This window comes from Myotis davidii, unplaced genomic scaffold (genome assembly GCF_000327345.1).
Source record: "Myotis davidii unplaced genomic scaffold, ASM32734v1 scaffold130, whole genome shotgun sequence".
Classification (NCBI taxonomy): domain Eukaryota; kingdom Metazoa; phylum Chordata; class Mammalia; order Chiroptera; family Vespertilionidae; genus Myotis; species Myotis davidii.
The window spans coordinates 931,317-994,970 of NW_006285040.1; the positions used below are offsets into that span (position 1 = coordinate 931,317).

At 40.7% G+C, this 63,654-nt stretch overlaps 2 protein-coding genes across 3 annotated transcripts; one reads left to right on the forward strand and one right to left on the reverse strand.

Moving 5' to 3' along the window:
* The first annotated feature begins 381 nt into the window (after positions 1–381).
* Positions 382–630, forward strand: LOC102766586 (cytochrome c oxidase subunit 6C-like). Its single transcript, XM_015558467.1, has one exon. The coding sequence runs from the start codon at positions 403–405 to the stop codon at positions 628–630; it is 228 nt and encodes a 75-aa protein (XP_015413953.1). The 5' UTR covers positions 382–402.
* A 24,314-nt stretch (positions 631–24,944) lies between these two features.
* Positions 24,945–29,146, reverse strand: FAM170A (family with sequence similarity 170 member A). 2 transcript variants are annotated; one of them, XM_015558468.1, is made up of 3 exons: positions 29,077–29,146; positions 26,402–26,542; positions 24,945–25,645 (listed from the first exon to the last, which is right to left on the reverse strand). In XM_015558468.1, the coding sequence occupies exons 1-3, from the start codon at positions 29,144–29,146 to the stop codon at positions 24,945–24,947; spliced, it is 912 nt and encodes a 303-aa protein (XP_015413954.1). The 2 variants fall into 2 exon arrangements, with proteins under 2 accessions (XP_015413954.1, XP_015413955.1); XM_015558469.1 differs by lacking the exon at positions 26,402–26,542.
* Positions 29,147–63,654: the final 34,508 nt, after the last annotated feature.

Genomic DNA, 63,654 nt, shown 5'->3' on the forward strand with positions numbered 1-63,654 from the left:
GGGATCAAGGTATGAGTGGGGGTTGGGGGGGGGTGGGCAATGGGAGGATAAGAACACATATGTAATACCTTAATCAATAAAGAAAAAATTTTTTAAAAAAATGCTGGTGGGAATGTGAAATAGTGAAGCTATTATAGAAAACATAGCAATTCCTCAAAAAATTAAAAATAGAATCACCATATGATCCAACAATTTCACTTCTGGATATAGACCCAAAAGAATTAAAAGTAAGCATCTGAAAATATATTTGTCCACCATCTTCATAGCAGCATTATTCACAAAAGCCAAAAGATGAAGCAACCCAAATAAGCGTTCATCAAATGTGAACGGATAAACAAACGTAGTAAGGTCATCCGCTTCTCCCTCAGGAAGGACGTTGGTGGTGGGGAGAATATAACTACCATGTCTTCCAGTGCTTTGCCAAAACCTCAGATGCGTGACCTTCTGGCCAACTGTCTGAGATTTCATATTGTTGGAGCCATCATTGTATCCCTGGAGGTTGCAGCTTCCTATGAGTTTGGTGTAGCTGAACCAAGAAAGAAGGCATATGCAGATTCTACAAAAACCATGATTCCACATAAAGATTTTGAGGAGAGGAGGAAACCTGGTGTCTTTCAGAGTACAAAGTGATCTTAGAATTTAAAGAATATCTTTGGGTTGAATTCCATGGAAGTTTGTCACTGATTTGTGTTCCTGAACTATGAAACATGAATATTTGAGCTAAGGAATAGTTTCTCTTGATAAATAAACAATGAAATGCTATGGACAACAAAAAAATGTAGTACAAACAAACAATGGAGTATTATGCAGCCTTAAAAGGGAAGGGAAGCCTGACACATGCTACAACATGGATGACTCTTGAAGACATTGTGGTAAAATAAGCCAGTCACAAAAGAACAAACATTGTATGATTCCACTTATATAAAATACCTAGAACATTCGGATTCATAGAGACAGAAAGTAGAATAGCAGTGCCAGGCATTGGGGGAGAGAGGAAAGAGGAGTTATTATTTAAGGAGTAAAGAGTTTTCATTTTTCAAGATGAAAAATTTCCTGGAGATTAATAGTAGTGATGGTTACACAATGTGAATGCCACTGAACTGTAACCATTATGAAATTGTTAAAATGGTAAATTACATTTTATGTATATTTTACCACAATTTAAAATATTTTAAAGACAAAGATTATGAGAATCATGAAAGCATGTTGGCCCACATGCCGAGTGAGTCTCATGAGACACCACCCCTAAGGACTTAACAAATTTCCTCTTCACAATATATTCCACTTTGTTTGGTAGAATGAGGATCTGTGATCGGCTCAGGGTGAACTCTGAGTGCACCTTCTATGGCAGGACTGATTATAAGGACTTTGACATAGAGGGGAAATCAATGGAAACAAGAAAGCAAGCTTAGAAGGACTGGTTGAGCAAAATGAGATGAATAAGGTAAGTGAAGTATTTCAGGCCAAAAGGATTTTAGTGAACCTGATGATTCTCATACATTATTAGCAATGCAACTTATAACAGACACCAAACTACTTATCATAACAAGGCAGATCAAAGTCAACTGGTACAGTTTGTGAGAATGAAGTCTTTAGATTATTAACAGCACAAATGTGTAGGTACTAGGGATTTTTATCAGACACTGAATGTAATATAGAGAAAAATTAAGGATCTCCTTCTGAAACATACAAAATTGCCTCATGGGTGCTAAAACAATACTATGGTTTATGATAGCAATGATTTTACACATTTTGGAATACCGGTAGTTATGGCCCCACTTCCTCTGAAAAAAGTGAAAATTCATATTTTTTTCCATCATCCCTGCTTTAGAGGGCTATGGGAACCTCACACTTGCTTGCCATGGCCAGTACCACTATTTAAAATGCTTAAAGGAATTGAAATACACTGGATAGTGAATATTGTAAAACTAACAATGAATAAAAAACATACCAAGTTTGATGCTCCCACGAATTGAGAATTAATAGCAAAATCACAACCAATAAGAGAGAATTCCAACAAAATAAGCCGGAAAAGGCTGAAAATAAATTTTAGTTATAAATGTAAAGAAGAGTTTTCAAGAAAATATTATGGCATTTTAACCTTCTGTCAAGGTTTAAGCATAGAAATTTTCAACTATTGAAACAACCAATTTCAAGAATAGATGCAAAGCTCCCAAGTTCATGGTGGTGCTAGAGGTACAGCCTGGCCCCGCCTGAGATGAGCAATGAGGGAAGATGATGAAGGCATGGGGTAAGAATAGCAGAAAGACACACGGGAGCTGCCAACGAACTCCTTCAGCAAGCAGCCCCCCAGTCCACTGGCAGCACAGTGGTAACCGAACACCTGCCCACAGAGCCTGAAGCACACAGCAGAAGGATATACTGTGTCCAAAGATATGCCAAGCCTCAGAAGCAAAGGTCTGTCCAAGTGGGCAAAATAGAATCCACTTATGTGCTTTCTCTCTTTTTATTGAAGTTCCTCTTGGCCGCGAGTTGCTGAATGTTCACATCATAACAACCATGCTCCATTTCCTAGAGATGGCCATTTCAGTGATTGGGGTTTAGACAAATCCTGACCTGCATAATCTACTTCACAATAGCCATCCATGAGACCCAAAGGACCATTGTTCCTCAGCATCTGGCCTTCCTAACCCCGCCTAGACAACTGCTATATTTTCTCCAAAACACGCCTATCAGTCCACTGGAGCAGTGCTTCTTGGGTGAGCAAGTGCTCACACTGTTTGTGTCTTGCCAATCCTGTTTCTCTTGAATAGAGCTCACTACGGCTTACTGCACTTCCTGTGTAGAATAGAAAGAGGAATAAAACCACATTTTTGTATTCGAAGCTATGTTTGTCCTTATGACATAGCAATAAAAGAGAATAAACCATTCACTGGCCACCAAGTCTCAAAAGATGGCGTTAAATTGTCCAGCTTTATGTTTTAGTGGTCTTTTTTTATAGAGACATAATCAACTTAAATTTGATGAAACAGAGACAAGATTATGGGAACAGCAACTATTCCAACCCTTAAGAATGCCTGGACTTTTTATTATTTCATTAGTCTGAAAGTATATTAAGATGCAGGTCTATGAAATTCCATTTTTACCCAAATCACGGACTTGCTCTCTTTTTCTCCAAACTTTTTAAAAGAAAACACAGATAGTGTTGATACAGATTAGTCATGTGGAGTGGGCGTGCTTTTTAATGAGATCCAGAACTGAGTCTCAGTTGTACCACCAGCTATGTAACCTGACATGAATTTATCTCCCTGAGCCTCATTTTCCTGTCTGTAAAATGGTGCTGATAATGCTTACCTCTGATGCTTATTGAGGGCATTATGTGGGGTAATGATGGCTGAATCCTTCATACAGAGACAGGCTCATGGTGTTTTCAAAATTAAAGGTAAAAGGGAGCTAGGCAATTTCTGCCTTATTCAACATGTTCTCAAGAAAAAGAGAAGGGTGGGGAGAGAAACTAAGAGAAGAAATATCACAGCACAAGGCACTGACATATCACAGATCTTGTAAGATACATAGCTATCTCCCTTCTAATAGAAACACAGAATAGATTAAAAGACCCATCTCATATAGAGAACAACCTGGTGGTTGCCAGAAGGGAGGAGGTTTGGGGGACCAAGTGAAAAAGATGAAGGGATTGAGAAGTACAGACTAGCAGTTACAAAACACTCACAGGGATGTAACGCACAGCACAGGAAATACAGTCAATCATATTGTAATAACTATGCATGGTACCAGGTGGGCACTGGAAATATTGAGGAGAACACTTTGTAAAGTATATAAATGTCTAACCATTGTGCTATACACCTGAAAATACAAAATAATATTTAATGTAACTGTAATTGAAAAAGTTAAAACAATAAAAATCTTTTAAAAAAAGTAAAATACCCATCTCACAAAGTAGGCGTAGGGCTCCCACCCTAACATCAGGAATCCAAAGGGTTTCATTGTATTTAACTTGGACTTGTATTTAGACATATTCAGACTAGAAAATGAAATCATTGAACAAATTAAGAGGAATTTAAAGATGTCCCCTACCCCCAGACTCTAATATGTGTACTAAAGGATTTCCATATTTGTCTCCCCTTCCCACTCACTTTAGACTGGCATGTCTCACTAGGGAGTATTTATCCTATCTGCCTCCCTTCTATGTATGTTTGGGTGAGAAAGAAAAGCATCTATTCATGCGTTGATCCAGTCTTTAAGTCCATTTCTCATTAGTTTTCCTCCCATCACATAAGAGAATGAAAGCTTCAGGCAAGCCTTGAGGAGTAAACTACAGCCAACTAGCAAATCCAAAGCCAGTCCAAGGTCAGCAATATGCCAATGAACCCAGTGTTTATTTCTTGGATATTAGGAATGTTTGACGTGAAAAGGAAGAGGATTAATCAGTCAATTAATCTGGCAGAGCAGCATCTGGCAGGTGAGGGAGGACAAGGCACTGAGTTCAGAAACCAAGGAGACATCATGGACAAACCAGGTCATTGCCTACAAGTTCCTTCTTCTCTCCACAAGTTTGAACTTCCTTTCTATCATTTAAGAGTACAACCCTTTCCAGCTCTGCAAGGCTTGAACACCTCTAGTGAAATGTCAGCATAAGTGAAAATTTAGTAGCTTTCCACCAGCAGCACCTGTGCTGACAAATTGTACCAAGCTGCAGACAACTTGAAGGCCTCAATGTGTTATAGATGGAACAGCTGGGCAGTCAGTGTTCATTAGCTGAATGGCTTCTGAAATCCCTGCTTGAGCTGGAAAAAAATCTCTGGAAAGGTAGTTAACTCTGAGCTTCCATGCAAGATCCATCTGTCATCTGAACAACTTTGTGGGAGGAGCCTGTTCTCTAGGCTGTGGCAACTGATAAGAAGATTGCCATCAGAAAGAGTGACGATGCTCCTCAATATATCCTTTCTGAGTGACAAAGCAAGTCTCTGTTGCCACTAGCTCAGGTTGTTAAACATCATCATACTCAGAACCAGAGTCATTTACCCAACATCCTCCTTAAAAAAAGGAACACTAGGTTATTAACAATGAGGTTCAGTCCTGTTCTGAGAGGTACCCATTTGTATTATCTATTGAGAATAGATATTCTAGGTCATTGTATCTACTATAGAAAGTCTGGGTTATAATAAATTACTCTCAGAATTATTCCAGTGGGTATAAGCATATATTATGGAGGTAGCATATTTTTCAAAATAAATGTTTTCATTGTATGTATTGCCTGAAACATGCCCTAACTTCTCATGCAATTTTTAGTTATTAAAGTTCTTTAATTGAACTATTTCTTCTTTTTTTATTCATACCCACTAAAAATCCCTAACCCTAATCCCACCCTATTCCAGGGATTCATAGTAAAAGGAAATAAGATTGCACATAGACAGAGCATATGTTCACACGTGCTCTCCAAAACTAACAAACCACATACTTGAAAATCAATAAAGATAAAAAGGGACCCCTCCATGCTACATGACTACCTGATCTCACATTGATGTACTTCTACTCTCGGCCTTATCTTCCATTTCTAGATCCTTCCTCATCCTTTGGGAAAACCTGAACTTATCTTCTCAATGAGTAAATGAAAGGGTTTAACTCATCTCTATGTCTTCCTCCACAGCACAAATCTTGCATTTCCAAGTCCGGCTACTTGTCTGGACTCCCCCTAACTCTCTATGCTAAAGGAAAGGAAAAGTTGTGTTTTAAATCCCATGAGAATGAAATTGGATGTAAAAAAGCTACCCAAACTGGCAGACTAGAGTAGACTGTTCTGAATTTGCTCTTGGAGCAAAAGGATTTCTTCAAATGATGGTCATTTAAAATGATAATCTAATAGGAATGTAATTTAGCATCAGTTTAGGGAAAAACAAAGAACACTTTGTTTCCTACAGACACTTTACAACCTACAAACTGAGCCAGGTAAGGTTTGATATCAGCACAACATGATGACTCCAAGACTATTAGGAAGATTATTATGGATGACTTCATAACCTAAAACAGTGGCCTACAGTTCCTACCTGTTACTGGTTCTAATGATCATTCCTGCATTTTAATGTTTTATCATTACTAAGCCATCCGACACTGGAGATAGTAATATGAAATTACATCCCACTATTATTTTTGAGCAACTAATAGTTCCCACTTGAATAAAATGAATTTATTTTATACCAAATGCAATAAGACAGACCTAGTCTGAAACTTCAGTGCTACACTGTACTTGCTGGAAGTTGAGTTCATTAGATTCCCGGATGTCAGCACAACCCCAAGCTCCACCTCTCAGGCCTGCAATGGGCTATTATGTAATCACGCCTACGTGAGTCAAAATCTCCTTACCTTGTTTTTTCTTTTTTTAGTTTGTTTGCTTTTTCTCCATTTGTAAAATGGCAATAATACAAGTTTTCCAAGTCAGGGACCTCATTTCAGGATTTATTTTTGAGTTATGCTCCTAGAAGCTCTAAAATCCTGCATAGTTGTTTCAGGTGTCCAGCTGGTCCAAATTTTTTATTTCTAATGTATATTTTAACTCTGTGGGAATAGACTCGAAAGCACTAACTCACATGTGTTATATATATCAGATCTTTAACACATTTGGGTGAACCCTCTTCCAAAATATTGTATGGTTAACTCATTCTTGCCTGCAAACCTCAGTATAAAACTTCTACCAAATCTGTGCATATAAATAACCTTCCTTTAAAAATCTTACTAACTAAAAGCCAGTTTCTGGCTTCCTCTCATTTATAAAGATGTATAATCAAGTCCCCACATATGTGAAAGATTCTCCAAGGCCTACATTTTAAGCCAGTCCCTATTGGTCATGTGCAATACCTAGTCTCATTGTGGAACCTGTGGACAAGGTGCTGGTGGGACAGGAGAAACTGTTAAGGCCAGGTTACAAGGGCTGGTTAGTTGATGGCAGATTTTGCAATCATATTGGGGAATCATGCTGAATTTTCAGGGTGACAAATTTGGATTATAAAGGTTTAAATGAGACCCCACTCTGAATTTCATGCAACTAGATAGGATATCAGACAGGTAGAACTGAGGAGAATGAAGAATCCATGTTCTTTGAACATTTCCCAGACTAATGTCCCTTGGTATAATTTGCTAAGTACATATCCTTCATCAAGTTCAAGTTCATCACAGTAAACTGTACCTTTGACAAGATTTAAATAAGAGATCTCATTTTTCCCTTACCAATAATTCAGTTCTACAATAGCGTGCCCCTCCCATTTATATGCTATGTGAGATGTAGACTTATTTACCTGGAGTACAGTCTTATCACCTAACAGTCAAATGTTCAATAACAAGTAAATTTCTAACAGGTAATGTCTTAATATTATCTATATATGTAAAAAGACAGCAACTGGAACACCGTAATGACCAGAACGACAGGTCACTATGACACCCACTGCAGTCAGTGGCCCCTACCCCCAGCTGGCCCGACCCCTGATCACCCCCACCTCCACCCCAATAGGGGGTGGGGCCAGCCAGCCAACAACCCATAGTCCCTCCCCAGGCTGCTGGCCCCTGATCGGCCCTCTACCCCATTTGGGGGCAGGGCTGGCTGGCCCACCACCCGCAGCCCCTCCCCATGGCTGGCCCTGCCACTAATCAGCCCCCCTACCCCAATTGGGGGTGGGGGCCCACCGGCCAATCACCCATGGCTCCTCCCCCGGGCCGTCCCAGCCCTGATCGGGCCCCAATCAGGGCAGCCCAGCCGGACAACCTCCCACCATCACCTCCTCCTGACAGACCCGACCCCAATTCACCCAGATTGGAGCCAGGCCATAGTGGCCGGATCCCACCCATGCACAAATTTGAGCACTGGGCCGCTAGGTGAATTATAAGTCTTTTAGTACTTAGAAGTGTTGTGTGCTTCTTGTCTGACTTTGATGTTTGGGATAAAAATATAATCACCAGATATTGTTGGTTATTCCCTTTTGAAATGGAATTTCCTACTGTACCTCTTTGGGTTTCTGGATAAATAACTGCAGAGTGTCCTTACAGCATACTACAGCCTGTTACCATTTTTCAAATATGTCTGTTGAATTAGTATGTTCATAATATATTTTTTACTTTGGAGTTCTACTAAATATTCTATTTGGAAAAAATGAATCAATTGCTGGGGAAACATTTAAAACTACTATCTTGAAGATACAACCACTGATACTATTTGCAAACCATCCTGGTAGGTAGGGCCAAAACATTGAATGTGTAGCCCAAGCTATATTTTGTCCAAGCTGTAAGTAGGCATCACTAGCAAGAGAGGGAAACGTCTTACCTTGTGCCAATCCAAAACACAGATGGAATAGCTCTCCCAAATCAAATCTGTGATAAATGCATGAAAATAGATAAAAAGGCTGGGAGATAAAATAAAATAAAATAAAATAAAACTGAGAATTTGAGCTATCCTATCTGCACCAGAAATAATGTGAACAGGTTTTATGATGATCATATCATATTATCAATACTTTTTACAAATTTTAGGTGCTTCTGGCCTGGCTTTTATATTAACAACAAAGAATTAAAGCAGTTTTAAATGATTAGCTGTTATTACACATGGGTTCCAGCTATGCTCTTAACCCTCCTGTCCCATGCAATCCCTTCTTTTGCCTCCATCCATTTGCCCCCTAGAAATGGGCTCCAAATTTAAAATCAAGTCACTCCTATCCATTGTGCAGTTATGATTTCCCAGTTAAAGTTGTCTTTAAGAATATCTATAAAGTACTTTTCCTTAAGAAAGAGCTTACACTTTGTTTGCATTTTTTCTTCTTATATATTTCAAGTAAGAGAACAAAGTGAGAAGAGTGGAGAGAAGCACTTTTTAGTACTCATTTTTAGTAACTAAGAAATAAAGGAGAATGAATGACCACCAGTCCCCCATCAAGTTCATTTAAACTTGATTACTAGCTATCAACTTAATCTAGTTTTCCTATGACACCAATCACTATTGTGTGCAGAAAACTGAATTCAGTAGGACTTGATTATTGCAAATGATGTTATAATTATTCTTAAATCATTAGCTGTTTCTCTTAGGTTATCTTTTCATTAGCATTTCATATAACTGATGCCTACTCTTAGATGCTTAAAGTGAACACATTTAATTATAAAACAGTAGTGCCCTTATGCTTTTTGGTATCACTTTTACATTGCATAATTATTTAAACAGTACTGTAGCCAAATAATGTCTGTGAGAAATATGTTAACTATAAAGGAAATCTAAGTTTTCTATCCTTTAATATCTTTAGATAAAAGACAACTTGACAACTTTTTTCCTCAGGAAGATGATTTCATATAGGTTCTCCCAGAATCAAACCCAGTAATAAACATTCCAGTCCAAATAGTTAATTTGAGAAATGGAAGAAACCCCAGTAGAAAAGTAAGAAAGTTAGATAGGAAAGAGAAGGCTATTAGCTGGGGAATAGTGTGGGCAACTGTAGCTAATCCACAAAGAAACTAGGAAATGCAATTATCCCCGCTGAAGAGCAAGAGGGATGGGGCGTTATGTACTCACTCTCATCATTCATTGGCTGAGGAGACATTCATTCCCCTCCTTCTCCCTGCTGTCTGCACAGGCGGGGAAGATGTCTCCAGCTTCAGAAGATCTTGGGCTGGAACCTGCAGCTGGAAGCCTGCTAAGTGCACAAAAAAGTAAGGTCTTAGACATATGTGAGGGGCACTGAACCAGTTGTTGATAGAAGACAAGTGACTTAAACAAATTCAAAGTGCTCCACAAGTGATCTCAGCCAAAGTATAAAGAGTAAGAAATTTCTAAGCCTGAGATGCACTATTCTCTATCATTTGAAAAATTATTAATTACTGTTTGCCTTTACCTAACAGTTCCTGTTTGCCAGGTTTTGCACTGAGTGCCCAACATCCACGAGCTTATTTAACTTTCACAACAATCCTATTCTTATCATCACCAATTTACAGATGAGAAAGTTGAGCTCAGGGGGAGTAAGACACCAAACCAGGTCTCTCAGGTGCCAAAGTATATGGGTTTTCTGCCTCCCATTGCCTTCAAAGGAGCTTAGATTAACAGATATATTTTCCTTAGCATGAGTTTATAATCAGCTCTGGAAATTCTATCTAAAGAACAGTCTACCACTTTCAGAGAAAGACCTTTTCGTCATACTTTTGAAATTCCAGCCTGTGAATAGTACAAATACGGAAACAGTTCCCAACCTGGATGCCCTGCCATTCCTGCACCAGGGACTTTAGGAGATGCTCTTACTAGTATTTAGCACTTAGTACCTGCCCCATGTGGTCAGCACTTTCAAAGAGCTGCATGCTCCATGAGTTACAAAACTCCCTCTATCTCGTCTCCTTTCCTGTCTGACTCCCATCCCCACTGCCTGGTCCTGGATGGGGAAGTTCCTTTTTCGCAGCCTCCTTCCAGTCTGACTATTATTTCCCCTCCACCCATTCTATATTCCACCAAGTGGCAATTTTATTCTAAGATCTCCAGGTAGAATGTTAACATAGATTTTCAATGCACATCTGAGTATTACAACTTCAGAAAGCTAAAGTATAACCATTTTCTATAATGAACCAAAAGTTAAATTTATTTTAATGTATTTTGGGGCAAAATAATATTTCACACTGACTTGCAGTAGTTCCTTTTTAATTCTGATTCTCCAAATCATTCTTAAAACCTTCAAACTTTAAGTCCCTTAATGCTATCACCGCCCGTTTTCAATTATTTGCATCAGAGGAAGGGCCTCTCATGGGGGAAAGCCTTCTATGTTATTTTTCCAGCTTAATTTCTAGCCAAAAGCTTCAAAGTGATCGACAGGCAGAAGGAATGTGACTCCAAATAAGCCACAATCTAGGAAGACAGTCCAAGAATTAGCAACGAAGGTCAAACCCCAGTAAGAATACTGATGTGTTGTTGTAGTGACATTTCCCAGTAATTGGTAGTTTGTTAAAAATGACATTTCCAGAATCAAAAGGGATAACGGTGAAACACACCCAGAAATGGAAAGCAACAGGGAGCCTCAAAAGTAGCTGTTGGGAACTTATAAGTGGTACCAAGTGACTAACAAAGATAAGCAGCATTATCACTGACGGGGGAGTTCTGTTGTTGTCAAACCACAAGGAGTTGGGGAGGGGAGAGTGTATGCCATGATTCGGCTTCCTCCTTGCACTTTGTGGCACATGACAGTTCATCGGAAGGTTGACACAGGCACACACACACATATTGAGGAAAAAGAAACCTTCCACAACATCTATGTTTGAAAGAACCAAAGGTCTTCCGTCAATCTTATTACAGGCTTCCTTCACATCCTGGAACCAGATCCACAGAGAGGTTTACCTTCCTCAAGTAATATTGTGACAACTACATATGATGCCAGGTGGGTACTTGTAACATCGGGAGAGCACTTTTTAAAGTATATGATTTTCTAACCATTATGCGGTACACCTGAAACTAATACAGAATAATATTGAATGTAAACTGTAATGGAAACATTTAAAAAGTAGAGCTAAAGAGGCTTCAAGAGTAGCTCCCTTCCCTGAACCAGGTCTAAATTGTCTTCTTTTAAAATAAACAAGAAAATAGCTATTTTAGGATACTAAGCAACTTAGTCCAATCTATACATCAATATGTTTTGAACTTAATTCATATAGACACACTGAATTCATCTTCCTGATTTTCAGATTACTTCTCAAATGTCTGAGCATATACAGATCCCACACACACATACCCATACTCTTCAGGGGAAGAGAGGGTCTTGGAGAAATAAGGTCTTCAGCCGTAAGTTTTAAGGAGAGTGAGATGTTCTCCTTTTTTAAATAACTGCTTCAGAGGCACAAAGGTTTCCTGTGTCACCAATCATAACTGTTGCCTGTTTGGAGCAAGCATGGATGGCTTGGCCCTCCCTGTCCTCAGGAACAGCACTGTCTGCTGAGCCGGCACAGGTTTGGACCAGAGGGATTTCTATGAAGAAATTTACAAGCAGTGCATGTTCCCCACCTCTCACAATCTGAGGAATATAGCTGCTCAAGTGGTGCAACTCATTTAATCATCGTGGCTGTTCATTTCATCTTCTCCTGAGAAAGAAAGAAGCTATTACTTGTATGGGAAGTTCCCATAAAAAGGAATTTGACCACTGTTCTCTAGAATACCGTTTCATCCTCACAAGTTTGGGGCTCAAGCAGAGGAGGTGGTGAGCAGGACCAGGAGTTATGCAGCTGTGCTTCTGAAAGGCCTTTAGCTGGTTCATGCTTCTAACGCCCTGCCCAGAATTCATCAAACTCCTTTTTTTTCTCTCTCTATCACTGCTATTTCCATTCAGGTGTTACATGTGCCAGACCTCCTTTCTATTGTGATGGCCCTTTTAGGTTCTGAGGCAATTTAAAATGATGCAAAGAAAAACCTGCTTTGCAGAAACTTTGGAGAGTTCACTGGTTTCATGTTGCTCTTATTGGAACTATGGCATAGCATCCTCTGGTCTACCCTCAATTTAAAACAAACAAACAAACAAACAAAAACCACTCACTGCCCCACTTGATTCAGTGACCTATATAGTCCAGTGTAACAGTGGTACACACACAGATGTTGAGCTTACTGTATATATTGATGCCCAATTAAATTCACCCCATACACGTATGTACCTACATGACTTTTCTAAACACACATCTGATGAAGTCCTTCAATAAATACCTCTAATGAATCCCTACTGAAAAGGACAAAGTTTAAACCTGTTATCGTGGCCTAAAGAGCCCTGCCTGCCTTTCCTGCCACAGCTCCTGTCACTCCCTCCCTCGGGTCCCATGCCCCAGCCATACCAAAGCACAGGCACGGTTCTCTTCACCTTACCGAGAGAACTCTGTACAGACTGGTCCCTCTGCCTGAAACTTTCTTTCTCCTTCCCTCCATCTTTGCCTGGGAAGGTCCTGGAAATGTTTTATTCTCTTACAGATTTCTAGTATTACTGCTTTTAAGAAGGTCCCATGGATCACGTACCTCCAGCTGGGTTTAATTAATTGACCCTCCTGTTTGCACCCACAGAGACCCTCCTTGCTCTATCAAATGACTTGTTTTCTATCTCATAATTGCCTACTTATTTTTCAGGCTCTCTGACTGAACTATAAACTCTAACGTCTGAGAATTTGCCTGGCTGGTGTGGCTCAGTGTTTGAGCTTCTATCTCTTTAACCCTCTCCCTTCCTCACTAAAATAAATAAATAAATAAATAAATAAATAAATAACATTTTTAAAAATTAAAAAAAAAAGGCTGAGAATTTTTTTTCTTCACTATTGTATCTCAGAGGCTAACATGGTGCCTGACAAATGACAGTAACTCAATAAATATCGATGGATGGATGGATGGATGGATGGATGGATGGATGGATGGGAAGCTGGCCAGTTGTATGAGGTCAATTCCTATTCCATCCTTCATTCTCTTATCTGCAACCCAAATTACAACCCAGGTTCTTCTGATGGTACTCCCTGGTCCTATAGCATCTGTGAAATTCAGCAACATCCTTCCCATCCCAGACACCACCACTTCAGACCATTTGTTCTTTTTGATTCTACTAGTACCAGTGTTAGCTAAGTATGACAGTCTTCTCCTACCACATATAAAACCTCTGAGACAGGTACAGAAGCTTCCTTTCACACTGCTCTCACAGGCCACAGAATGGATGAAATTCCCTTTGCCCATGTCTGGGAGCAGTATCAAGTCTTTGGGGCCTGGAAAACCCATTGTCAGAAGTTCACAGCATTTCTATAGCCTCAGCCCTGTTCTCTCTTTTGGAGTGAAGGTCCAAAGAGCACATCAGAGAATTTTCTGGACCTCCACAGGTATAAACAAGCTCCACCCTTAAAACACAATCTGGATAAAACCAAATATAAAAGCCTGCATATTAAATGAAGCCAACTTTAAGCTCAGGCCCTTACCTGGTCTCCAGAAACATCTAAGCTTGGGTCTATCTTTTTAAGACCAGATCATAATTCTGGGACCACTAGAGCGTGATAATGCATCCAGAAGGATAACAACACTGTTTCTATGTAAATGGGGATCTGGATGTTTCACATTGCTCCTGTTAAATCTCCAGGACAACAAAACTTCACCCGTAAAGGGTAAAAGCTACATTATCCCCAAGTTTCACAAACCTCCTCATCTTTTGTCAGTCATCTGCAGTTCATTCCAGGAAGACTTCATTTGGCATTGGAAACATGGTTGTCAGGATGACACTGACTTTGGGACTCCCCTTGAATATGGGCTTCCAGACCTACTAAAAGGACCTCAGCAAAGTCCAAGGACATAATCGCAGTTGAGAATTGGTCATGGCTTCTGACCTACATCTATAAAGGATTTCACACTCTACCCAGAGCCAGGATGTACCACCCCTTAACTGCCTCCATCATGGCTCAACAGCAGGGTTGTCAGATTTAGTCAATAAAATAAAAACAGGATACCCAGTTAAATTTGCAGTTCATGTAAATATAAATAAATACTTACTTTTAGTATAAGTGAATCCTAAGCAATATTTGGGGTATACTTATATTAAATATGTATTTGTGATTTTTCAGATATTCAAATTTAAACCTTCAATATTTTATTGGCCAACCCAACTTATCAGAATGATGGAGACTCATAAGGATCCCAGAGGTGCCTGAGAATCCTTGACTTCTATTTTCACACCTGAATAACGAGCATGAACTTTCCTCTCCAATTAATTAGCTGTAATAAAATGTATCCTCAAGTTTAGGTCTTTTCCTACTTGTCATTGTCACTATCTTCTTTATTTTAAATAGGTATTTATTTGCTCCAATCTTGATCAGTCATCAAAAAGAATTTGAAAGTTTATTAGATAAAGGGAGAACAACATGTATCTGAAAAATAAAGAGAACTGCCTGGTGTTTAGTGAAAACCTATTAGGAAGCTTGAAAAAGCCAAACTTAATAAGCAAACCTCTCCAAGGATATTTTCATAGCTTGATATGCTCCCACACGCTGAAAATGTTATTGCATCAAAAATGTAGAACTGCAAACCAAATTGAAGGCTTCTTTATGACTCTGTTAAGTTGGGAATGCTCCGGTGCTCATAAGCGAGCTGAGTACCTGCTCTGGGGACCTTGACAGTTTGGTTGGAGCTCTTCCAAATGCCTAGGGTAGAAAGAGCAAATTTTCTATGGGTACCCACCTTGGCCCCAATAAGATTTGCTACACTCCCCATAATAGACAACTTTAAGTACTTTGTACATATTTTCTTTTTCCTTTTACTATTTGGACTATATCCTACACTTGATGTTACATAAATTGAATTCAAGAAGCTATTTTTAAAAGTTGGTAGGAAGTCTTGAATCTTGTAGTCCCTGGCTTACCTTCATCCAGCTGCATAAGGGTTTTAAAAATAGCAGTGTAGTTAGCCCATACAGCCATCCCATGGTGGTTTTGGAGATGTAAAAATGTATCATGATATTTAAAGGTTTTAGTGGCAAAATCATCAAGTCTCCCAGATGGAGGTAACAGAGCAAAGAGATTAAATGTATAGATTTTGACTTGCTCTAAGGTCTCAGGCAAGTCACTTGGCCTCTGGATATTTATGTGTATTTTATCTGCACTCACCTGTCACCTGAGGTTTATAGTTGTACCTGACCCATTAGTATGTTGTAAGAATTATAAATGATAATTGTATATACAGTCATTACAAGAGTACCTGACACAGAGTAAGCACTCAGCAGACATTCACTACCAGCTACTGGAAATACTTCTCCATGAGGAGGATGGCACATACACACCTTTTGTTCCCATATAGGTCACCTCCAATATCCCGTTATTCTATGGTTCACCCTCCTCATTGAGTCACTCACTCAATGTGTGTGTGTGTGTGGGGGGGGTGTATGTGAATAGAAAAATGTCTGAAAGCTTATATGCCAGATGGCTAATCACATTAACAGAGGATTGGAATAAATTGGGGAAAGAATAAAGAAAACTTGTTTTATTCCACTTCTAAATTATTTGATTTTGACGCTGAGACATCTCATATAATGTTTATGTAATTTTTAAAATATGGCAGGATAAATGTTTTGAAGTTTTCCTGCTATGTCTGTGTTGTTATTTTGGAATTGTTGGTATTTCTTGCTATCTTTGGATCTACACCCATTGAATCAGCAGACCATTCTGGAAGGAGGAGACTAGAGCAGAGATGAAGCGAGAGAAAATTGGAACAACTCACAATGACCCTATATTGGGGAAGGATATGATGAGGCAAGCATCCTACCCTTGTGATGACAAGGATTCTTTTGGCAGAGGATGGAGGGAGATTGGAGGTGGCTGGACAAGAGAACTACTAGCAGGGAACACACACCCAAATACAGAGCAAATTCCCTGAGATCATTCTGTTTGCCTCCATGCAAACATGTGTCTCCAGTGACCAGCATTTCACCCATGACTTCCAGCAAGAGAGTACCAGGAGGCCCATCTGACTTATTCTATCTCCACTACGGCAGGACATTTATAAACCTCTGAGTTGTGAGATGGTTCAGATACTTAGAAGGTGATGGTGGGGGATCACAGAGAGCCCCTGAACCTGCTCTTAGTGGGAACAAACAGAACCAGTTCAGAACTCCCCTGGGCCAGAGGTTTTCTGCACACACTGGTAGAACAATCTGAAGATTTATATGGGCCAGATACACCTCATTGAACTTGGGCTCTCTTAGTACTTGATATGAGTACACTGTACAGTAACTTCAGGCATGAATAAATTCCTCACCTACTCCCATATACTGCAGGCTAGTGTGATCTGGTCCCAGCTGACCCCAAGGTTGCAGAACAACTAAGTTCCCACAAGGTCCCAAGAGTTGTGCCCACATTGACTTAGAATAGAGACAGCTCATCCTGTGATATGCTATTGGCATCTGCCTCATAAAGTCATTCTGTGGACTAACTAAATAGTCCATACAAATGCTTGGAAGAATGCTTGGCTCATGATGCTTTCTCAGTAACTAATAGCTAATTTAATTATCATAGTTCTCCTCCTTATTTAGAGAGAATTAAAGATTAAATTCTCATGACCCCTTAAAACAGATTAAATAGTTTTTCTATTGATAATGATTCTGACTCCAGGTGTAAGAAGTCATCAAAATCTACAGTGAAAAAAAAACAGGGGGCTTTAAAATCTTGAGGATAAAGTAGAGTGCCTCAAAGATGGAAGAACTTGGCCAAGAGATTCAAAAGAATATTCCCAGTAATGACAAGAAGAGAAAGTACTGGGGGTCCAGAACAGCAGAGTGTTTGGGTCAGATTTTGGCAGCACCGTGATGAGGCCAGGAAATTGCGTAGTGGAATGACAACTGAGAAACCTATAAAGGGAACCCAAGCTTCTACACTTACAGGTTGCTCCAAAAAGAAAGGCAGAAACAGCTAAAATCTGTCAGGCCTAATGCAATTATTCAGATAGCAACGGGCAACTCTGCTGAACTTGTCTGGATTTGTAACTAGAGCTCATAGTGCCCTTTCAACTTTATCTCTACCTCCAATGTACCACAACCTTAAACACACACAACACACACCCCTTGGTGCAGATTAAAAACTGATAAATGGAACCATTGCCTAAAGTGTTTTATGTGGAGTTTTCTTCCAATTTTTGGTGTGTTTTTTCATTTTGTTTTATTTGTTTATTTGTTTGTTTGTTTGGTTGGTTGGTTGGTTATTTATTTATTTATTTATTTTGTTAGTCCTCACTCAAGGACATTTCTTTCATTGATTTTTTAGAGAGAGTGGAAGGAAGGGAGTGAGATTGGTTGGTTGGTTGGTTGGTTTTCTATTCATATGGATTTTAAGACACCTTTACCCCATGACTTTTACCTAAATCATCTTTCTTGGATGGGAATCCAAAGCTCAGTTTAGGCAGTTGTCCAGGGACTAGAATTTGCTGGGAGGTATTCTTGGTATGAGCTTTATTCTCAGAAGGCTTTGAAACTCAACTGCAGGTCTCTGTGGGCCTATTTCTGTGGGTTGCCAGACAGGGAAGCTTCCAGAATTACAAGAATACCTGTGAGGTTATTCTTTTTCAATAAATATTTTCTAAATTGTGAGGACTAAACTCTAAAGTACATCATTGGAGTACTGAAGGCAGTGGCCAAACAATGGGAAACAAAAGTGTATGAACAAGAAGAGATAATGAAAAAGCAGCAGCATCTGTGACAGTGTGGCCCAACTCAGCTGTGTGTTCCTGGCATCACCTTAATTATGAACATCTTTTAGGAAGAAGTTCTCAGAAGGCAGAGCTTGGCTATCTAAATTCTCTGCGCCTTCACAGTCCCACTCATTGACCTCAATAGCAGCTTCAGTCCCCAACGTCTTTCTGTGTCTACTCATGGGTTTTGGATTCTCCTTTCCTCCACATTTCTCTTGAGGTGGCCACAGCGGAAGCAGGGCAGTTCAGGCCAGCCCAAACTCCCCTGGGATCCCAACAGGATACCCAGCATTAACCTCCTGCCTTCTGGGAAGCTCCATAGATGTTCCCATTTGGGGGACTTTTCATTTCATCTGTGCTTCCAATTGCTGGCTGGAGGTGGCCTGTTGGCAGGTGGCTAAAGGTAAGTAGCAATCCTTTCAGACAGCCTGGCCCTTCTTGACTATCAGGAGAAGTCTTCAGGGGTGTTCTAGGGAATGCTTTTTATTCTAGAAAAAATATGGAAACAATCCAACTGTCCAATAAAACTTGAATGAAAAATGAATGGTGCCATATGCATATGATGGTATAATAGCAAAGAGTTAAAAATGAAAGACCTAGATCTACATGAATTGGCATGGATAAATCTTGAAAACACAATACTGATTGAAAGAAAATAAGATGCGACATTTCTCATAGTGATATTTTTTGTGATATATTGCTTCAGGCAAGGGGAAAAAATAAACAAATGGAACTACAAACTAAAAACTTTTTGCACAGCAAAGGAACTATAAAAAAAGAAAATAAGATGCAAGATGTTAGATTATGACAACAGTTATGTAAATATTTAAAACAATTCTACATATTGCTTATGGGTGCATATATATAAATATATATGCAAGAAAATAATTGAAATATGGTCTGAATACTTGCAAATCTTTGATGTTGGTTATCTCTGGGGAGGGAAGAAATCTTAACAAAAAAAAGATGCAGAAAAGGTTATTATGTGTTTTAAATGTATCTATAAAATGCATTATAATGAACTAAATTTATCCACAGAATATATTATTTACATTTAATATCATCACTTATCTAGGAAACTCTAAGAAATCCACACATAAACAAGTAGGAACTAATAACATAGTTATCAAGGCCAACAGACACAAGATCAACAAATGTTTTAAATCAATCAAGCTCCTCTACATTAATAATAAAATAAAAAATGTAAGAGAAAATAAGAAAAAAATATATTACTTAAAATAGTAACAAGAGCTATATAAACTTTTAGAGGTAAGCATATGTAAAAGCGAATATAACTAACAGTATGATTAATTAAATTGTGCCCAACTCAATATTCAAAAAATACACTACTCAACGTGTTAACTTTATGCACCTCTTACTTTATGAGAAAAGACCCTCTTCTCAAATAGCAGATCAATAAAGGAGAGTGACTCTTAAGAAACAGTCTTTTAGTCCTAACCGGTTTTGCTCAGTGGATAGAGCGTCGGCCTGCGGACTCAAGGGTCCCAGGTTCGATTCCAGTCAAGGGCATGTACCTTGGTTGCGGGCACATCCCCAGTAGGGGGCGTGCAAGAGGCAGCTGATCGATGTTTCTCTCTCATTGATGTTTCTAGCTCTCTATCCCTCTCCCCTCCTCTCTGTAAAAAATCAAATATATATATATATAACAGTCTTTTAAAGCTCAGCTAGTCCAAGCCTCTGGGTTACATACTTGAAGACTAGCAGTTTGCAGTAATTCATAAGCCACAATCAAATTCAGTGCCTTGAAATAAAAGTAAAAAAAAAAAAAATCCCTACAGAGAACAATTATGGAGAGTTACTCAACCTTAAGTGGAGAAATAGTCATGACAAAACTCCAGATATTGAGGGAAAATTGAAGTGCAGAGTTTAAGGTGTCCATAACCCAGATGGAAACTGGAAACGATTTAAAATATTTTATCGAACATTAATGATACCCACTGAGTATATAGAAGAAAAGCAACCTGGTTAACAGGGAAAGTCACAAGACAGTTGCAGGAGAAAGGGGGAATCTTTCTCAAAGTGTTCATCAATAAAAGAATAGATAAATTGTACTTATCTAAAAAGGTGGGATGGATCTATATTAAAGATTTGTATTGAATATCTATAATGAAAACATTAAAAGAACTCCAATAAAAATGTTAATTATAGGATATGATATGGTATAATTTATGAACCAAAAATCTCTATAAAAGTTGACATATATCATAAACGAAACACTATATATGGAAATGCATGGACCAAAGGTCTTGAAATCAAACAGCTAATAATAAATCTCTCTGCAGAAGGAAACAGGTTTGGGAGTGGGGTTGGAGTATTTTGAGAAGAGATTTTTATTTTACTTCAATATCGAGTTTTTAATGAAGAGAACATTTCTGTATTACTCCTAAATTTAAAAAATGTGTAACTGGATAATACTATGAAAAATGAACTGGCATATTTTTTATTATTTCTCTTTGCTCCTAGATTTTTCCCCCCATCTTGCTAGCTTGGTACTCTGAGTTCATTGCATTAGGAAGGTAAAGGCTCCGCTCAAATAAGGGAGAAAAAAGAAAAATTCTTGGCTTTGAAATGTTAAAAGCAGAAGCCCACAGCAGAACAAGAGAGATTTATGTGAACAAATAATAAATCTCACGTTGATTGTAAAAAGTATTCCTTGAACTGGGAGGTAAGAAAGAGGTGGATCGGGGAGACATGTATTGAGGGAGAGAGATCGGTGTGGCCAGGGATAAGTTTTATCAGTGTGGTCAGTGTGCTTTAGGGACATTATGCCAAGGATCAGAGTTAGTATAGAGACTATCCAGCCTTCATTTGACCACTGACTCCAGTTTCCACTCCCAAACTCAGACACTTACAGACTCCAAGAGTGAGTGAGTGTACGTCAGGAGGGTCACACCCGGCTGCAAGGGTTGTGGCCAGTCCCCATTTGTGAGAAATCCCCATCTATCTTCATTTTCTGTTCTAGTTCATTTAGGCTGATTTCAGGGTGGGGAGTAGAGTTACACCTACTTTATTAGAATCCTAACCAACAGTTTAAAGATGAGCATAAGTATGGCTTCAAACTGCTCTGAAATGCCTTATTCTGAGCAGAGATTCAAAGTCTTATTGAAAATTTGTCTTGTCAGTGGCCCCAGTGAGCTGACCTGGAGTGATAGACGTGTGCAGTCATCTTAGAAAAGCTTTGGAGCCAAAGGCCTTCATTCCCACTTCATGGTCAATGCAGTTCTTCCCGCAACACTATGAATCCTACCTACAGGCCCTCAGGTAGTACCCTCCATGCTTTACAGGGAAGTCTCTTTCCCAGCAGGATGCACAGTGAGAATCCTCATTGTATAACCATTATCCTACCAATTTATGGGGAATAAACCCTAGGTGTTTAAAGCAGTCAGTAGAAGAGAAAAGTCAAATAACATACCAAGGAAAGGAGAGGAAATGATGAAGACTTGGGAAAAGAGATATTCTTGGTAGACTCAACAGCGGGTGAAAAGGAACGAAGGTGAAGATTGCAGAGTACACAGAGGTGGTCAAAGAGTGAGTATGAAAGGGTAGCTAGCACAGGCCTCAAATTCTGAACTCCTTGGAATGAGAGTTAAAGGTGGAACTAGGCATCCTGAGGCAAGAGATTTGTGTATATAGGTGATATCCCCAAGGGAGAGGCTAGGAAGCATGAAACCTGTTAGGAAGCTGGTTTATTATTATTACCAAAATAATAATGACAACACCAGATCACTGGAACCATCGTTCATTCAATAAAGCCCCGAAAACAGAATGGAGTTTTCTCAAAAAATTAAAAATGGAACTCCCATTTGACCCAATAATCCCACTTCTATGTCAATCAGAAAAGACATAATGCACCCCTGTGTTCATAGCAGCACAATTCACCATAGCTAAGATTTGGAAACAGCCTAAGTTCCCATCAGCAGATGAGTGGATTAGAAAACTGTGGTACATCTACACAATGAAATACTACGCTTCTGTAAAAAAGGAAGAATTCTTACCATTTGCAAAAGCATGGATGGACCTAGAGAGCATTACAGTAGGTCCTCATGTTACGTAGGAGATCGGTTCCTATGGTGCGATGTAACGCGAATTTCACCATAAGTTGGAACCCACCTACATAAGCACCTACATCACTCACATGGAGCACATTCACAGCAGTAATGAAGTGAAACAGTAAAAAAAAAATTTGAAAGAAAGATAACAATTCCTGACCTTTACTTGTGGTAAATAATAGAAAACATAAAGCACATATGTAAATATGTAGAAATGATAGAATTTTTTTTTTATAAATAAGTGCGAGATGGCAATGTAACCACAAAACGACCTACGTCGAGTCTGACGTAACACGAGGACTGCCTGTATGCTAAGTGAAATAAGCCAGTCGGAGAAAGATAAGTATCATATGATCTCACTCATTTATGGAGTATAATAAACAACATAAACTGATGAACAAAAATAGATCCAGAGATGTAGAAGCATTGAACAGATCATTAAACCTCAGAGGGAAGGCAGGGGATGGTGAGTGGGCCATGTTGGAATTAGACTTTATTCTGCTTAAACTGGCCAAAATCTCTGAACTTCCAATTATTTCCTTCTAATTCCATCAATCCTTCCAAGGCCTGGCTTTGGCTCCCTATTCAGATTAGGAATACACATTATTCCCTCCTCACCTTTTGGACTGTGGACAGCCTCATGCATCGAAATGTCCTCAGTGCCTCCGAGATGCCTTGAGCTCCAGCGGGTGGTAGAAGTGGTGTGAAGATGAAGTTCAGAGGTGACAGGATCAAAAGCTTGAGAGGCTAGAATGAGAATTTATTTAGAAGTTATAATATTAATGTCAGAAATGGAAATATTAGAGCTCATTGGCACAAACTGCTAACGCGCCAATCTCCTCCCCAGATTCCTGACTGTGGTCAGATGGCTTCTTTTTGAACTTTGTAACGAAGTGTCACCATCTCAGGAGGACCCTGTTCCATGGACACCTTCAAGACTGAGAAATTTCTCCTTTGTCTTGGGGTTTCCTTGTGAAGCCACAAATAACAGTCCGTCCTTTGTCCAGGCCAGGCCTAGGGAGGCATGCAAACCGCCTTCCAGTCCTCTGAAGTTCCCCTTCCCAGTGTTTTTAAATCAGGACCCATGAGACCTGGTTTCCACAGCTCCTGCTACTTTCCAAACGCTTCATCTGAACTCAGTGTAACTGTTGTGGTCCCTGTGAAATGTGGTTTCCAGCCTTGGAAAACAGTCACACAGAAGCCCAATCAATCCCAGGAGACTGGATACTGTTGCTTCTGGAAAAGGATGGTGGATATCTTTGGTGTTTATGGAAAACCTCATTCACAAACCACTAGAGAGACAGAGGTAGATGACAGATGATAGATAGATGATGGGTAGATAAAATGGCTAGATTAATTTAAGTAAAGAATATATCTACTAGGTATAGTGCCAGGTGAATAGTAGATATATCGGGGGGAACACTTTGTAAAGTATATGATTGTCTAATCACTATGCTGTAGACCTAAAACTAATACAGAATAATATTGAATTTAAACTGTAATAAAAAAAAATTTTAAATATTAAAACAAAAATTTTTTAATTTAAAAAATATATCCAGGAAAGTTTTTCAAAACAGCCTTTATTACATATGATGTTTATGTGTTAGATTGAGTACTGGTCCCTTCATCTTCCTTCATACCACTGGCATTCTGTCTGCTACTATCTCCAGGGTCCTATCTTCTCCCTGGAAGTGAGAAAACAAAAGAGGCAGAAGAAGAAAAGACAGGAAGCCATACGGACTCTATTAGTCAATTACCCTCCATTTTGTCTTAAAGCTCAGAGGCCACGCATACCACAATGAGTTTGTTTCCAGAGCAACTACAGCAAAATAAAGGTTCTAGAACATTTCCAGATCACTTATTACCGACCTCATTTTCATGTGCTTCTGTCAACACTTTCCACTCTCTCCCAAGGGACTCTGTCCATAGGCCATAGTGAGATCCCAGCTCAAGCCAAAGACTCTCAGCCCTGAAACCTCTGGTCCTGTTGAGCCCCTGTCATTTCTGCAGACCACTCCTGGCCCTGGAGGGGCTGCTGGCGGTATTTCCTCTTAAGTGAGTCAATCATGGAGACTCTGGGAGAAACCCTGTCAAAATTCTCCACTTTCTCAATAAGTAAATGGAGATCAATTCCCTGGAAGCGTTGAGACAAGTTGGTGCAACTCCAGCGGCACCAGGTAACCCAGTGCAGCCGTGCAGGCCCTTCCCTCAGGTTCCTCTGGGCCTTCATGACGTAGGCTCAGAAAGCTGTGCCAGCCTCAGGCCTTACCTCTCCCAAGAGGAGGCCGCACTGTCTTCCAGGATCTTCTGGCCCAGGAGTCTCAGTTGCTGTGAGGAAACCAGCACAGAGGGAGACACTTCTTAGTTAAAGAAGAAAGGTACTCTGTTAGCCCTTGGAAACCCTCAGAACTTCCTGCAGCAGCTGAAACACTTGCGATAAATTCTCACTTACAGTCAGGACTTAATTAAATGCCTGGGCAAGAAGCAATGGGCCCAGTTTCCCATCACCACCACCCCGACCCCACCCCTCAGCTGTTCCCTGTACTGATATAGCCCCTAACTCTCTCTAATTGAGGCAGAGGCCTGGGTTGGAGAGAGGACTGGCTTGGAGAAGGCACAGCTCCCTCAGAAGACCCAGCCCCTGCTCACTTCCTTTCCTTTGGAGAATGAAACATACAACCTGAACATGGGCTCCAGGACCTCCTCAAGCCAAGGTCTTAGCCTGTGGGCTGCTCCTCCACATTCTGTTTTTCTTCTTGCTTCTCTTTCTTTTCATTCTTCTTCACCTCCTCCTCCTTCTTCTCCTGGATGCTCTCTGATTCCACATTGCTTCTTAGCTGAGCCATGGTGAGATGAAAGACGTGACAGCTGAAGCCCTCCCTGATCCCAAACTGCACATGCTTCTTGAGGATCTCCAAGGTGGGGAAGACCCGGCAGCAGGCCATGCACCTGAAGCCAGTCTCCATTGTAACCAGCCAGTCAGGTGTCTTGGCCCTGGGTCTCTCCTCAAATGTGGGCAGCCCTGGTGGACTGTCTAGCTCTGCTCGTTCTTCATGCTCTTTCACCTCCCTGCTGGGCTCAGATAGGAGTCTTCTGGTGGACACGTCAGAGGGGGCTGTACCTACCACCACGTCCTCAGGAAGTTTCATTTCTTTCATCCTTGGCTTCTTTTTTAGTGACTCTGAGGTTTCCTCTGTCTCCCAGGAGATAGCCACACCCTTTTTCACTTGTACTTGCATGTAGTATATTTTCATGCCTCTTTCCTCTTTGTTTATATACTGAGAGATCGCACAGGTCTTATAGGATGAAGGGGACGATAAGGAGATGTGTGGTAAGCGGGGAGCAGTCTCCTCTTTCTCCTTAATCTGGGCTAGGGCTGATCTAAACTGGGCACTCTCTTGATGTAATCTCTGGATTCCTGGGAAAGGAAATTAGAAACATAAGAATATGTGCGGGGCATGCGGAAACTGAGGAACCAAGTATGAATATGCAGGATATAGGAGAAAGGGACTATGATGTGATGTAGTTGTGTGATGAGCTTGGTGTTTGTTGTTTATATTGTGGGGTAGTATATCTGGTGTCATCTGTGGGCTTCTGATTTGTGTGTGTAGGGATATTGGAGGGGCGCCTGTATGTAGCGGTGTGGAATATGGTGGTGAGGGCTGTGATATGTGGGATGTTTTGGGGGTGTGTGCTATGAGAGGGGTGTGAGTTTGTGTTATCATTGCTGTGATATTTGTGGAATGTGGGCTGTGATGTAGGAGAATGGCATTGTGGGTCATGTGATTGGGTTTTGTGTGTGTGCTAAGAATGGATATCATGGAGTGTCGTTGTATGTGTGAGGTGTGAGGGCCTGGGCTGAGGAACTCTGTCCTTCTCTGGAAGCAAAGACAAAGCTTACATGTTCCTCTGAGGGTGCTTAATCCGGTCCCTCTGCCTATACCTCAAGCCCAGACCTCTCTGGCCCTACTCCGTTACTTCCCCACTGTGGTTGCACCAGGGCTCACCCTCTCCTATCGTGAGCTCATATCCAAGATCTCCTAACCGTTCTGCCATTCTCCCCAAGCTCCTTCACAGAGCCCTGATCATCTCCGATTGCCCTGGGTCTCCTCTGAGGTTCATGCTTGGCTCTATGAGCCTCCTGCCATGCACCCAAGGAGGCCCACACTCTTACCACTATGGATGAACTTGAGTGGGGAAGAAACACAGGAGAAGTATTCAGAGGCAGAGGAGATCTCTCCTACCCCTGGGTCACAGTCTTTGGCCACCTCGGTTGATCCAAGCTGAAGGGCATCCTTTTGTGACTTCGAGATTCCTGAGGAAGGTACAAAAGCCTCAGAGATATGTTTGTGAATCATTAATCTGTCCAACAAATGTTTACTGAGTGGCTGGCTTTTGTCAGGTGCAGTGAATACACATGGCGTAGACTCTGATTCTCAGTGGTTATTCCAGTATTTAGTTATAATCAACAATTACTTTGTTAGTATCTTGTTAGGATGTAGGCCTGAGTGGTGACTGTGAATATGTCAGAAGTGTGAGAGTGATATGTATCACCTAAGCCTTTTTGTTGTTGTTAATCCTCACCCAAGGATATTTTTTCCTTTTCTTTTTTTTTTTACAGAGAGTGGAAAGGAAGGAGGGAGGGAGGGAGAGAGAGAAACATTGATGTGTGAGAGAGATACACTGATTGGTTGCCTCCCACACCTGCCCCAATTGGACTGGGGATGAACCTGCAAACCAGGTATATGCCCTTGCCTGAAATCAAACCCAAGGGCCAATATTCTAACTATTGTGCACACTGACCAGGGCTCAGCTAAGCCTTTGGTAAGTGTGGGATTAGTGAGGTGACCAGGGCAGAAATGTCTGTATCTATGTTTATGGAGAGTTTGTGTGTATGGTTTGTGTTCACAACTCAGGAGTGTATGACATGTAACCTGATTAATATGGTATGGTTTGTATTTATGGTATATATTCACTCATTCATTCATTCATTTGCAATGTTCAATGAGCAATTACTATGTATCAGGCACTATTCCACTATTCTAGGTTTTAATAATGCTGACCATTAGAGCAAGGAAACACACAGACTACTAAACAGAAATGCAAGAAGCATATAATGTGTCAGCTGGTAGTAAGCATATAAGGGTTTAGTAAACAAAAATACAGGACACCAGTTAAATTTGAATTTCAGATAAACCATGAATAATTCTTTAGTGTAAATATTCCCATGCAATATTTGGGCTCTAATATTTGGGACATACTCATACTAAAAAATTATTTGTGGGTTATCTGAAATTCAAATTAACTGGACAGCCTGTATTTTATCTGGCAAACCTGATAAGGGTTGGTGAATCTGTTTCTTGGTGGTTTGTGCAAAATGAGCCTGGTATTACTGTACAATGTGTTGTGTGGGTGGTGTATATGACATGTGACTGGTTCTTACAGAGGTATTTAGAGATAGTTGAAGCTACCTGTGTTTGCATGATAGCTGGATCTAATCTATATACACAACCTCCAGAGTTTGGGGTGGGAAGAGAGGATGATATACACAGGGGTTGTATGTGAACATAATATAGGAGTGATGTGTGTATACACCTATATACTCTGTATGTTCTTTAATAAAAAGTTGTGTGTGTAGGTGTGTAATTTTTTTCTCCATCTGAGCGTACATGTATGTGTGTGAGTGACTGTCCATGGAACACCCTTCACAAGAATTCTGATTCTGAATACACTTTCACGTGTATTGAGTGGCACCAGGTCCAGGCATGATTATAGAAACCTTACCACACAGACTACACATCCGATAAGCTCTCTATCCCATTTTATCCATGGGTTCCACCACACATGCACAAAGACAAAAATATCCTGAAGTGTACAGGACAGGGATAATCATTGCCTTCCCCCTCCTGTCCCAGCTGCTATCTGAACATCTGCCTATTGGCCAGGCCTCCATTCCCAGGGCTCATCCAATGGTCTTCAGGACCCCGGGCCTCATGGAGACTGCTGGGCTCCAATTTGGGACAGAAACCTAGAGCTGGATCTCTGGAGTGGGCTCCATTCTGCCCCACCTTCTACCTGTGACACCCCCCACCACACACACACACACCTTTCCCAGGACAAGCTTCTAGTTTACATTTAATGCACACAGTCACCACGCGGCCTGGGAAGTACATTCATGGCTCTCAGTGCTCCCTGCAGGGCCCTGACATTTCTCACCCTCATCCATTTGATCTTAGTCTCTGGAAGGCCTTTCGCTCCCCTTGATCTCTGGGAAGTTCACCCCTGTGGACTCACTCCCATGGATCAACTGGTAAATTCTCTTTCAACAACAATCTCCTTTCAAACAGGCATTTTACTTCTCCAGATATTTTCAACAAGGCCTTTAACTCATTGAGCTTCACTTTGCTCTTTGGTAAAATGCACAGGACAACTCATGGATCTCTATCAGCAGCCTTTACACACCACACGCCCCGGCCCAGTGACCCCAGGGTCAGATCAAGCAAAGAGAACAGAAAGAGTGGGGGCACCGAGAAAAGCTGCACCTCTGAGCCTGTACAAGCAGAACCCCAGTGGGCTCCAAGTCCAACAGAGCTCCAGGCTACAACAGCCCCAAGAGAGTGCTCAGGCCCTCAGACCGGCAGGGTGGACTTTCCATCTGCCAGGGCATCTGGCCTCTCCGTGCTAACTCACCCCAGGGGGACCCTAAAGATGGACATGGCAGCACCGGGTGATACCAGGTCTCTCCCTCCCTACTTCATAGGTGCACGTTGTCCTCAGGCCCTGTCTTCTTAGAGAAGGCTCAGGCTGGCCGCACCCCCTTGTGCCTCCGACAACTTGCCCAGCACATACCTCCTCCCTTCTCGTCAGTTTCCTGGGACTCATCATTTTCCAAATGTTTCCTCTTTTGTCGTCGTTTCATACTACCAGCAAGAAGAGCCCCCTAGAAGATGCCTAACATCCAGCTCCTCCTTCTCCCTACAGGTTGGCCCTCCTTGGCTCTCAGGAAGTCCATTGAAATGATTTAGTACAGATGAAGAGGTAGGTGACTCTCTGAAATGGCTGAAGAACTCAGACCCCTCAGAGAACCCGCTGCAATGCCCAGTGCTCTCTACAGCGCAGGGCTATTAAGGTTCAAAGGTTGCCAGGCCCACAGCAGAATTCTCCGACCTCTATCATGACATCGGAGCATTCCATGGACCGAGGCCCAACAGTCCCTGTCACTGCACGGACCCCATTGTCAAGACCAATTCTTTTCCCCAGTGGAACCTCTCCCATGAATTCAACTCTTGCATTTCCAATTGTGGCAGGATATACTGAGATGTTAATCTGTTCCTGTTTCATTTTTTTTTTCTTCCTTATTTCACCCTTCGCCTTCTGCATTCAAATGGGTAGCAGAGGCGGAGCATGGCAAGGCTGGAAGCAGGAACAGCAATCTTTGCTTTCTCCCTAAAGTCCCAGACTCTATGGAAAGATGGGCTGCTTGAGCAGAAACAGAACAGAAGCAGGACTTTTGAAACTAGCTGTTCCCTTCTTACCCTGCTAGTGTTGAAACGTGCTAATTAAGTCAGGGAGAAATGTGTAGGGATCATGGAGGAGAGACTTCTCAAGTGTGGCTGGGGAGGGTAGATGTGCCAAAAACTCCAAGAGGAGATGGCTGTATTGTGCACACAAGCAGAATCTTGGCAACCTGTCCCACCCATGGCATGGGGGTCACCTAACCCAAAGGAGGCACAGCCACCAAGTTGATGGGATCGAAACTACAACTGTGGACTCTAATATAAACGGTGACCATGCTCTCGCCCCCAACCCTCAAGACCAGGGCCTTAAATGATTTCCAGACAAGAATGGGTGGAAATCCAAACAGGACACCTGCAAAGGCTTAAAATACAAACTAAGTAGAGGTATAAAAAAAAATTTCACATTGTTTCTTGCATACCTCAGCTTGTGGGCTGAAGTTCATACCAGTTATAAGTGGCGACCCATCTGGAGCCTCCTGGTTCCAGTCTAAAATTAGAGACACCTCATTGCAAGGCAGTGGCCAGGATCCAAAGGGAGGACTGGTGTACAGGAATGAGGCGAACTCCCAGAAGTCACTGCTAACATTACAAATGCCCAGTGGACTAAGGTGGGTCCAAATCGGAAAGGGCACCACAGAATGTCTTAACGTCTCCGCAGAGGGAGGTGAAGGCGGGGCAAATGCAGCCTCGGGAGGATTTTTGGGTGAGGTTAGCCTTCCGGTTTCTTGCAGAATCCCTAGGAAAGAAGGGGCAACGAAGATCTTTAAAAACCTTTTGTGACAGACATTTTCACACACAAAGTAAAGAGAATTCTATAGTGGGAACATGGCTTCATAAACCCGTTGCCCATTTTCAACAATTGTCAATATTCTGTCATTCTTGTTCTGTACACACACAAACACATGCACACACACATAGGCACACTTTTAGCTTTTTGTCCACTGCTTTCATTTTAGGTGTGTGTGTTGTTGTTGTTGTTGTTTGGAGGGGGGAGAGGGTTTGAAGCAAGTCTCAGACGTCACATCATTTCTCCTTAAATATAGCAGTATTTATTTTCAACAGACTAAAAGGTTGTTTTTTTAATATACAGAAATATTATTGTTATCCTACCCAACAAATTTAGCCATAATTCCTTCATAGCACGTAATAACCAAACCATACTCAATTTCCTCAAACTGTGTTAACATGTCTTTTTTTTTTTTTTTTTACCTGGTTCATTGATTTCAAGATCCAAGCAAGGTCCACATGTTGCAATTGGTTGATGTATCTTTTAGTCTAGGACAGTCCCCCCCCACACACACTTCTTTTTTGCCATTTATTTGTTGGAGAAATAAAGTTGTTTATCCTGTAGAATATTCCAGTTTGGACTTGATTGACTATATTTCTGTGATGTCATTTAAGATATTCCCCTATTACCTGTACTTTCTTATAAACATGTAATTAGATCTAGAGAATGTATTATATTTACATTCAATTTCTTATTATTTCAATATTACTTTATAAGGGGCGCTATTACCTTCCTATTACATCATAACAAGAAGCACATAAAGTCCCATTTTTAATGATACTAAGATTAATCCGTGGTTTCAGGTGCTGTCAGCTTGACCCCTTCACCATAATGTTCCCCATGGCCAGGAGTTCTGCTTCTCATTGTGCTCATTTTGGGTCCAGGTTGACAAAGCTGCCACTACCTGAAAATTTGTCAGTCATCACTGTAGAGAGAAAGAATTCTGGGGAGTCTCACACTGGCATCAAATGTCCTGGCTCAAAGTAACAGACGTCACTTCCACCCAAAATTGTTGACCACAGTCCCATATGTGTCTCCCCATTTTCTAGCTCCATAAGCAAAGTAACATGGACAGTACTAAGGAATAGCACAGAGACCATATAGAAAAATCCTAATGCTTCGTTTGAATATAAGATGTGACAAAACCATCAAGCTATGCATTCATGAAACTAGGGTTAAACGCAGATCTCTCAGATCATAATTCAGAACCTTTCCACCATGCTGTGCTGGGATTTTTACACCAGGACAATGTAGTTATAAGACACTTACTTTATTTTATTTCTTTTTTCATAAATAGGGTCGGGAGAAAAGGTTTGGAAGCCCATAAAACACTTGCCTTAAACCGAAAAGCAACTGCAAAATAACTTCGCTGCCTTTCGAAATGTTTGACCTACTAAAGATTATATGTCTGGGAGGGTTTTATATTCTGAATATAGGAAATGCAAAGGAAACATCTTCCTACGACTTCCAGAAACAGGCAGAAAAACTTTTGACTCCCATTTTGTTGCTTCGATTATCTTGTTGACACTCCCGGTCTTTGAGTAATAGTAGTGGCAACAGCCAGCATCGAGCCAAGATAAAAGCATATATAATAGTGTGGCAGCCCCTGCAGAACCACATGCTACACTACAGAAAATGCTTTAGCTCAATCCTATTTGCTCATGGGTCTGTGCAAAGTAATAAATGGTTCTGAAACATTTATTTCAAATCGCTTTTGCTTGTGTTACTTTAAAGATAACTTAGCTGTGAAATATCTGCTCCATGATGAAAAAGAATTCATATATGGGAAGAGGATTTATGCATTAAGATATGCTTGCTTATTTTGCTTCTGCAGATACAATGCATATCTAATGAATGAGAGACAATCTTCCACTTTTCTCCTAATTGTTGATAAATGAGTATGTCTTTCCCCACCTTTAATACTTCCTGGTCAGTTATTTTCTTAAAGAATATTATTTCCCCACTTAAATCTTAAATGGCTTCCCAATATGAACAGAGTAAAATGTAAAATATTCAACCAAACATGCGAACCCCTGCAGGGTTGAAAGCCCCTGTTGAGTTTTCCAGGCTATAGCACAACACTCTCCTTCTAATCTCTGCTCAAGCAGGACAAACCGCCCTCCCTCAAACAAAGCACAGGCCCTTCCTTGAGTCATTTCTTTCAAAAGCACAAACTTTTAAACTACAATTTGTTTTTATGTTTAACTAAAATCCCACTTTCACCCTGGCTGAGTCACTCATTTGATTGGGTCGTTGTCCCATGCATCAAAAGGCTCCGGGTCCAATTCCTGGTCAGGGCACATACCTCGGTTGAGGGTTTGGTCCTTGGTCAGGGCACATGTAGGAGCCAGCCGATTGATGTTTCTCACATTGATGTTCCTCTCTCTCTCTCTCTTCCTCTAAAAAAAAATAAACATCCCACTATGAGAAGTCTTTCTAGATATCCCAGTGAGAATGGACTCCACATTTTCATAGCATGCTAGTTGTGCCTCTATAACTCTTTTTATATTCTGTGTTCAGCCAGTCTATTAACAAATGTGTCTGATTTCCCCACAACACAGGGTATAAACCTTGAAAGTAGAGGCCATGATTCCTTATCTCTGATTTTTCCACAACTCCTTGCACTTAGCATGAGCTACCCAGTTTGCTCCTCTAACCCTCCCCCCAAAAAGCTTAAATAAATAAATTTCCAGAGTAGTGGATCTTCTTTCTCCCTAGGCTAGTGGTTCTCAACCTGCTGGCCCTTTAAATACAGTTCCTCATGTTGTGACCCCCAACCATAAAATTATTTTCTTTGCTACTTCATAACTGTAATGTTGCTACTGGTATGAATCGTAATGTAAATATCTGATATGCAGGATGGTCTTAGGCGACCCCTGTGAAAGGGTTGTTCGACCCCCCAAAGGGGTCGCGACCCACAGGTTGAGAACCACTGCCCTAGGCCAAACAATGTCCTGACCAGGTGCCTCATTCATTCTCTCCATGCCAGTACAGAAATGCCAGCTCTACATTAACCCAGACCGGACACCACACCCATGACCTGAACCACAGTGAGAGCCCTGCTCATCCTGAGTCCTGTGTAATCACCCAACCCCCTTCATCTCCATCTGAAATATTTTCCCCACTGCTTAAATTTAACCTTCGAGATTCAGTACCTCAAATGTTTAACCTTCAAGGATTTTTATTAAAATACAACAACCTCATGAGAACTGATACCTTAACTTAAACCATTATCAGCCCCTGTTAGCAAGGACTAATGGAGCGGTTCTCAACCTGTTGGTCGCGACCTCTTTAGTGGTCGAACGACCCTTTCACAGGGGTCGCCTAAAACCATCCTGCATATCAGATATTTACATTACGATTCATAACAGTAGCAACATTACAGTTATGAAGTAGCAACGAAAATAATTTTATGGTTAGGTCACAACATGAGGAACTGTATTTAAAAGTCCAGAAGGTTGAGAACCACTGGACTAATGGAAAACAAGCTGAGAATTGCACCATTTTTAATAGGGTAGGAGATGTAAAGATAGGGCAAAGAAGAAATGATTTATTTGGTAGAGAGGAAGATGTTGGGGTGGTGGTGAGAAAGTACCAAAAATAAATATTCAACATCCTTACATATTTGGAACAGACTAGATCTTCCTGAGATGGTGTCCCCATGTGAAGCAATGCATTGAGATCATAAGACATGCATATCCATTGCAAAGCAATAATGTTGACAAGCTGAGTTGAGACTCATGGAGTTCAAATAACTGCATAGTAATCAAACTTTCATTATAAAAGAGCCCAGGGATTGGAGTAAAACCCCAAATGTCAGGACACCTTCCTATCAGGGACTTTGCTGCTATATATAAATGTAGGCAAGGGAAGCAAGCTCATAAGTAGGCTCAGCTGATTTCCTGGTGTCTAGGAATAATCTGAAATGAGCCACATTTTCCTCTAAACCCATTCGGTAGGGTTTTGAAAATCTCCACGAACCTTTGACAGCCGTTCGTAGAAGTAAAAGAGATTAACAGACTCTGACAAAGTTCTAAGAGTCTTTTCCAAAAGATAGGCAGTATATCCCCAACGAGGAGGGGAAGTGCCTGAGAATTCCAGGCTAAAAATGCCTCTTTCTCTATGAATCATATTCCCCTGCTGTTTAAAGAATCACGAGGAAACCTGCTCCCCGGGGTGACAACTGAGGTCACTGGAAATTAGATGTTACTATGAGCCCCTGGTGTCTTCCCCAAGGAAAGTAATGAAATGGTCAAACCCCCACTCCTTTTGCTGGAGTATTTACTGGATGACTCTACAAGAGTTCAGCTATAGGACATGAGCAAAAACCTTCCATCAATTGCTTCTAGTCCTTAAAAAGAGGTAAGAGGCCCCAAACAGTTGATAATTCCTACCTGACACGGAGCTGGAACAGTGCAGCTAGTGGATGGATAATTTTTAAGGCTACTTTTAATTGTGTGTGAAACCCTTTGAATGGTTCTCCCTCTCTTGGGTATCCTGAAATTTCCATCTCATTAAAATGCGGAAAAGAATTCAAGTTCTATCTCCCCTCAGAGAGAAGAGGCAGCCACAGTGTCACAAACCTAAAGTTAGACTTTGTACATGCAGCCAAGTTAGACTATCTTACTGTTGCAGCCTGACAATACCAGAGACCTGATTTGAGACTTGATAAAATCATTGTCAAATAGCATTTGTAAGAATGCAGTTGCAATGAGATGGTGTGCTAAGTTGAGGATAATGAATTATGCAGTTACAGCTGCAGGGTGCCTACAGTCTAAGGCCGTGGTCGGCAAACTGTGGCTCACGAGCCACATGCGGCTCTTTGGCCCCTCTAGTGTGGCTCTTCCTAAGCCTTAGGAGTACCCTAATTAAGTTAATAACAATGTACCTACCTATACAGTTTAAGTTTTAAAAATTTGGCTCTCAAAAGAAATTTCAATCGTTGTACTGTTGATATTTGGCTCTGTTGACTAATGAGTTTGCCGACCACTGGTCTAAGGCAAGCATGTGGGTATATAGAAAACACAAAATAGAAATGGCAGACAAAATTAAAATGGTCCAAGTTACTGCTCTGCCTTTGTGGATTCTTCCATCCCCTGTCACCCATCCATCCCGCAATAGCATATCCCAACCCTGGTGACCAAGGTAGAGGTAGAGCCTGAACAACAGTCCAGCAGCTGCTGAGATGCTCATGGTTGGGAAAGATTTTGATGCTTGTGAAATCCAATCCCCACGATAGCCTTGAATTTCCTCTCCAATGGCTCTCCCAGGCAGTTACTCGACCCGGGTTCCAATACTTTCAGGGACTGGGGACCCACCACTTTTTTAAACACATATACACACAACCAAACTCTACATAATTGGGTGAGTATAACAGGAAATTCTTCCTTGTGAGGACAAATCTACTTCCTCAGAACCTTAGGACAACAGAGAATAAATTTACATCCTTCTTCCATAAGACACTCCTTCTAATATTGGAAGACTGTTATCTCGGCCCTACAAGGCTTTTCTTCAGCTACCCAGCCTTATTCCTCCAAACATCCAGGTTTTGTTTGCCCATTGCCATCCATTCTCTCCTGAATGTGTCCTAGTTGCTTTATATTGTCTTAATGTACATTCACCGAAACTAAACACAGTATCCCAACTAAGGTCTAGCCAAGGCAAAGTGGAGTGGGGTTCTCCCCCCTCACAAGTACTTCTGCTAAGACTGGCTTGTTGTCAGCCACATCAAACTAGTAACTCCTGCACAGTAGATGCAGCCACTTTGAAGGCCAAGTCAAACTTCAAACCCATTATTCATGACCAAGTGAGGATATCCCACTCTCTTCTACCCCTCACCAAAAGACCATCCATAAGCCTCACTCCACAAACATAAAAGCTTAAGAAATGGGTGAAGTCTTCTGTTTTGCACATTCCTTTTTAAAAGCTGAAAATTGTTTGATTTGCTCAGGATTTCTCAAAATACCCCAGGTCAAAATAAGCTCAAAACATTATACAACGTGGTGAGCTAATTATATAAACCTTTAAATTCCATGAAGGGATACCTAATAAGTTAAGCCATTAAATGTAGGGAAGCCTGGCCAGTGTGGCTAAGTGGTTGAGCCTTGACCCATGAAGCAGGAGGTCACAGTCTGATTCCTGGTCAGGGCACATAACCAGGTGGGGGCTCAGTCCCCAGTACATGCCTGGGTTGTGGGCTTGGTCCCCAGTGGGTGGAGTGCAGGAGGTAGCCAATCAATGATTCTCTCTTATCATTGATGTTTCTATCCCTCTCTCCCTCTGAAATCAACACACACACACACACACACACACACACACACACACACACACACATATTAGTACATATATATTAAAATGTAGGGGAAAAGGTATAGGACTATCATTAGAATCACCTGAGTTTGAAGCACAGTCACATTAATAAAGGGCTGTTGGCCAGGACATCTTATTCTGAACCTCTTTCCTCCTCTAGAAATGGGGATCATACTCCATCTTGTCATGTCCTTACCTAAAGTGCTTGCCACAAGCCTGGTTGATGGCAGCCGGGCAGTGAGTGGTGTGTTTCCCCTCACAGCACAGATTACTGCAGTTTATAAATCATTTCCCTCAGTAGACCACTAGCCCTTAGAGAAAGGGACTGAGACCTGCTTGTCTCTATGTCTCTCATATCCTCGACAGCTAGCATGAGTAGACACACATTCTTCTTGAATATAAATGTGAGCATCTGGCTTCAAATTCAGTCAAACATCATGTAGAAATAACCACATTTCTCTTCTGGCCTCTCAGCTTCGCAAGGGATATTTGAAAATTTCCAGAGAGCATCTAGATTATCTAGTAGAGACAATAGACTCTCCTCAGGTCTCAGGCGGTCATGTTCAAATGATGTTCGAAGTCTCATCTATTTGGGAAGCAGGTGGACATTGACATTTCTAATATTTTTTATGTTGACCCAATTTTAAGCTCTATTTCTCTCCTAAAGTAATGGTGTTCCGAGACATAGCTAAAGCAGGAGGGGCCAGAGGAAGCTGATGGGGAATGGCAGCATCTTATACCACCAATTTCTGACCTGAAGGAAAGTTTTGCTGGTCTCTGGTGTGTACCCTGAGCAATAAAATTAAGAGAGTTCACGCCCACACTGCCGCCGCCGGGCTGAGGTAATTGTTACTGTTATGGCTTTAGCAATGAGAGTGGGAGAAGATGAGAATTCTGAAAGAGACTGTTTACTGGAAAGCATCCCAAATATCTCATTAATCCGCTTTTCATTTGGCAGACTTTCCTTTCATTAAAAACGCCATGCTCTGTGGTTTGTGACAAAGCAAAAGTGCCTCTGAGAAGGCGAAGCAGCCAAGTGGAAAGGACTGGGACTCTGGAGTGAGTTAGACCTGGGTTAGATTTCCATGGGTGGTGCCGACTTACTCTGTGACTGTGGGCAGCTTTCCTTAGCCTGTTAGAGTCTCAACCTTCTCATCTATGAACCAAAGATAACTGCCCTGTTGTGGTTTGGAAATAGTTGAGATCAGCCCTAGGACCTTGGGCATGGGTTTGTTTGTATGTTTATACTTTATGGCTCAGATGGTCATCTTCAAAATGAAGATCGTATAGTACTTGCTTCCCAGAGTTTGTGGTGAGGGTTTAAATGAGTGAATTATGTAAACTGATTAGAACAGTGTCTGGCACAGAGGGAGTACCATGCAAGTGTTTGTTAACATCATCAGTATCAAGGGTTAAAGGATACGTGAAAAGGGGGCCTTGCACAGTGATTCGCCTGGTACCTGAGAGAATAAATGTCAGGGGAGACATCTCCCCCACAGGAAGAAGCTCACAGGAGAAGCTTTGCACTGGGCTCTGAAGAAACCCGTTGGGTGGGAAGACCTTTTCCACAATCCTATACTTGGAACTTTGGAGAAAGAGGGTTAATGTAGATCGTGCTGGTTTACAAAGAAACAGACAGAAGGAAGTGGAGGAAGACAGTCGGTAAGGGAGATGGAGAAGGGATTAAAGAGGCACAGTTCATGAAAAAGAAAAATTGCAGGTTTTCTGACACCCAGATTTCTATGGTTTGTTTGTTCCCCCACATCGTGCTGCCTTTTAAGTGCTTACTGGTTGAGAAACACCTTCCTACAGAGTTCCAACTGTCAGGTGGCATCCGATCCTCTTTGAGGTTTTAATAAAGAGAGAGTAAAGGCCCAACCTGTGTGGCTCAGTAGTTGAGCGTCAACCCATGAACCAAGAGGTCTAAGTTCTATTTTGTGCTGGAATTCTGGGCCCCTCTGGTAGCTAATAGGTATTGGTCTGCCAGAAAATATGTGTAAATATTTTCATGAGGAAGCAGGGGAGGGCAAGGTAATGGTCTCAAAGTAGTGTTTAATATTCTGTGGCTTTGTCCATGGCCTACGTACCCTTGTGGACTCACATCTCAGTGCTAAAGAGAGAGGGCTATACATCTAAAAAAAATAAAGAGACAATGTACTAACCATCCTGCCCTGCTCTGAGATACACGCATATCCCAAAAGGGGGAAGACCAACATTATCCCACCTCTACCTGGCCCACATCAAGAACTTAAGAAAGGAATCAGAGTCTGACAGAGTCAAGGATTGTACCAGGAGAAGCTGTCCAGTGAGAGCAAAAGCTGTGTCCCCCCAGAAGGCAACCAGCCTGCCCACATGGGAGCTGGCGCAGGAAACACATCATGAAACCCACAGGAGGTAAACAGAACTGGACAGCACACAGCAGACTAGCCCTAGGGACTCTGCTGGGGGTGGATGGGAGGGCATTAGCGTGTGTACCAGCCAAAAGGATAAAAATCGAAAACCACAGGTTATTACCATTTATGTGACCCCTTTTAAAACTCCAGGCTAGTGTGGCCTGAGAAAATGAGCTGACATTGGTAATATCACCGCCTTCTGTTCCTTTAGTACAATTTAATCTGCACACAATGTTATAATGAGGATCCCTAGTGGGCTGTGCTCATCCAGATTAATTCTCTTCTGATGCCGGTGCTCCCAGGAAAAGAAACATGATTCTTGATTCTTATAATTTAATTATGTGCTGCTCTTCATATAAAAGTAATTCAAACTATTGTACCAATGTGACATACAATTTGTGTTACTTTTCTTATAAGTGGGATGGGCTGGTACTGAATCATCTGTTTTCTCAATCAGGGTCCCTTGCAACCAATCACACACTTCTGAGAAATAGCAGGTCAGTGCGTATTCATGAAAGAATTTCTCTGTAAAGAAGCAGTAAAGAACTGTTAAATCAATTAAACTAGGAGGCCATTAGATAGAGGTGGCTCTAACACCTTAGCATTCTAAGCAAGCAACCCAAAACCTAAGCCTGTAAATGCCTACAGTTAAGAAATCAAAACCTAAGGACAACCAATCACAAACAGCCAACTCAGCTTTCTCAAATAATATAACTGCTTATAAGCTCCAGCCAATCAGATAATCTCCTTGCTTTGCTTCCACATCTTTTCTGTAAAATTGGTTCCTATTGGTAGAGCTCCTAGCCACTTCCCATTTGGCAATGCCCAATTAAAATGGGTTTTTATTCAAATAAACTCAAAATTTTTAATATGCCTCAGTTTATTATTTAACAGAACTAAGCAACACTAGTCTAAAGGAGAAGCAAAAAAAAAAACGTTCATTAATATTAGCTGGAGCCTAGCCTTAACCTGTCTGGACCTCGGTTTCCTCTTGAGTTAAAAACAAAACAAAACAGAAAACGTGCAGGTAAGATCTCCTATGCCTCTCCTCAGAGTTCCTATGAGAGCCAAAAAGTGATCATTTGAAACATTTTTAACCTATAAAGGATCATAAAAAATAAAGGCTGTATAGTCCATTAGGGTAATAGAACTTTGTTTTCAGGTAAGTTAAAATGCCTGCTACCCCAACTGTTGTTAAATAACAAAATTCAACAAAGTTAATGTAAAGATCTAATTGTCTTTATTCAGTGATTCACGAATAGGCAGCATCCCATCTAGTAACAAGAAGGCCACACTCCAAGGGGTTATACAAATGGAAGGTTTTTATAGGAAGAAGGGTGGGGCACGGGAGCTATTAGCAAACAAAAGAAAGGATTAATTTTAGACCAGGACATCATTTTTGGGGGAGAAGGGGCCAGCAAGGTTTTTACCAAGACTTCTTTTTTCCATGGGGATTGTAGAGGGCCCATGTGACAGATTACCTCATTGGTACTGACCAGAAAATTGCAGACTGGTAGGTTAAGATTACATTCCTGGTGAAGGTTGACATGGTAGGGGCAGAGATAGAATATTGGGATTAGCTATTAGTTATAAGAAATACTAATCATGCTCTGTTAATGGGTCATTTTCTTCTTATTAAAGAAAGCACATTCTAACCTGGCGGGGAGTTGTACACAGGACAGGGGAGCTAACCTGGAAATGCAGCTCCTGGACATGGAAGTATCTGAGCCCATTATCATAGAAAGATTAACAACCTCATTGAGGAAAGGAAACAGTGGAGTCCCATGCCCCCAGCCCTTCGCATACTCCCAGCCCGCATTGCTTGTAATCTGTAACCATTGTACCCATTCTTATTCCTTTTGCCTACTTCCCCATGCAATCTTTGTATTTGTACCCCATGTAAGCAGCTGGCTTAGGGGGTGCAGAGCAGATTTTTGTGGATGACCTGCTGCTCTCCCATACTGCCGGCAGTATTGGAATAAAGACCCATATGATTCAACCCTGTCTCTGCTTAATTGGCTCAAGTAGTGACAGGCAGCCCAGACCCATTGGCTGTTGGATTTCAATAATGCAATAAGGCCAGGCATTAAGTCTAGGTTAAGTATCATGGGCTTTAGCACAACGGATACCATTTGGTGCCTGTGGTTTTCTTTTTAACATTGTGATTTTACCAGTTAAAAATTTATAAAATATACCACTGCAGCTCATAATTTTCATGTGATTACATAAAGTACAGAGACAAAGGAAAGGACCAAATCCCCTCCCATCACAGTTTCTGGGCAGTTTTAGCTGATAATGTTTTAGTGGTGCTATTTTATACTGTTGGATATTAAGCTTTCTTTCGGAGAACAAAGAAAATATATGTGCCAATACTAAGGTGATTTTACCCCTGTTATCTTAAATGTACTTGGGTATCTTCTTAAGGAAGTTTGCAAATCAATATGCCACCAGCATAGTGAAAAGTGGCCACACACACCAAAAGTGTGACTAAAAGGAAGCATCCTTCCCAGGAGAAAACCTAGTGGCTTTCAGTGAACAGAATAAGAAAGAAATTAAATTAGAGTTGTGGGTGGTGACAGCCGAAGAAGTAGGTCATCCTTTTAAATGCCATTTCCTGCAAAGTTTCGTGTTAATAGAAGCCTAAAGTCCAAAATGTGAGTTTTCCTATTGCCTAGGGGAAATGATGTCAAAGTAATTTAAATATTTTTCAAATGACTTTCTTCAATATCCCCTGCAACTGAGAAATCTCCCAGACCTGTAAATCTTAGCAAAGCCATTGTTTCCAGCTCTAAACCTTGCCTTCGGGTTTGGCTTTCTCTCTTCTTTTATGGATGAATAACATTTTCAATCAAGTTGTTTTTCTTGTTACTCCGGGAACCAGGCCTGTTTTGAATAAACATAATCCTCCATTTCAGGCTCTCTGGCCTTCCCTTCTCGCCTCTGCTAGAACATGAGATTCACGGTCCGGGGCCTGCGTGGCATGCAGAGGAGATGCAGTGGATGGAACAATGTTTTTGAAATCTTAAGAGCACGGTCACCTTAGAGAAGATGCTTCAATTCTCTGAGTCAGGTTCCCAGCTGTAAACTATGGAAAAGAGTGACACTAAAAGAATCAAATAAAACTTCACTCAATGCCCCCACCTCTATGAATGCTCTCCTGTCCACTCTCTCCTCCCTTAGTGAGAGCTACCCACTCCCCACCTTGCGTTCCCACTGTGGTGTGAACAGATTTGGATCACAACGTTTTAGTTCACTTTCTTGTTTATATTTCTCTCTCCCTTCACCAGCTTAAAAACATTTAGAGGGCAGGACCTTTGCCTTATTTTAGGAATTCCCAAATCATGCTCACTAATGTTTGTTATGTAATGAGCTCAAAGTAATGTCTGATGAAAAATTAATTTGTTAATTGGCTAGTTGATTGATTGAATGAATGCCACAGATGAAAGCGCCTTGTAAACCTCCAATCACTAGACAAATGTAATTTACTATTATATGGAATTCCATGAATTAACTTTGAACTTAATTAGTCAATTGCTCAAAGTCAAGAGTTAACAGACCTTATAAATGTTCTCATTTCATGGCATCCTTAGATTTTGTTTATTTGTTTAATCCAGACAGCTGCCAAGAATTGACATACCCTACAATAATATGCTAAAAAAAAACACAAAACAAAAAAAACAACACATAAAACAAAAAAAAAACACCAAAAAACCAATAGCCCATGCAACAGAAATATTGAAAAATATTTTGCTGGTTAAAATAGTTGCCACTTGGAGATGCAATGATGAAATAATATACTTTAACTTCTTCTTTGGGTACACTTTGGTGTCCTGGTTCAGACCATTATACAACACCAACACTAAACACTCGGGGCCTGTCCTCAGATGCCCAGTTTTCACCAATTGCTTTTGGTATGAGAGTACTTATAAGAAGTAGTTGGGTGTTTGGATTTTGTTTTTGTTTTTTACACTATTCAATTCATAAGTATTACATACCAGCTACATATTGGCTAAGTACAAGAGCAGCAAACAAGAATTTCAAGGTGGGGCGTGGGCTGCACCAGAGGGTCTTGACAAAAACACAAATACCATAATCAAGACAGAACATAAATGTCATAAGGCAATAGATAACTCCCCAGTGCTATGGGTCTAGAGACAGAAAGAAGTAACAGGCAAAAGAAGATCAGAAAAGGAGATGGAGGAGATAACACCTGTTATAAAAGCTAAGCTTTGGACAATATTTCAATCCACATAGATAGGGAGATCAGCATGATAGGGCTGGGGAAAGCGGGATTCTAAGAAGGCACGATACTACAGAAAGTCTGGAAGGGAAGACCAGCTCCCATGGCTATCTCCAGTCTTAATTTCCATTACATTCCATCTGTTCCTGGTATTCTATGCCAACTTGACTCTGGTAATAACAAGTTTCAGATTAGCTGCATTTGATGTAAAACAACACTAATATTATTACTGCAAATATCTCTCCCTTTTTACTGCAGCAATAAGTATTATTTTAAAGTAATGGATCAATATTGCATTTATATAATATCCTTAGAGAAATTATTCAAAATTTGAAATACACTTTGGGTAAATTATAATGTCTTTAATTTTTATTAGAATTCTAAACAAATATTTTTCTGCCTTTTCTGAAAATTATCTGTGCTTAACATGGAAAAACACCTTTTAATAACTATAGCATACCATTTTGCCAATGTCTACATCACTTGGTCTTTGCCAAATTCTGATGTCTAGCATTCGCATTAACTTCTTCAGAATATTTTTAAGAGCTGGGAAATGTAGATGTATAACCATAGAACATTTTGAACTCCACCAAATTCTAGAACAGGCTCTTCAATCTGTGATAGAAATAAAGAATTGGTTTAATGCAATGTCTTCCAAACTGCTGTTCTACAGGATATTAATAGGTGTTTTACTTTAAAAAATGGAACATATCAATTGAAAAAAGTTAATTAGAATTTTTTGTTTGTTTTGCTTTGTTTTATTCACAAGACTTCTCAGAGTCACTAATATGTTCTCATAAGTTGTGAATCTCCAAAGAAGAGACATATGTCCTCCATACTTTACAATGAAACACTTTTAGCCACGTCTATTAATTCCCAGAATGTTGTTTTAAGAAATACAAATCTGGCCATGGCTGGTTTGGCTCAGTGGTTAGAGTGTGGGCCCACAGGCTGAAGGGACTTGGGCTCAATTCCCAGTCAAGGGCATGTACCTCAATTGCAGGTTCAATCCCCACCCTGGTTGGGGCATGTGTGGGAGGCAATCAATTTATGTGTGCCTCTCTCACACTGATGTTTCCCTCTCTTTCTCCCCACTCCTCCCGCTCTTTCACTCTCTAAAAATCAATGGAAAAAATATCCTTGGGTGAGGATTAAAAAATATATACAAATATGAAAAACAACTTATCTAATGAATTACACTAGATTAAAGATAGTTCCACAATTCAGTTTTGGAAGAACAGTTGACCTCCACAGCAATGTCTCCCTTCACCCAACAAAAAGCATGCTGAGCAAAACCAAGAATATTAACCCCAAACAAAAAAACAAAAAGTGTTACATAAATTATGTGGCAAATGCCACTTAGGCAATTCCTCCAAGGTGCCAAAACAAAAACTTTAAATATTAATTCCAAAGAAATACTGAAATTTTTCTAAAGTACAAAACATATTTGATATGCTAATAAATTGGTAACCAGTTACCATATATTAGATAAGTAGATACACAAACTATTTCATTCAGGTTTACTCACTTGCTAAACACATACCATCAGAATATCTAATAACTTAAAAAAGTATTTACATAAAATTCACTATTCACATCAAAAATCGCTTCAGTGAATCTGCATGTACATGCCAGAGAAAACATTTATGTAGCACAAAAGCCATAGTAAAAAGCCCCCTCTCAGCTGTTCTCAAGACAGGTTTGGGGCTTGTGCACTCCGGTCAAAAGTGCTGTGTCACCTCCCTCACATGACTAAGAGAAAAATCTACAGAAAGGACTTCCCACTTCCCAAACCCAAACCTTGTCTATTATTTCCTCCTAGGCCTGTGAAGAAATCAGGTCAAGTGATGTGGGAAAGCCCATATATTAGAATAGAAGGGAGAAGTGATGAGCTCATGAAGAGAGAAGTAAACTTCTGAAGGACAAACTTGGCCAGGCACTTATCCCCATCTGCCAAGTCTATGATCTTTTAAAAATATATTTAAAAAACTTGTAAAGATATTTGAAAATGTGATTTCAGAAATTTTAACTGTTTTTATAGGTATATAAGAGTAATTTCGTGATTTGTGGGAAATTGTTTTGTGATTTTGGGTGGGTTAGAAGTCCTTTACAATTTTTCCCACTTAAAATAGTGGGACATAGGCTACCCCTCTTCAAATATTTGACACCCAAAATATTTGCTTAGATTTGGATAAAGAAGGATGCCTAGTTATGTACTTGAACTATTCATGGAGTAGGTAGTTTGATACCTGCCAAAATAGTTTAACTTTTTCCAAGTAGACACCTTTGAAGTACAGGAATGTGTGACATTACTCCAACAATACTTTAATTACTCAAAATGTTTTTAACACCTTTTTAAAAATTGCCTTTATTTAGACTTTTAAATCTCCTTAGTGATGAGAACAGACAAAGATATTCAGAGCCAGATCTGGAAAATAAGGTAAGTAGTCCTTCCAAGAAATTGTATTTTGATCAACTGGGGGTCTCTTTTTAAAGTAATCTCACCAAATCTCTTGTGTGACTTATGAGTGGTTCTACAATCAGTAGGATAGGAGACATTCCAAAGTGTTTTGATTCATGGCAACATCATTAGAAAAGATACACTGTCCTGAAATGAATGTGAAGGATAACACTATTTGTTAGGAACATTTCGATATGGTTGTTCAAAATAGCTCTCATACCTCTTTTCATGTTTTGTTCAAAAATAACTTGTCTACTTAAAGCAAATCCTTAGAAACTAGATTTGTCTTTTCATTCAAATGGGATATTTCCCTTTCAAGTATTATTTGGAAGGAGAGATGAGACTTACTTTGTTCTGGCTCCCTCCACTTATAATGTAGGGGAGAAAAACTAGGAGGAGATTAAAACAAAAATAGACAAGGTTTGGGTTTAGGAAGTGGGAGGTAAGAGACAGATAATTTGTTTTTTGGTTTTTAAATATATATATTTTATTGATTTTTTACAAAGAGGAAGGGAGAAGGATAGAGAGTTAGAAACATCAATGAGAGAGAAACATCGATCAGCTGCCTCCTGCACACCTCCCACTGGGGATGTGCCCGCAACCCAGGTACATGCCCCTGACCAGAATCGAACCTGGGACCTTTCACACCGCAAGCCGATGCTCTATCCACTGAGCCAAACCAGTTATGGCAATAGACAGATATTTGACAGGGGGATCAATCAGATTCACAGGACAAGGCACAGATTGTTTCAGAATCTTCCAGTACCTCCCAAGGCAACCAGACAAACCTTTGATGGTTTTCAATCATAATATTTACCTTGAATTTCAAGTAACCTTAAAGCTATAGTCCATTTGACTCTGAGCAATATAACAATGGGCACTTATGAGACCTGGATTTCCTGTTCCCATTCTGCCATTGGACCTTAATCTACTGAGGACAGAGAACTCTGTTTTGTTCATTAATACATCCAAAGTAGTTACAATATGTACTCCCAGGTGCTCAATAAATACTTGATGTAAGAAGGCTTAATTTCTCTAGGTCTCGATTTCCTTATCTGTTAAATAAGGACACTGGCCTACACCAAGAGATTTCAACCATGGGATGTATTTACTAGTAGAGCCTCATCTTTTTTGCTTTCCTCCTCTTTCTAATGGCAGAAGTAGGATTTATTCCAGGGATGCAAGGATGGTTCAACATCCACAAATCTGTCAATGTGATACACTACAGTAACAAAATGAAGGATATAAATCATATGCTCATTCCAACAGATATAGAAAAAACATTTGACAAAATTCAACACCCATTTATGATAAAACTCTCAGAAAAGTGGGTATAGACAAAACATATTTCAGCATAATAAAGGCTATGTATAACAAGCTGACAGCTAACATCATACTCAATGTTGAAAACCTGAAAGCTTTTCCTTTAAAATCAGGAACAAGACAGATACACCCACTCTTGTCACTTTTATTCAATATAGTATTGGAAGGCCTAGCCACAGAAATTAGGCATGAAAAATAAATAAAAAGCATCCAAGTCAGAAAGAAATAAGTAAAACTCTATTTGCAGACAACATGATGATATACATAGAAAACCCTAAAGACTCTACCAGAAGATTATTAGAACTAATAGTCAAATTCAATAAAATTGCAGGTAGAAATGAACACATAAAAATCTTTTGTGGTTTTATACACTAACAACAAGCTATCCAAAAGAGAAATTAAGAAAACACTCCATTTACAATTGCATCCTATATGATAAAAGCCTAATATGCTAAGTGTCTGGTCATCTGGTAGTCCATTCAACCAATCAAAGCATAATATGCTAATGATATGCTAAGGCTGCTCAACCACTCCCTATGATGTGCACTGACCACCAGGAGGAAGATGCTCTGACTGGTAGGTTAGCTTGCTGCTGGGGTCTGGCGGATCAGGACTGAATGAGACAGGCCAGACAATCCCTTGAACCCTCCTGCGGTCCCTCTCTTGCTGGCCAACCTGCTGCATCCCTCCTGGGCCCCAATTGTGCATTGGTGGGGTCCCTCAGCCTGGCCTGCGCTGTCTCACAATCCGGGACCCCTCAGGGAGTGTCGGAGAGCTGGTTTTGGCCCGATCCCACAGGCCAGATGAAGGGCCTCTAGTCAATAATAATAAAATAACTATAAATAAATTTAACCAAGGAAGTAAAGTACCTGTATACTGTAAATAAATTATAGGACATTGATAAAAGTAATTGAAGAAAACATAAATAAATAAAAAATACTGAGTGCTCATAAATTGGAAGAATCAATATTGCTAAAGTGTCCATATTACCCAAAGCAAATACAGATTCAGTGCAATCTCTGTCAAAATTCTAATAGTATTTTATAGAACAATCTTAAATTTTCTGCAAAGTTACAAAAGACCTAATGAAAAAGAACAAAGCTGGAGGCATTCCACTCCCTGATTTCAAACTATATTACAAAGCTATGATAATAACAATAAAAAGTATGGTATTGGCATCAAAATAGACACACAGATCAATGGAACAGAACAGAGAGCCCAGAAATAAACACACATACATATGGTCAATTAATTTATGGCCAAGGAGGCAAGAATATACAATGAGGAAAGGTCAGTGTCTTCAATAAGTGGTGTTGAGAAAACTGGACAGTCATATGCAAAGGAATAAAACTAGACTATTATCTTACACCATACACAAAAATTAACTCAAAGTGAATTAAAGACTTGAATATAAGACAGGTCTACTTAGAGGGGCTATTGTATGGGCATTAGTGCAAGGATTTTTTTATAGCTACTGATATTAAAGAAATTATTTCTGGATTCTTTAACTGCATTGTCAGTTATTGAACAGCTAGAAGCCTGACTTCCAGATAGCCTTAGGAAACATACTTTAATCTCTCTGGGCTTCAAATTCCTTCTTTACAAAATGAGAAGGCAGCATTATAAACCATTGCAAGTATTTATAACAGAGGAGATTTAATACACAGAATGAGTTACTCAGGTGATAGAGAAGCTAGAGCCAAATGGGATGATGTGGTAACCCAGATATTAGGAACAGCAGGAAGCCAATGGCACCTCTAGGCTGCAAAACAAAGAAAGGAGGCAGAATTGCTGGAGCTCAGGAGAGTCCATCAGCCAACAAAGGCTGGGACTATGGTGGGCCTGTAAAATGGGAGTTGGAACCACAGGATAAATTCAGCGACTGTTAGAGAATCAGCCCAAGGCGGAGAAGGAGGAGGGGAAATACTCTGGCTTTTCCCTTCTCCCTTCCCTCTCCCTCCCTCCAGTCTCTCACCAGTGCCTTCCCTGGCTAAACTCAGGAGAAACCTGGGAACAACAGAGTTTGGGGAATGACAGCCTTCATGGGCCAGCCTCTCCATGACAGAGAACACAAGGGTATAAGGATTGAGGCTGAGCAGGTCTAAGATCACCAGTCTAGAGCAGGGGTGGGCAAACTTTTTGACTCAAGGGCCACAATGGGTTCTTAAACTGGACCGGAGGGCCGGAACAAAAGCATGGATGGAGTATTTGTGTGAACTAATATAAATTCAAAGTAAACATCATTACATAAACGGGTACAGTCTTTTTTTTTTTTTTTTTTTAGTTTTTTTCATTTCAAACGGGCCGGATCCGGCCCATGGGCCGAAGTTTGCCCACGGCTGGTCTAGAGGTATCCACATTTTTTTTCAAGAGCAGTAACATGAAAATAAAGACATAAGTCAGAGGATTGTTTCAACTGATGATAATGGTAGCTGGAGCCCAACTGGTATAGCTCATTGGTTGAGCATTGACCTATGAACCAGGAGGTCACAGTTTGATTCCTAGTCAGGGCACATGCCCAGGATGCAGGCTCGATCCCCAGTGTAGAACGTGCAGGAGGCAGCCAATCAATGATTCTCTGCCATTATCAATGTTTCTACTTCTCTCTCCCTCTCCCTTTCTTTCTGATACACACACACACACACACACGAGGCCCAATGCACAAAGCCGCTGAAACTTGCCTTGGCCCTCGCAGCCCTGGCTTTGTCCGGAAGGTTCTCTGGAAGGTCATCCAGCTGTCCGGTCTAATTAGCATAGTATGCTTTTATTATTATAGATTTTTAAAAAGGTAACGATAGCTGGTAAAGATCAATGACTGACATATAAACATGGGACTTTGCTTAGATAAAAGTCAAAGCTATATCAAGGCATTATTCACATTCACAATCTTTTTACCCATCAAATGGGTCTGGTGCATGTCCATCACATCTGCTAACATGATTTCTGACAGCTGTATTGAATAGGAGCTAATGTATATGTGTACTTTTGTTTGGTCATTTTTAAGATTTAACCAAAAGTTCCAGGCAGTCAGGACCCAGAGGTTAGGTAGCTGCGCTGACCTAAGGACCTCTTACTGGCTGGGCCAAGATGCCACAATTCCTTCATTTCTTCAGGGTGGTGCCTGCACCCTCCACTGGGGAAAGATTCCTGAAACTTCCAGGGAGGTGGTATAACTACCACAGTGGTCCTGCCAACATTGTCAGCCTCCACCAGGCCATGGGCACTGATTCTTGGTTAGGAAGTTCTTAAGCCTAGTTCTCAGTCATACAAATGATTCCTAAGGGACCCAGGACTGCTCAGAAGAACTTCCTGGAGCCTTAGCACTTATCCACCCCTAGCACTTTTGGGGGGACCAGATTTCTAAAGTAAAATCTTTGAGTATCAATTAGAACTAGACCAAAACTTGGAGTTCCTCACCCACCAGGCAATCATGCTTGTGTTTTATTCTCTAGAAGCCTCCTGGGCGCTAGACCTCAGCCAACAGTGCTAAAAACACGCAGGTGAAACCTGGCACTTCCGTTTTGTGTGAGGATCATTGTGATGCCCCCCGCCCCTTAAAATGATCCACATAAGCACAAACTCATGCTTTTCTCTATCAGCCCAAGGAAATGCTGTAACTCCATGAATAAGAAGCCCTGTGCCCACCCTTTAGGTTTCCCTCCTCCTCATCCAGAGTTCTAGCCACCAGTGACAGTGACTGGTGCCAGGAGGCAGTGCCAGGGCTGGGTGAAGAGGGTCAAGTTTCAGCCAAGGCTGCAAAAAGCCTGCCCAGCAGAAACAGGAGCGCTCATCAGCCAGGTGACAAACAGAATTTTGTTCATGTCTACAAAATGTATACTCCCACATGCCCCACCGCACCCAAGGTCAGAATTTAGGAAGGAGTAAATATGGCCCACTGTCAGCCTATGGAGAGGAATCCAGGAAACTAGCTGGGAGACTTTATCTAAGAAGGAATTTTTTTAAAGGAAGGCATTTATTTAAGACAACAAAAGGTGTCTATCTTGTTTTTACATTTAACATTTTAATGGTTGGAAGGTTAAGGTTTCTGAGCAAGAATTATTGCTATTCGCCTAGAAGCAACTGATGGTTTTTTAGTGAACTTGACCCTCTCACAGGTATTTAAGAAGGCCTTTATAATGTCAAGCCCTGATCTTTTCCCTGAAAGAAGGCAAGAGACATAAGAATGACCTCTATAAAGTGGCAGTGAGTCACAGAGGAGCCAGCCTACCCATCGCCCTCAGGAAATCTACAGAGACAGAGAGGTAGACAGCTAGTTTGAAAAGGACAGAGGTAAAGGGACATCTGAAAACTCAAATCTCATGATAAGTTCACTTTGCAGAAAAGCAGGAAGTAGACTCTGATGCTGGGACTTCAGGTGTTACTTCCCTTACAGTCTGGGGCTCTGCCACTAGTTTCTCTCTCTGCCCTTATTCCCCTCCTCTTCCCAGCCTCATCCTTTCCCCTGCAGGATGCAGATAATTAGCAAGCGCCCTGGAAGGGGGCCCTTGTAATCATTCCTTAGTGTCTTTTCCAATTGTCTAAGCTAATAAGAATCTAGGGTTTTCTAAACTAGTTCAACATATGGACCCCAAAAAAGGAAATTTACACTTACGGCTACTGTCGATGGCCTTTCCACAGTTAAATGTGTTTTCTTCAATCTTGTGCTATTTAAATAGTCAGTTCTACAGAACATTGCCCCTTTGGTGAAAGTGCTGGGACTTCAGCGTGTGTGGGTGAGAGCACTTTCAGGCAATGGACCTGGCGGGGGGGGGCAGAACAGACCGGCCACCAAGAGTAAGAGCAGCAGCAGGAGTGGCAGCCCCTTCCTTCCACAAAGATGCTCCAGGGAGAGGACCTTGTTGAAAGAAAACATGGGGAGGAAAAGGAGATGAGCATCAAAAAGCACCTGAGCACCCACCAGCTTTGTACCGGATAGAAAGTTAAAATAGTACCGTTTCAGGGATAAAAGTAAGAACTTTAGGATGTCAGACCCAAGTCTCCTATCCTGGGCTTTCATTTGTTTCTACAAAAGCCTCCCTCAGCCCTGGGGGCCCCCTGGAATCACCTGAGGAGCTTTAAGAAGGCAATCTGACGTCAGGCCGCCCACCAGACCAATTGCACAGGATGTCTGAGGGAAAGGGGCGAGTACTGGAGGTTTGAACTCCGCCGATGGCCCTAAGGTGACAGGAGGTTCCGAGACATACTTCACCCCACTGTCCCCACCTGGATCCAGAAGTCGCATTGGGAGCACCTCGGCGACCAGGAATTCACTGCCTTCCAAGGAAACTTAGTCCATGTTAAGACCGTTCTGGTTTGTACAGGTTTTCCTTATGCTGGGGCTCAACCTGCCTTTCTGTAGCAGCCACCAAATTGGCCTAGCTCCGCCCACAAGGGCCAACGAAAATCTACATAATGATACAAACCTGGAGGAACTTTGCTAGCACAGCTGACAGGCTGAGGGCAAAGCCGAGGCCAAATTTAACCAAATGAAATCTAACAGGTACTTGTGTTCTTTTACTTAGGGCTAAGAAACTGCACAAGGAGAGGATGCGAGAGAAAGGGCTTAGCAACAGGACAGATTCCTGGGTAGGGGTGGAGGGTGGAGGCAGCAACTCAACAGGAATCATCAGAATGAAGTGGCTGCCCAAACTGCGCCTACTCTCTCTCCCCGCTGCATTAGCAGACACGTGATTCCAGAAAGCGAGATACTCTGGAGACCCACCTGTGGTAAAGACCTAACACCACATGGCACACACTTCAGAAGAGACAGAGAAATAGAGAGAGTGAACCCAACAGTGAGGAATTTTTAAATATTTCCAATAAACTTTTAGGGGGAAAGCAAGTAAAAAAGAAAATGTTTAAAAAAAGGAATAGGAAACTAGCATTTGAGTCTATAGTCTGTGTCAGGTGTCCTACTTACATCAGGGGATCTTCTCAGGTAATCATGCGGAGGTAAACACAGTACAGTGTGCAGATGATGTGTTGTGGAATTGTGTCCCTGAAACCTGTGTACTTTTGTTAACCAGTGTCACCCCAATAAAATTCAATAAAAAGAAGGGAAGGACAGTCTCTTGATGTTACCTAGTTACCTAAAGCAGTGGTTCTCAACCTTGTCTGCACATTAGAATCACCTGGGAATCTTTTTAAAATCCTGATTTCTGGACCTCATCCTCCGGAAATTCTGTTTCTTTCTTATAGGGGTGGGGCCACAACATTAGTAACAAAGAAACAGAATTTCCGGAGGATGAGGCCCAGAAATCAGGATTTTAAAAAGATTCCCAGGTGATTCTAATGTGCAGCCAAGGTTGAGAAACACTGATCTGAAGGGACGATGTATACATGGTCTCAATAATAAAACTAGGATAGGGAGTGGGCTTGAAGTTTAAAAAACAGATCACTTCAACTTTTGGGCAGGGGAGGGTCTCCTTTGGAAAAGACTAAGATAATTATGCTCAGTTGGTGGAACTCAGTTCATTGGTCCACACAGACTCCTCTTGTTTATTTATTCATTAACTCCTTTGTTTACACGTATAGTTTTCAAGTCCCCACGCCCACTAGCACTTCTCTCCCACATCACAGGCAACAATGCAGTTTCTTCTTCCCCATTTTAATGTTTCTTTTTCTTTTATTTTTTTAATTAAATTTTATTGGGGTGACATTGGTCAACATGAACATATAGGTTTCATGTGTGGATTTCTAAGTTACAATATCTATATATAGCACCATGTGTTCACCACCCAAAGTCGTCTTCCGTCACCTCATATTAGGACCCCCTTTTCCCCCCACCCACTGACAACCACCACACTGCTGTTTGTGTTCATAAATTTCAGTTTATATCCCACATATGAGTGAAATCTTATGGTTCTTAGCTTTTTATGTCTGACTTATTGAACTTAGCATAATGTTCTCATGGTTCATCCATGTTGTTGTAAATGACTCTATTTCATCCTTTCTTATGGCTGAGAAGTATTCCATTGTGTATATGTACCACATCTCCTTTATCCAGTCCTCTATAGCAGGGCACTTTGGCTGTTTCCATGTCTTGGCCGCAGTGAATAATGCTGCAATGAACATAGGGGTGCATGTAATGTTTCTTTTTAATCTGCGTTTCCCCCAACAGTTCTTTATTTGAAACACTTCTTTTATTTGCATATGTTCTTATAAAATTCTGTATGTGTTCTGTAAGTTTTCTTTTCCTATACTTTGCCATTTTCCACTAGGATTTGTACCTTTTTCTTGTTAGTTTGCAGTAGTTCTCTGTGTCTTCTACATATTAGTCCCTTGTTGGCAGCAGCCACATTATTTATAGTCTACTAACATTCTAGTATTTGTAATAACATTGCCCAGATATAATCAAAATCAGCTTTATCTTTCTTTTGGATTTTACATTTCAAGTTTTATTTAACAAATCCTTCCTAACCTTAAGGTCACAAAGAAATTCCCCTACATTTTCTTCTAATAACTGTGTCATTTTAACTTTCACATTTTGATCTTTGATTTCTGAAACTCACCTGTGGATGTGGTATTATGACAAAATCAATCTTATTTTTCTCCATGTAATGAACCTGTTTTTCCAATGGCATCTCCTGCAGAATCCTTTTTTCCCAATAGACTCGTGTCCCACCTTTACATTCTATTCATTTCCAATCAATACATGAGTCTGGTCTTGAGCTCTCTGTTCTGTGTCATTGACCTATCTGTTCTTGCACCCACATGGCACTTTTTACTACTCTGGCTGTGCAGCGTTTTCTTATCTGCCACAGATGGTTACCCCATTTCCTCTTTTTTCAGGACTGGCTTACTGTGGAGAAGTTCTGGAGGTCTGCAGGACCGCATTGTGCTTATAGTTAACGATACTGTACTGAACACTGAAAATTTTGTCTAAAGGAGTAATTTCATGGTGTTTACCACGGTGGTTTTTAAAAAGAGATTCACTTACTGTTATAGACTTTCATTATTCTGCATAAATTGTAGAGTAAAAGCTATGATGTGCATTAAAAAGCCCATGGGATTTTATAGGGATTGAATTGAAATTGTATCTCGTTTAGGAAGAATCACCATCTTCATTATATTACGACATCTCATCCAAGAGCATGGAATGTCCCTCCATTTATTCAAGTTATCTTCTATGTCCTTTATTTACAGTTTCCAACTTGTTGCTGCAGACTGTGTATTCACTCTTGGATACATTAATACCTAGATACAGTCTTCCTGACAGAAATCCCTATATGTGCTCTGATAGAGAAATGATATCAGGATAACAGAAGCCTCTGGTTAATAAGGGATTTTTCAAACACATTCACATTTCCTGTGCTATCCAACAGATGTGTGCAAAATAGCTAACCCAGCTGCCACTGCTCCTCCAGTCAGGACCCCTCACTAACTTGGTCTGTCTTTCCTCTGTTACAGCCAGCATCCCTCTGGAACCTGAGCACCATAGATCTCAGGTCCCAGTTTCTTCCAGCACGTTGCTAGTCACCTTCCCAGTTTAGCAGCTCTGAGCAGATCCTGGTCTCAGGGAAGCAGATTTCAACTATGCCCAAGGCAAGACTTTCTGACCCAGTTGTCCCAGGAGGGCATGGTTACCAGGTAGTTGCCACCTCACCTCGGGAGAGCGGGCATTTCCTCAGCCTGGTCAGGGAGATGCCTGCAACGTCCCAGAATCCTAGGTCTCTGTGGTCACTTCCAGGTCTGACTTTTGGTTGTTCCTAGGCATATGGTGCCTCTTTTTACCTCCCAGCCTCACCTTAGAGGGGCACTCCTCTCCTCTGAGCCTGGGGTTCCACGTTGGGAAAGTTGTTAAATGCCAGTTCAATTTATTTAATATTTATGGCTCTCTTCAAGTTTTCTATATTTGTGCTAGTTTTGCCATTTTGTATTTTTCAAGGATTTTATCCATTTCACCTAAGTTTTAGGTTCATTTACATATAGTTACTCATAGTAAAGTAAAACCCATAATTGGATAAGCAGAATGCAAACCAAGAAAAAAAATCAGTCATGTACATGAAGAGATGTTTAATCGTACGGTTAATGAGATGTCCATGAGGAGCCTCCACAATCTACAGCCAAGAATTGCAAAGTTGAGCTCAAATTTATCCCAGATAGCTGCAATGTGCTGCCACCTAGTGGTAACTGTCCAGTCTGGCTTAAATCTAGATCATTCTAGGACCCAAGACTGGCTGAAACCTCCAGGTCAGTGGCAGCAATTCCAGGAATTTCCTAGTTAGTTGGTTGCCCACTGTTGCAGATTTGGGCTAAAGGGGCTCCTTCAAAGGTTGCCTGCTGTTCCCCACACCCCTACCATGGCTCTCCCAGAAATGATACAAAGTTGATTCCCTGGCCATTTGAAAGTAGGGACAGACTATATTGTCAATCCCAAGAAATCAACTTAATGTTATTGTGGGACATTATGGTACTTTTTCATTACTGTTTGTTTTGTTTTACATTCCTGTTGTATCTGTATGTACTTGGCCATTTTCTTCCTCTGTTCTTTACAAATTTATCATCTCTTCTGCCCTATCTCTATTTTAAATGTTATTTTATTTTTTCCATCACCATTTATCTCCTCTATGCCCTCTTCCACCTCAACCCCACCCCACCCCCAGCAACCACCACACTGTTGTCCATGTCTATGAGTTTCTTTTTTTCTCAACCCCTCTCCCTTCCTCCAAACCCCCAGAGCTGTCTGCCTGCTATCTATGAGTCTGTCTCTATTTTGCTTGGTAGTTCAGCTTGTTCATTAAATTCCACATATGAGTGAAATCATATGGTACTTACCTTTCTCTAAGTGGTTTATTTCACTTAACACAATGCTCTCCAGGTCCATCCATGCTGTCACCAAGGGTAAGATTGTCTTCCTTTTCACAGCAGAGTAGCATCATTTTCCTTATCATTTTTGTTTAGAGTTTGTCAATCTCCTCTATCTGGTCAAAAAAAAGACTTTACTTTTGTTAACCTTTCTGTTTTTAGTAAGATAAATACTTTGATGGCATATAATTAATAAGTGTACAATTTGATGGCTTTAGTATATTCACAAGAATATGCAATTAGTGTCACTGTCTAACCCAGAACATTTTCATGACCTGTTGTCATCCCTTCCCAGTCCCTCCTTTCCCCCTGCTTCTAGAAACCCCTGATCTGCTTTCTGTCTCATGGATCTCCTATCCTGGATAGTCCGTAGAAGTGGATTCATGCAGTATCTGATCTTTTATGTCTGGCTTCTTTCCCTTAGTCTTAGCATAATTTCTTCAAGCCTCATCCACACTGTAGCATATATTAGTGCCTTCCCCTTTGTATGGTGGGATAATATTTCATTGCATAGATATTCCATTTTCGTTCATCCTCATTAGTTGATGGACATTTGAGTGTCCACTTTGGGCTATGAACACTCATGAACACGTTTTTGTATGGACATGTTTTCTGTTCTTCTGAGTGCACGTGATGAATCCGTGTTTAACTTTTGCAGGAACGGCCAAGCTTTACCACCATTTCATATTCCCATCAGCAAAATGAATGGGTCTCATCTTCTCTACATCCTAGTGGGTATGAAGAGGTATCTCATTGTGGTTTTGATTTGCATTCCCATAATAACTAATTATGTTGAGCATTTTTTTTCATGTGCTTATTGGCATATGCATATCTTCTTTGGAGAAATGTTCCTTTAAATTATTTGCCCATTTTTAATTGCATTATTTGCCTCTTTGTGGTTGAGTTGTAAGAGTTACTTATATAGTCTAGTCTAGATACTGATTTTACCCACCACCTTTGACCAATTCCTTTGGCCAAGATTTTACCTGTGAGGTCAGGGAAGCAGCATTGAGAGGAGGCATTTTCCTGAGATTTTAATCCAACAGTCCTGGGAGCGTGGAGGGCAGAGGTCAGAGGAGTATTAGGAAAGATGCAGGTCAGCTTGTATATGTTTTCATCAACTATTTATCCTATTAGGGCCCTGGCATTGCCTGGATCTTACCATTCCCAACATCAAAAATATGGGGTTTTTTGCTAAAATTTCAGTAATAAATCCCTATTTTTAGTCCAGGATCTTGAGGATAATCTTGATCCCTCTATACTTTATCTGTAAAGGAGAGACATCATCCTTGAAGATCATCTTGAGGATTATATATAATGTACAGAAACACTGGCTTATAGTTGAAATATTAGATGCTCCTCCCCTTAATGTTTATTTCCCATATTCTGCCTTCCAACATCCTAATCTCTTATGTTCTCACTGCTTAAATATAATAAACGTTTTCTTCTCATGCTGTAAATTACAAAGTCTTTGGCTGGCCTGCTATAGAAAGTGGTACTTTTACTGAATTAAAGTACATATGTATACGTGCAGCCTTCTAGGATGAGTTTATGTTCTAAAGGTTATAAAACAACTCTAAGTTAAAAAGGAGCCTTGTTTTTAAATTACATTTATGAATATGGTTTGTTGCTTATCATCTGATTCCCAATAGGCATTGCTGAATGGATGTTTACCCTGAAGCCTCATTTGTTAAAAAGAATATTGACATAAAAGAGTCCTCACTAGAGCACCAAGAAAGATATATTATTCCTTTACTTTCTAGACATCTAGTAGCAGAAAGTACATATTTTATTTAAAAGATTCAAAATACTACTGTTTGCAAAGTGACACATGGAAATCTGATTCACAATTTACTACTACAACATGTAATGGATAGAGTAAGTCATATAGTGGACATCTGGGGAATTGAGGAATCCTTTTTTAGTCATTGTCTAATATTATATCCAGCCTTCTAAAAACAATTTCAGTCTTTAGCATTTCAGAATAGCCTGAGAGCCAAAAATGATGATCAATAAGGAATAAATAGCTCAGTGTATAATATCCATACAAGAGAAGGGGTGATTTTCAAAAATGAAGAGTTCCATATTCCAAAGTTAAGGAATCCCCAAGGTAATCTTTTTTTTTTTTTTTTGGTATATTGTTTCTCCTTTATGCCTATAAAGGTTCTCAATTTCAAAAGCCTTGATTTGGCTTGAAGTAAAGTTTGTTTGGTTTTAATTTTGTATCCTTCTCATTTTGGTGTAACTGTGGTCAAAAGTTTACTCTCTCTTCCCATGAATGTGGCTGATTCTTCTTAATGTTATTTGGAGAAAGGGAGAGAACACTGTCACTCTTCAGCACACATAGTAGCCACTGAATAAATTCTGATGACCTTGGTGAAGAAAAATATTCACAAAATCCCATATTCCAATTGGAATTATTTATATTATCAAATGTATTAAGCGTAACCTGAAGAACAACTTTACATGTACAATGATTTGCAAGAGGGGCTTTACATTTAATCCTATTTTATACCATTTAATTATCATGGGCCTTTTATATAACCGATCCAAAGCTAAATGACTAAAATTCCCCTGAATCTTTTCCCTACTGATGTTGCCTCCCAGCCAGTTTAAAAATGTCATTTCTGCAAATGAAAATCGCCTTTCCTGAAATTTAACAATTTCATGGTAATCATCCATCCATATTTAATTTTTATATGCTTTCATTTGAATAAAATTTCATGTAATATCATCAAATAAGTTTCCTTTTGGGCATAGTAATTTTCATATTGTCAACTTAACCATTAGTCAAGTATGTATCTTATTGTTTCCCAGAATCACCCTTTTCCCTTTTTCTTTTTAAGTCCGTACTTACCTTCTTAGATTCAGGGGTATTTTATACTAAAGGGGCAAAGTATCTCCTAGATTTATAGAAAAAAATCAAATTTTTTGTTGGATTTGTGGTCAACTTTAGCCAACAAAACTCAACCTCCTATTCACCATTCACAGACTGAGAGGTTACAAAACAAACTCCATTCTTCACCACCTCACCAAGGGTTTTTCTGGAAACCCAGGCTCCTAGGGCTGGGATCCCCTGAGGGCATGTAGACCAGAGGCTTTCCACCTTAAGCACACATCAAAATCACCTGGAAACTTGTTAAAACAAACTGCTGATTCAGTAGATCCAGCCCAGGCCCAAGAATTTGCATTCCTAACAGGAAGCTGCTGGTGCCACAGTATGAAGTTTCCAGACCAGAATTCAATGACCAGAATTTGAAAATCACTCCCAAAGTCCTTGTGCATTAACCTCTGGAAAGACATGAACTTTTCTCAACACATACAGACTTCAGAGATTAAAAAAATTAGAAAAACTGCTAAAACCTTCCAGAATTCGTTTGCAGCCTGCACCAGCTCCAGAGATCATGAATTACATAATCACTTGCTCAAGTTGCTCCTGCGGAATCTCTGGCTGGATGCTGGGTCCTGCTCCCTTGCCTAGAGGTTCAGAATTTTCCAGACTCCCTCTGCTCCACCACGTGACTCTTGTGGCCTTTGTCCCGGTGTCATGATGTTATTGTTATATATCTTCTAATGCTTAGAAAAGCAGATGAAGAAAAAAAAAACCATGCCATCTTCTGAAGGCAGATAAAAACTGCTCACTGGGTCACGATTCCGCTGAAGAACAAGGCCCTTTAAGGGTCCAATATTAATGAGCAATCCAGTAGTCCCAGTACATTTTAAAACATCTCGAAGCTCATAGGGAGGGGAAGTGTCTCATGTTAGCTTCCACTATTGTAAATACTTTAATAGCTTGAGAACAATTCAGAAAGGCAAAAGCATGTCCTCAATAAGCTGATAACTTCGATAGAGATGGCATAAGGTCAGGAGAGGGGAGAATGTGCTGGTACTCACATCCCCTTTCAATCACTTTAATTTATTCCTACTGGTTCCATGCCATTTACAAATGCACTGAAAATATAGTGTAGGTTCTGCTAGAGTCCCTGGCACAAAGGAGGCTGCCTAAGGCACTGCTATTTTGGTTGTGGAGCAAAATTAGGTAGTGATTACCTTATGTCTAATACTGTATGTGAGATGGTTCAGGGAGCAGTCATGAGTAATCTTTATTAAAAACAAAAAACCCTTTCAGAGAAGGGTAAGTATCACATGATCTCACTCATTTGTGGAATATAATGAATAATGTAAAATGATTAACAAAAGCAGATCCAGAGACACAGAAACATCGAGGAGACTGTCAAACCTCAGAGGGAAGGCAGGGGAGGGTGGGGAGGAAGAGATCAACCAAAGAACTTGTATGCATGCATATAAGCATAACCAATGGATACAGACAGTAGGGGGGCGAGGGCATGTGCTGAGGGGAGGGAGCGGCCAGGGAGAAGTCAATGGAGGAAAAAAGGAGACATATGTAATACTTTCAACAATAAAGAATTTAATTTTTTTAAAAAACACCCTTTCAGAATTATCTTCTCACAACTAACACAGTGATGTAAGACAATGCCAAGGCATATGAAGAAGTATAACTAATTTATGGCAAAGAGCAAGGACTGAAAGGCACACATGAAAACATCTTGTATTATATGAATCAGCTCCCCTGTTTCACTTGTGCGGCCCCAGTATCTATTTAACAGTCAGAGAAGAAAACTCAGTGTTTACAACATCCAAAATGAGGTGGCCGTGCTCGCCTCCAAGTATATGGAGGACATGCTTACAGTGCTCTGGGTTTGGTCCCTGACTTACAGCTGCCTTCTCTGCAGCTCTGGAGCCTCTTCCCCTGCTACATGTGGAGAGAGGGAAACTTCATACTGCAGAGCAATGAAGTGATTTCCCTCGGCCAAATATGCAGGGAGCCTTCTGGCTTCAAAAGCATGCCTCAGCGTTCTCCTCCAGGCCTCCCTGCCCAGCCCTGAGAGGCCACAGGAGTGGGCACAGCACTGTTAGCCCACACGCAGGCCTGAGCTCTGAGCAACCCCTCTACTCTCCACACCTTTGTCCCCTCTCATTCTAAAAGCTCCCACAATGCCACTTAACACCGGTTGGCTGATTAGACTTAAGGGTATATTAATTAAATGCTTCATCGCAACCAGGTGTTTACTTTTTTGCATTTGATCACTGATTACAGATTGAAATGTCTTCCCTTACAAGTATTTTAGCCATCAGCACATAGATGGAGGGAAAATTTGTAGGGAACACTTAAAAACCACTTTTGGGAACTGGGGGGTGGGGGGGACATGGTGAGTGGGAGGCATGAGCCAGAAGAAAGTGGCACCCCATAACCACAGCCTTGGGACTGGACCTTCCCTCCCCAACATGAACATCGGCCCGAATGGAGACCATGCTCCCTCTCCTTCCCTCTCAGCCTCACCCTCTCAGCCTACCCAGATGCTAGGCTCCTGGACCTGTTTGGACAGGTGGGCATGGTTCTGATTGCTACAAGAGCCGGGGAACAGCTCTAGCATTTCCCAGGCTTCCTTGCTCATCTTTTTAAACCTGGCAGAGGGTGGGAGGCCTTCGTTGGGTCACACAATATCCAGTGATTCCCCTAAATGAAGGGCCTCTGGTAAACTAAACTGGAAAACACATCTTAGGTCTGAGGCCTTTACTTCAACCTGCTGTGTCCAGGGAGGCAAGGTGTTGTAGAAAAGGCTATCAGCTGAAATTCAGGATATCAAATCTAAGCAGATTCCTGAGCAGGGTGGGCCAGTGGTGACTGCATCTTAACTAGAAGCCACGACAGACCTGACACCAGCTGGAGCAGCAGAGTAGCTTCGCATTACAGCATGCACGTGTCTGAGGGGACTAGCTTTTTGCCATGAGAATGTTAAAAATGCACGAAAGTAGAAAGAATAGTATAATCCACTATCAGATCACTTCAACCCTACCTAATTCAGTGTGCATTATATAACGTATGGACATTTTCCTAAATTACCCTTAATAAAATTTCTTGATATCATCTAACATTCAGTCCATACTCAATCATGAAATGGAGAGAAATGCTTTTATTTTATATGGCTAGCAGGAAAACTGATAATATTGAAAAATGGACTATAGTAATGCTGATTATAGATACTTAACAACTATCAAAAAGAAACAAAACTTACACTGGGTTTATTTAACTGTATTAAAATAACATTAATTAAATTATTCAATCATTTGACATTTATCCCTAATGATCACAGGTCATAACAATTATGCATGTCATTAAGTGTGTCCTGGGTTACAGTGGGATCCAATAAAATGTACATGGGTAGTACAGGAATCTGCTTATAACTTCAGAAGAAAATTGTTTATTTCCAAAGAAAATGAATTGACCTAGATAATCTGTGTGCAGACCCAGGGAAGTATAGTTGATACCAGGAGTACAAAAAAAATCCTTGGACTTTATCAAACTCCTGACAACCTTCTCTCATTACCTTTGCAGTGATATATTATGCTCTTAGCTAGGTGAGGAAAATGCTGATATGAAACCTTGGCCCAATTACAGAAAATGCAATTGCTCTGGGATCTCTAAGGAGAAACTCTTTTTATGTGAAAATTTTAGAACCTGAAGGACTAGCTTTGCACACTGTAGCTGTTTAATAATTCCTCTTTCC

Bases quoted from the DNA above. Each gene is read 5' to 3' on its own strand.
- FAM170A (XM_015558468.1), bottom strand. From the start codon at position 29,146: ATGAAACGACGACAAAAGAGGAAACATTTGGAAAATGATGAGTCCCAG. The intron at 26,543-29,076 runs GTATGTGCTGGG...TACCTTCCTCAG, and splicing joins AACTGACGAGAAGGGAGGAG to GAATCTCGAAGTCACAAAAG. The intron at 25,646-26,401 runs GTAAGAGTGTGG...TTCCTTTCCCAG, and splicing joins ACTCAAGTTCATCCATAGTG to GAATCCAGAGATTACATCAA.
- LOC102766586 (XM_015558467.1), top strand. From the start codon at position 403: ATGTCTTCCAGTGCTTTGCCAAAACCTCAGATGCGTGACCTTCTGGCC.